This window comes from Paralichthys olivaceus, chromosome 12, assembly GCF_024713975.1.
Source record: "Paralichthys olivaceus isolate ysfri-2021 chromosome 12, ASM2471397v2, whole genome shotgun sequence".
NCBI classification, from domain to species: Eukaryota; Metazoa; Chordata; class Actinopteri; order Pleuronectiformes; family Paralichthyidae; genus Paralichthys; species Paralichthys olivaceus.
In genome coordinates this window covers 2,394,025-2,466,113 of record NC_091104.1, presented here as the reverse complement: position 1 = coordinate 2,466,113, position 72,089 = coordinate 2,394,025, and the positions used below count along the sequence as shown (strand labels likewise).

General features: G+C 40.6%; 2 long non-coding RNA genes and 1 pseudogene across 5 annotated transcripts; 1 reads left to right on the top strand and 2 right to left on the bottom strand.

The window, feature by feature from the left end:
- LOC138412179 (tissue factor-like) overlaps positions 1–5,949 on the bottom strand; it is an 8,206-nt pseudogene extending 2,257 nt beyond the window's left edge.
- Positions 5,950–27,669: 21,720 nt separating this feature from the next.
- On the bottom strand, positions 27,670–40,716 carry LOC138412178 (uncharacterized). 4 transcript variants are annotated; one of them, XR_011244660.1, is made up of 7 exons: positions 40,007–40,381; positions 39,492–39,645; positions 36,063–36,175; positions 34,250–34,307; positions 33,918–33,976; positions 33,585–33,673; positions 27,671–32,000 (listed from the first exon to the last, which is right to left on the bottom strand). It is a non-coding gene; the product is annotated as an uncharacterized lncRNA (long non-coding RNA). The 4 variants fall into 4 exon arrangements; XR_011244658.1 differs by having other exon boundaries at positions 27,670–32,000; positions 33,918–34,307; positions 40,007–40,716; XR_011244661.1 differs by lacking the exon at positions 33,585–33,673 and having other exon boundaries at positions 40,007–40,371.
- A 17,806-nt stretch (positions 40,717–58,522) lies between these two features.
- LOC138412177 (uncharacterized) lies at positions 58,523–62,601 on the top strand. The gene is made up of 3 exons (XR_011244657.1): positions 58,523–58,949; positions 59,085–59,143; positions 62,111–62,601. It is a non-coding gene; the product is annotated as an uncharacterized lncRNA (long non-coding RNA).
- Positions 62,602–72,089: the final 9,488 nt, after the last annotated feature.

The window sequence follows — 72,089 nt, the reverse complement described above, 5'->3', positions numbered from 1 at the left end:
CGAAGTATCTCGATAATTCAGAAATTCAGAAAAAAAACTACTCCGAAAAACAGATAAGAATTACTGCGAAAAACAGAAAAAAAAAATTGTCAGAAAAACAGAAAAAAATATTCAAAAAACAAACCAAAAAATAAATTACTCAGAAAAAACTGTTTTTTTTTTTTTTCAAGTGAATGCAATACACTTCCGTAGAATTCTCCTGAAATTCTACGGACATTATACTAGGAGGCCAGGAGGAGAAAGTCTGCAAAAACTGGGGAGCGTCTCACTTGGACATTTGCATTCACACATGCACCTCCTCTGGCAAATATACTGAGGAACTGCTGAGTTCGGTGCATGTCAGAAAGCAGCTTGAGAAAGACAGAGCTGCGCTGCAACAAGAGGTCATTGGGAAGGACCGGAGCACTGACAGGCTCTGGGACAATTTAACAGCTGTTATTTCCAACACGTTTTGTCAATTAGAAAAAAGTCTTCACGAGTGTAGCAGAAGAACGTACTGTCTTTGTAGGGGCAGAACCGTGGTGTGCTGGTGTGAGGGGACTCAATGAGGTCAGTGGTGGCCCCCTCGGGGTTTCGGACAGGACGTCAGCTGTGTAGTAGGCGTTCAGGTCAGTCAGAGAGCTGGACAGATCACACACTGTTTCTGTGGTCTGGATACAGTGAGGAGTCCTCTGATTGTTCCCTGAAACCCTGTAAAATTTGACAAGTTTCATATGGACATGAATGATGGATGAAAATAGTCTTATTTAGTCTATAATAGACACCAGATGAGCAATAAATTAGGTCTTAAGTCTGTCTAGTCTGGGTATCATTTATAACGCATACAGTCAGAAATAAATAATTTATTATCTGTGCAAAATAACATTGATGTGAATATACTGTGGAACAATGAGCTGAAAGAGCTGTTTGCAGCTGTTGGCATTTGTTAATTTTATTTGATTGTTGACATTGCTCTTGCCTCTTTCATTTTTCTCTTATTGAATCACAAAGGTCAATTGTCTTTTAGTTATCTTACTATTTAAAGAGCTCTGGCCTAAAATATACATTCCAGTAAAAGCTTTTACTGAATCAATAATGGAAAGACTCATTCCTGCAAGGTCACATAGCGGGAAAGTGTGAGGGCATTTGCTTTCCGTGGACACACTGACAAGATGAATGTTTCTGGGAATTAAATGCCATTTGTTAAAAGAGTTAAAGGGTGAGGGTTCGGATGCAGGTACTTACGTAGAGTACTCCACAGTGTAGCTGTAAGTGGCTGATGGTTTTGGTTCCCAGGACAAAATGGTTTTAAAGTTGGTTGATTTCCAATTTTGTGCTTGGGGATAGGAGCCTGGAAAATTAGACAATTTGTGTAAGATACTATACTAACATGATTTAAATGAAGGTTATAGTGACACACAAATGTTGACTCCTGTCATTATGAAAGAAAACAATACACCAAAGGTGTTTTATATACTTTATTAACTTATACAAGTAATTTCCATAGGTGAGCTGTACAGGGGACTGTCACACAGTGATAGGGCCTTAGTGCCATAAGTTTTAAACTATTAAAGGCCCAGTGTGTAAGATTTAAGTGAAAGGGAACTATTATTTAATGTAGAATAATTCTCATAATGTTTTCACTAGTTTATTTCATCTAAATTGTATGAATTGTAGTTTCCTTACCCCAGAAAAGGCCCTTTAAATTTAAATACTTCGAGGGGACCCTCTCTACAGAGGCCACTATGTTTTTTACATTAGTCCAGACTGAACAAACTAAACACCTTTTGAGTTTTCATGACAATTAAAGGCTGCTTCAGTTTCTTTTTCATGTTTGGAAGGAGAGCGTGAGGTGAGGGGTAATCAGTTGCAAAATGCAATTTCAACACTAGATATCACAAAATTCTACACACTGAACACTATTTAACACTAAACTACACTTTTAAGTAATAAACACTTAACACCTTAATTGAGGCCCGTCACAATATGTAGGACTACACACATTCATTAGAGAGAAAAAAGCTTTGCACAGATGAGGCACTGTGGACCAGAAATAATTAAAAAAGCCACAAGTTCAGATACAGCACTTTGTCAGTGAGATAAGATAATGTTGTGAATAGAGCACATTGCGATTGTCAGTGTAAAATATCCTTGGTCCTATATTTTATTGGACTGACTGTTCTGTCACAACCACAAATGTGTGGTTTTTATGATTACAAAGCAGCAGTAGAAAGTGTGGCGCCCAAAGAACATAAGAGAAGGGCTGTTTTTATATCAGCAGTCTGTTACCTTACCTTACCTGAGTCAGATCAGTCATTCAGTCATTTCTTATTAACAACAGCTATATACAGTGTGGTAAGTCATTGCTGTTTCTTCGCAGTATGAGCAAATACTGAGAAGAAACAGCAGTCCCCCCCCCCCCCCCCCCCCCTCATGTTACATAATGTTTTAGGTACTAACAAATGCCTCAACATTAAATTGTTACAGGTAATCTTAAATTCTTAAATGTGATTTACAGCCTATTAAGCACGAGTGTCCACTGGTGTTCAAACATTTTTTTTCAAATATTAATCCTGCAAAGTGTGTAGTGACTTGTACTGAAAACTCTATAAGACATGTAAAGAGTATTTCTATGTGTGCCGGAAATCTAAACATAAACACTAAACGAATGACTGTATGCTGCTCCTCCAGTGACCTGTTCATGTAGATCTGTTCATGTGAATCCAACTTTACATTTGCTATACATTTACATTTTCACACTCACAATACTACAAAACAAACTGCTCCACACAGAGAATCATAGTATTTGATATTGTATGTACATATCATATGTCGCGCTACTACAATTTGACTTTAAGGTCATTTGAGAGAACGCGTGGAATGAAGGGCGAGCAGCGTGGACTCACCTGAGGCGGAGCGTGTGGAGAGAAAGAAGAGTGTAGAGACGAGAGCTGCTGTGACTGACATCATCTCCTCTGATGTATTCCTAAAGGTTCTGTTCTGTGTCTGTGCTGCTACTGAGCGAGTACCCTGTGCAGTCTGTCGATCGTCTGACTCTCTTGCTGGAAACCAGTGGTTTTAGCAACAAGCGGGGCATAGCCAAATATGGAGCGTCCGGCCGTGGCGTCACCAGACTGACACAGCCACAGTATTGCAAATTACTATACAGCATGCTGTCCTGCTGAGGTCATCCGCCACGCAATCAACCTTACTGATGTATTATTAGTTATTATTGTTATTCATATTATTGTTATTATTATTATTATTGTTGTTGTTATTGTTATTATTATTTCGACGTTTTGGTCAGTGTGGTGGCAATTTCTGTGAAACAAGCACAAAGTCAAACACTTCTTTCTGAAAGTTTAATTCAGCATCTGCAGATGGACTCATCAGTACACATCACCTGAATGACATGCACAAATGAGCAAAGAACATAGGAGAATCTGTGTTCTTATAACTCTCTGCCCCCTCCCACTAAGCATTCAAAGGTATATTACCCTCCTGTAGTTTCACTCAGTGGAGGAGACGTCCTGTCCATTTGTTTACATGTTCTGTGGATGACCCCCCTGTGAGACCCCAGGTGTGAGATCCCAATCAGAGATACCATGAGACACCATAAAGTTTTGGTTTCTCGGGGCCATACAACTCAAGTCTCTTAAGCCACCATCGTAAACCTTAAGGTTGCCCTTTCAGATAAACAATTTGGTGAACCATTTGGTCAGTCATCCACATACATGTCTGCTCATGCAATTACACATTCACAATACCAAGATGGCGCCACGAACGGTCGCCTCGGTGTGTTGGTGCGCACTTTTGTGTTTGTTTTTAGTATTTAATTCTGTTTACTGCGACCCTACTCGGATTACTTTCACGATGGACGAGCTTCTTTCCATCAGGGACACAACACCATCCAATTTATGTCCCAACTTTATCGCCTCTTCCGTGGATTTAGTGGACTTACTCATCAAAGGTGCGGCGGTCCTCGGACACGCAGTGAGACTTCGACGGAGACGACGAGGGAAGCGCGCTGGGGCCCTGGTGCGCTTCAGGGAGCGGGGACTACGCTCACCTCTCCCGAGCATCCTCCTCTCCAATATCCGCTCGCTGTGCAATAAGATGGACGAACTGCGCCTCCTCATCCGGACAAATAGAGACTTTTCCCTTACTTCTGTCTTGTGTTTCACGGAATCGTGGTTGACTGAAGCCACACCGGACTCCGCCGCACAGATGACCGGCTTCCAGCTGTTACGCGCGGACCGCGACCCGATCCTCTCACACAAGGCAAAAGGCGGAGGGATTTGTTTTTATATAAACCAGGGCTGGTGCAGCGACGTGAAAGTCATTTTACAGTCCTGTTCTCCGGACCTGGAAACTTTTTTCATTACCTGCCGACCGTTCTACTCTCCCCGTGAGTTCACCTCTTTCACCCTGGCCGGCGTGTACATCCCCCCGCAAGCTGACGTGCGCGAAGCACAAAGACAACTCGCCGAGCAGGTACTGGGGGTGGAGAGGAGGAGAGAGAACACTTATTCCCCTGTTATTGTCCTCGGGGACTTTAATAAGGGGAACTTATCTCAGGAACTCCCGAAATATAAACAGTTGATCAAATGCCCGACCAGGGGGGAGAACACTCTTGATCACTGCTACAGCACCATCACCAAGGCGTATCATGCAGTTACCCGCGCTGCTCTGGGCCTGTCCGACCACACTCTTATTCACCTGATCCCAGCTTACAGGCAGAAACTCAAACTTTCTAAACCTGCTGTGCTGAGATCCAAGAACTGGAGCAACAGAGAAGCTGTGGAGGAGCTGCGTGATTGCCTGGATAACACTGACTGGGACATTTTTAGAACTGCTTCCAACAGCCTTGATGAATACACAGATGCAGTGACGTCATACATCAGCTTCTGTGAAGACAGATGTATCCCAACACGCACCAGGGTGAGCTATAACAACGACAAGCCCTGGTTCACTGCAAAACTCAAACAGCTTCGTTTGGAGAAGGAGGCGGCCTTCAAGAGTGGGGACATGGATAGTTTCAGACTGGCAAAATACTCGTTTGGCAAGGAGATTAAGGAGGCCAAACGACAGTACTCAAAGAAGCTGGAACAACAGTTTGCAGCCAACGACTCCTCGTCAGTCTGGAAGGGGCTGCGAGTGATCACCGGCTGCAAAACCAAATCCCCCCACTCTGTGGAAGACCTGAAACTTGCAAACGAACTGAATGACTTTTACTGTAGATTTGAAAGACAATGGACCAGTTCTAACCCAGACTCCCAGCCCCCCCACACAGCTATTACACCTCTTCACCCCAGCCTGGACAAAGACTCAACCCCCCTCCCCCCCATCACACCTCTCTCTATTCAGGAGAGAGATGTAAACAAGCTTCTGAAGAAGTTGAACCCCCGCAAGGCACCTGGACCCGACGCTGTCTCCCCCTCCACACTGAGGCACTGTGCAGACCAGCTTTCGCCAGTGTTCACGAACATTTTTAACACCTCACTGGCTGAATGTGCTGTACCCGCCTGTCTCAAAACATCCACCATCATCCCCGTTCCCAAGAAGCAGAGGATCACAGGCCTTAATGACTACAGACCGGTCGCCCTGACCTCTGTAGTAATGAAGACCTTTGAGCGCCTCGTGCTGACCCACCTCAAGACAATAACCAACCACCTCCTCGACCCACTGCAGTTTGCCTACAGAGCCAACAGGTCCGTAGACGACGCAGTCAACATGGGACTCCACTTCATCCTCCAGCACCTCGACTCCCCCAGCACCTACGCCAGGATCCTGTTTGTGGACTTCAGCTCCGCATTCAACACCATCGCCCCAGCTCTTCTCCGGGACAAGCTGACACAGCTGAGCGTGCCTGAGCCCACCTGTAGGTGGATCTCTAACTTCCTGACTGACAGGAAGCAGCGCGTGAGGCTGGGCAAGCTTGTCTCGGAGTCACGGACCATCAGCACTGGAGCCCCACAAGGTTGTGTGCTCTCCCCTCTACTGTTCTCCCTCTACACCAACAACTGCACCTCCAGCCATCCCTCTGTCAAACTCCTGAAGTTTGCAGACGACACGACCCTCATCGGATTAATCACCAATGGGGACGAAGCCGCCTACAGAGAGGAAGTTAACAGCCTGGCTTCCTGGTGCAGCCAGAACCACCTGGAGCTGAACGCTTTGAAAACTGTAGAGATGGTGGCAGACTTCAGGAGGAGCCCAGCCCAAACTGCCCCCCTCAGCCTGTGCAACTCCCCAGTTAAAACAGTGGAGTCCTTCAGATTCCTGGGGACCATCATTGCACAGGACTTGAGGTGGGCGGAGAACATCACCTCCGTCACCAAGAAGGCCCAGCAGATGATGTTCTTCCTGCGGCAACTGAGGAAATTCAACATGCCGCAGAAAGTGATGGTTGAATTCTACACAGCCATCATTGAGTCCATCCTCACCTCATCAATCACCGTCTGGTTCGCTGCCTCCACTGCCAAGGACAAGGGCAGACTGCAGCGGATCATAAGGTCAGCTGAGAAGGTCATCGGCTGTGACCTGCCGGCCCTCCTAGACCTGTTCCACTCCAGGACCAGTAGGAGAGCAGGCAAGATCATTGCTGATCCTTCACATCCCGGTCACCACCTGTTCCAGAGACTTCCCTCCGGAAAAAGGTTTCGGGCCATCAGGACTAAAACCTCTCGCCATCTGAACAGTTTTTTCCCCGTAGCAGTGGGGCTCACAAACAAGCCCCCTGCATCACACTGACTCTGCACCGCACTGACTCTACCCCACCACACCCCACCCCCTGCACATAATTTATAATTTATTACTTATATACCACTGGCACTATCACCAATCTCTGCACCTTCGCACAGCACGTGCCCATAACCCTGTTAATCTGTTAATGTATATATGTATATTCTTTATTTTATTTTATTCTATTTTATTTTATTCAATTTCTTACATATTGTTGTTTTTTTATATTGTTGTTTTATGTACATAAGTAGTGCACCAATGACACCAAGGCAATTTCCTGTATGTGCAAACATACTTGGCAAATAAAAGAATTCTGATTCTGATTCTGACAAATGTAAAATTTCCATTACATTTCCCCCCTTTGAGCATTTCATGCTCACTAAACAACAATCATTTTTAGACAAACGCATCATCTTGAAATTGAGAATTTCATTCTAGATGAGGGCCCGGAAATTTAACATATCCAATTGCATTCTTGATTAAAGTACACAAATAGTACACAATCAATACACCAGACCAACAACACTTAAATACAAACAAAAATCTGAATCGATGTCAAAAATTCCAATGACACATTTTTTCACATTTAAAATTCACTATGACCACCAATTCCATGCTTCAGGAATCTGTGTGTCCTTGTTCTTTTCCTCAAACAATAGGCAATTTAAATGAAAAACAGTATGCATCAAATTGTCAGATGTATGTATGTATGTATGTGCAGCAATCAGATCAGATTATGTGACCAACACCTCCTTGGCTGGTGAGCATAATGTCCAAAGCCATCCTATTTCGCAGAGCCACATTTCTGAGGCCCTGAATATTGGGAGAAACAAAAATGAAAACCCAACCCCCACTAAGTACACTCCCATCTATTCTGTGTGTGTTGTTCGCACATTTCCCCACCATGGGAAGAGTCCCCCAAATCCTTTGGAGACACTTTCAATGTGGAACACTCAAATCTTCATAATAGTGAGTGCAATCTGTATGGAAGTAAGTGAGGTTAGGTCTCTCATTGATGATCTTTCCTCGCAGTTGTCTTCATGGCTGCATACCATGAATTGACTTCAGGCTTTGTCAGTTCAAACAAGAGTTTCCATTTTTTGTTTTTGCTTATGATGCTCAGTTTAGTTTGGTGTTGTTCTTCCTGCCAAGGTTTCACCTGCCATAGCAATGTTGGCAGGACGATGATGACTGTGAGCAAGGACAGGGAACACATCTTTTCCCTCGAACTGCATCCCAGTCGTCCCATCAGGTGTCACTTTTTGTCTGTCGGCGTCATCGTTTATCAGCAGCGTCACCCTAGCCAACCCCCTAATCAATGTGCCGCCTCTTCGTGAGATTGGAGACGTGTGGACCTAGAGATTTCCACCCCCTCCTTGCTCGCGGACACAAAGCAGTTGAAGGCTGAGGTGCACTCACTGACATCAATGCACGCTGTGTTCTGAAGAATCCACTCCTTGCTCAGGAACCTCCCTGCAATGGCTTGCAAACATCCAAGTTGATCTTTCAGCAGCCTTCACTGCCATCTATGGATTTTGGTAGGGCTTCCTTCACCTATCTGTGGATCTCAAAAAGCATAGGGGACAGGTTGCACAATAAAACATTTCCCTGAGCAGTGCCTTCGCAACTGCTGAAGAGTCCTGTTTAAATGTGGAGAAACACACATGTCAATAAAACCAAGACAGTATTGCTTTCCCTCACTTTGTTCTTCCATAAAATCCCTCAAACAGTTCACTTTATATAATCTGGATTCCTCTTTGTATATTATTATAGTACCAATTATATAACTCTAATGAAAATTTTAAAATAATTTGTGAGTAATTTGTGAGTTTGACAATTCTTTTGTAAACCAATATATCTGTATCTCTTCCTACATTTGGCATCCCCCCTTTGACACTTGGTTCTGACCATGTGTCAACTATGAGGAAACAGATATCTTTCTAAACAGGATTTCCTATTTGTTCCAGACCAAAATGTATAGCCACCAAACAATCCACTTTCCTTCAAACTGTTTTTTTGTTTGTTTTTAACTGAGCTGCCCTTATCTGCAGCTCCTGTAAATCTGTATTTAAATGTTAATGACCCATCAAATACATTAGGTGTTAATGACCTATCAGATTCAGAAACGCCTCGGACAAGCAGACTGTGCTTTGCTGCAGCTTTTGCAGCAGCTTCTGCTCTCACATTCCCCTGTGAAACTGAAAAGTCTTTAAAAAATAATGCTTCACATTTGCAGAACGCAATTAGTTTGAATAACAACACAGCATCAATCAGAACAGCAACCAATGTATGGTAGGTAATGGGTTTGAGAATTTCCCTTTAGCCAAAAATCTGCCAAATCATATACCACTCCCAATGCATACCTGCTACCAGTGTATATGTTGACACCTGTCACTTACATATTTGCATTTCTCAATCAATGCAACCAATTCTGCAGCTTCTGCAGAATAATGTAATGAGTGATTCAGCCAAATTTGTCATACAAAGTTGTAACGTCAAAACCCACTTGGCTTCTACCAGTTGCTGGATCTTTTAATGCTGAGTTGTCCACAAACAGCTTCATATCTGCATTTATCAGCTGTACTGTATCTGAGTCACTTAGCTTTTGAAAAGTGTTCAGTCTGACAATAATAAATTCCACAGTCCTAATTGCATTTATCACTGCAGAAATCTTTTGTGATTTACCTCTAAACCTCTGATTAAGTTATTTTTATTATTGGGATCTGATGTTTTTTCCCTTCCCATAACCCCTTTTGGTCCAAAGTTCCAAAACTTTCAATACCAATTGTTTTTGTTCTCCTTTGCTTAATAGAACATGGAGATCAGAATTTGATACCTTAAACAATTTGTCCAGTGAGTCAATCTAAGCTACTGAGACAACACAGTGATTACTGTTCTAGTATAACCAACCTAACCTATCGTTAATCTTTAATCTAACTTTCTCTATCACATTCTTTAACTACTTACTCTAACCTTCTCTACCATCCTTTGTGTTAGCATAACATCTGTAATTACATCTGGGTGAGTACCTCAGCATCTCACAAGTGTTACTTAGAGAGGTGAGGGAAGAGTTCAGAATCTTCAATTGATATGCATATATCAAATCCTCTAGTTACATCTACGCCTTGTGATGTTAAAATTAGCATATTACTCAATGAACACATCAAATCTCTACCAATAATATCTATCAGCCAGCGTGGTGACAACAAAAATTAATGTTTAAAATTTCCTTAACCTCATTTTTTTTTTTTTTTAAACAATGGTACAGTGTATCTCTCTAGCACTGTCGTACCTGTTGCTTCAATTGTTTTAAAACATCTCTAACATTCATTTTTGGAGTTATATTAAACTCTTCACATTAAATGACTGATTCTGTTTCACCTGAATCTACCAAAAATGTGGTGTCTTTACCATTTACTTTGATTGTGTGTTTTTGCATATATGCATAAGTTCTAACAGTAATTCACATGGTGTGCGTGTTACAGTGCTCTTACGAATTTGGTGAGTAGGTTGAAACTTTCTCTCTGTCTCCGCGTCTGCACCAGATGAATCCTTCACTGTCCCCAGCTCCACCGCTACTCAATCGCACTATGTGTATTGGTTCTCAGGGCAATCCCTGATCCAATGTCCAATTTTGCCACATTTGAAACAAGCGTCAGTTCTTCCACGTCCCCTTCCTCTCCCTCCATGACCTTTCTTGTGCCCGCAGACTTGGTTTCGATATGCTGTCAGCTGTGCCACTGCAGTCCCTCTGTCAACTGCGTTGCCTTTTTCTTTTTCTTGCTGTTCAAGAGTTTTTCTGCATGATCAGCATGACCCCATGCTGGATTCACCATTCTCCGCTCCTGTGCAGAGACGGATCTTGCCACTTTCGAATACTGAGTCCCCATCTCAGTCATCAGCAGTCTCTGCTGTTCAGTGCTGGTTCCAGTTGCACTGCATACCGCTCCCCCACTTAACACTTGTGGGAGAGATGAAATGGTAGGTTCTTTCATATTGGTGAATGTCCATGGTCTATAGATCAGCTGAGTGTTTCCATCTCCTGCAGCCACCTCCACCATCGGTGCTTGCGGGGTTGCATTCAAATCATAAATTGCCTCCTTCCCGGTGCGCCGTGGAGTATGTGCTGCCACATATGGAGTGGTGCATGATGGAGGCCTGTCCACCTCCTCTGCTGCAACAAGGTCGAGGTCTGGATGGAGGTTAGGGACGGCTGGAGCTGCCGCCTGCGCCCTCTGCACCGGTAGCAGCTGAGTGTCCTGCTGGTCATCACACTGCACCGCTGCTGGCTGTGGTTGTCCTCTTGGTGGAGCTGAGTCCAGATCAGGGTCTAGTCGGACACACTGAGACTTGGAGATTAGTTCAATCCCTACCTTTTGCAAACTGTCCCTGATATTCACTTCAGTTAACCAAAATTCACACGCTCCAGTACAAATATCCCTACATTTCTTTTTTCCTTCTAATTTGTCCCCACTAACTCATTCCTCTCTAACTCTTTCCTCTCTAACTCTACGCTTACCATCACTTATTAACATATACTGAACATTAAGAAAAGAAAGCTGAAGTGGATTAGCATTTTCCTTATCTTTCTTTCCTTTACAGATGTTTAAACCCATTTCTCTAGTAGGTTGTCTCAGCAGTTTTAACACAACTCTTATTTATCAATTTAAACTCCCAATTTGTTCAACAAAATACAAAATTTGGAAGACCAAAGTTATGCTGATATGGGAAAAGACATTTAGAAATTCCCTAATTTATTTTAATCCGTTCTTTCTTTTTAATTTCCTTTTGTTAAAAATTTGTTTTTAGGATTTTAATTTTAGGATTTAAGTCTTTCTTAATAACCTCAAAAAACCAATTATACCCCTAATATACTTAAGTTTACTTAAATTTACTTACCTTTACTTACCTTTGGCGGTTGAGAACTTCTCTCACTCTCTCTTTTTTTTTTTCTCTTATTAAAGCAGATTCATTGCAGTGTCGAGATTATCCTGGCTCAGGTCTCAGTCCTTCAGTCCCAGTCACATCTCCAGTGCAAAACTCTATTTACTATATTATATCATAGTTTGTTAAATCATGAGCTCGACGTCAGAACCCAATATAACAAGTGTATTAAAATCAACAAACACTACTCCTTAACTCTGTGACCTCCTCTCAGATCACCAACCTGTTTACTCTAATAACTACGTGATCTCCAAGATCATCAACAGGCTTATTCTATATTAACTCTGTGGTCTCCAAGACCACCCGTGACCTCCAAGATCACCCGAAGCTTCCTTGATTCTACATCGGTTCCAAACCTTGCCATGCAGACACGTCTGTCACACACGTCTGTCAAATCCAGAGTGTCCTCTCACACGAGTGATCCTGCCGACAACGCCAAAATTGTGGTGGCAATTTCTGTGAAACAAGCACAAAGTCAAACACTTCTTTCTGAAAGTTTAATTCAGCATCTGCAGATGGACTCATCAGTACACATCACCTGAATGACATGCACAAATGAGCAAAGAACATAGGAGAATCTGTGTTCTTATAACTCTCTGCCCCCTCCCACTAAGCATTCAAAGGTATTTATTACCCTCCTGTAGTTTCACTCAGTGGAGGAGACGTCCTGTCCATTTGTTTACATGTTCTGTGGATGACCCCCCTGTGAGACCCCAGGTGTGAGATCCCAATCAGAGATACCATGAGACACCATAAAGTTTTGGTTTCTCGGGGCCATACAACTCAAGTCTCTTAAGCCACCATCTTAAACCTTAAGGTTGCCCTTTCAGATAAACAATTTGGTGAACCATTTGGTCAGTCATCCACATACATGTCTGCTCATGCAATTACACATTCACAAATGTAAAATTTCCATTACAGTCAGTCAGCATATAATTATTGGACACCAACCAATCACAGCTATGAAATCAGCTCTATTCATTCATTCATTCTCTCACTTCACCTGGCAGATTCTTTGAAATCAAGTGAAAGAAAGAAACATGGAACATCTGTAACAAATTCCAAGTAAGTAACTGAGGCTGATTTCAGAAAAACCATTGTTGCAACAAAGTCCTCAAATTACAATGCATGCTCCAAATTAAGGGCTTCTATTACCTCAATACAAAAGGCCTGATATAACAAGTTTTCTTGTTCTGTGAAGGTGAGAGACAGTTTATAGGCCAACGTTAAACAATAGTCCACCTGAGTCGCAGTGGTTTCTGTGAATATTTCTGCTACCAACACCTGAACTCTTCTTCAGTATTCAACAGTTCAACATTCATTCCACGCTGCTCTACAACCCTCACAGACAAAAGAGATCAAATAATCAGGCACATGCAAAAACTTACATATTGCAACCTTGTAATGGTTGACTTGTTATTTTTAGTGACACTGTTGCGGTGTAATGTTCAATAACATGATTCAATCTTGTGATTGAATTAAGTTTCCAAGTGTTAATAATTCAATCATATGTATTTTCCAAGTTGACGAAACTATTACACTTGAGTTCGACCAGGAACATATCAGATGCTATTATATTCCACTGTTTAAAAAAACAAATCCAGGTTTTTTTTTAAAAAAGGTGGTTTGTGATAAACAACACAATAGTTTCCCCCCAGTATTTATTGTATGCAAAATAATTCATTAGACTTATTTATCTCAAAATGAGTTTTTCATTTGGCTCAATATTCATATATTTGCTTATTATTTTAATTACCACAAGAAGTTTTAAAAAGATGTAACAGGTGGTGAATATGTTTCATGACAGATTTATAAAAATTTTAATTTGGTTGGTCAATGTTCAACAGACACAAAGATGTTGGTAATGTGACTCAAACCGAGAGGTATAGTAGGTTCAGTGTCGTCATAGTGGGAATGGAATGGATGACATGCTTCCCGATGGTATGTTGACCATACAACCCTTACTACAGCGTGAGAGAACCTAAATATTCTAGAAGCTTACAAGCTCTGACCAGGTCGATGGCATCATCATGTCTCTGCAGAGGACATTAGTCAGGACTTCCACTAAGAGCTCAAGTGGGTGATCTGGAGGTCTATTCATAGACTGAGTGGTTTAGAGTTATGCTTCCAGACATACAGAGACACTGAGAGTGAGTTTGGACTGTGGTATGTTAATAGAGAGGTTTATACTGTGTTAACCACAGTTAATATTCCACGTTACTGAAAGGGAAGCCCTCTGTTGTTTGTCTTTGCTCTCATATGTACAGGGTGGCCAGCCTTTTCAAATCAGTCTTACTACTACATTACTTCACCACACACGGTAACCTGTTCAACAATGTAACTGTAATAAAATCTCTGCAAATTCAGTTTCACATGCAGATTAAATCAAGTGAAACTAGCAGCAGGAAGGTTGGAATGCATGTACAACACTATAGCTTTGTGAGATGATTAGGAAGGACTGTCAATGATTTGTAGCAAATTTCAAAGCAGAGACAGTGGTTGTTTAATGTAGACGGCAGTTTTTCTTCCCATGGAGTTGGCACATGTGGCACTTTGCCAGAGCTCCTCCCCCTGCCCCATTATCCTTCTAGTCCGACAAGCCCCCCCACCCCTGGCAGTGAGGGGCCTGGCTGTATTACACTTCACCGTGGCTTGAATACCAAGGAACACTCCGAAGGGAAGGACTGAATCCAAATGACTAAATGAGTCCACCAACTGTTTACACAGGATAAAGCTTCAGGAACACATGCACACATACCTGCACACGCACACATGTCAAGAAAAGCAACAACAGCAGAGTTTAGTGATCTGTGTTGATGGGTGAGATTAAATTTAAATACCAGAGAAAAGCTTAATGCTCCCAGACCCTGGTGAATTATGTAATTCTATTTCAATTTCTCCCCCCAAAAAATCTTACCTTTATAGTACTGACTTCAGTGCAGCAATCAAGCATTCACTTGGCTCTGTGGTCCATTGCTTCTTTAGTCTTAGTCTCAGTGAACTTTATTGTCAACCAAACAATGCAACAGGTCACAGAGGATTCAAATTGCGTTTCCCCATACTCCAAATGTGCAAGTAATATATAACACACAACTTATAACAAACAACAAATAGTGCAAACAAACAACAACAAGTCAAACAGACAATGGACCTATAAGTTGTATAAGAAAAAATAAATGAATAAATAAAATAAAATGAAAATAAAATGAAATTCACAGTGTGACAGAGTGTATTCATGACAATAAAAGTAATTCTTCTTTTTCTTCTTCTATTCAAATTTTGAGGTATGTTATCAAGGGGCTATAATGAAGATGCAACACGGAAAAGTGCAAAGTGTAAAAAGTGGTAAGGGGGAGGTGCAGCCATACAGTATATCTGGGTGTCAAACACTGTTGGATCCACCTGAGATTTATTTTCCTTTTATTTTCAGTGTATAATCTTCAGCAGTCCTTTTCAACTGCAGCCCATTGGGCCAAAGTGTGTTTGGGTTCTGAGGGTTCTGCTTCCCCCCCCAACACAATAGAGGTATTTATCTCAATATACAGTACAGACAAATCCAACAACAACTCTTTCTGGGACACTTTACATCCCTTAAGTCCCTGTTACTATAATCAACCAATTGCAGACTACTTTTATTTTCTGAATCTGAATAATGCTTTAGAAAGTTTCTCCAAATGGTCTTTAGAGTGAATATCCTTTCACAGCCAATGTCTCATCCATCTATCAGTTTATCAAATGAGTAAAACCAGAGGTGGGAAGTAACAAAGTACAAATATTTCATTACTGTACTTAAGTAGATTTTTCAGGTATCTACTCCTTAAATTCTCAAAACTGGCTCGTTACTTGTTTCAACCTCCACGGATGACAACACGACATAAGAAAACACATCAACACAGAGAGGACCTCACTAAACCATCCAATCTATGGTAGTGACAGGTGGTGTGTACAAAGGGCAGGGACTTAATCAACCCGAACACATTCCACATCCATTTATTCCCTGTAGTCTTTATTATTCTGTCTGAAATTTGGCAGCAAAACTAGATGTGTGTCCAGTGATTTTTTTTCTCAGTACCAGTTCTGTGTAGGTTGATACCAAAAGAGGAAAACTATCCTATATCCTAGAAAAAGCATTGTGTATCATTGAAGTTAAAAATTCATTTTTACTTTTTACTCATATACTTGAGAACATTTCAGAGCCTGTACTTGAGTTAAGGAGTTGTATCAGTACTTTTACTTTTACCAGAGTCTTTTTTTACTCAAGTATCTGTATTTCTACTTTAGTAAAGAATGTGAGTACCTTTGCCACCTCTGAGTAACACAGTGTAATGCTTAAATATGCAGTGACAACCTGAGCTACTGTCCCGAGATGAGAAGTTCAGTGAAAGGTTTCACAATGAACTACACTGGCCATGCTCTTTCTGCAGATTTATTGCAGAGTTTAAACAGCAACATGGATTTGTTATTATGTTCAGTTAATAATGAAATTGCCTTTACACCACAGTGATGGACATGAATTGGAAAGAGAGAGAGAGCTGAGGGAGAGTTCAAGACAATAAGAAAACAATTACTCTTTCTTAAGTAATTATTCACTGACAAAAATGATCACCTCCGATAAAATGTGAAGATCGATACCTAACACCATAATTCTCACAAAGTCATCAGGATTAATTGTTCTCTTTAAATTTACCAGCTGGGGGCAGATGTTTATTTAACACTGTGCCATCCTCTCTTTTTATGTTGTTGAAAGATAAAAGGATATTCAAATTTCTTCTGTTATTCTATTGAGGAAATGTCAAAGACAAAGGCCTGTGAGGCTGGACGTCATCCAGCACTTCCTGTTTTGCAAACTTGTTACTTATGGCATATTTACCAGGAGCATAAGCCTGCATCCTCTAAGAGAGGATGTGGTCATCTTAGTATTTCATGTAAATGAATTGGCAAGTCACGGGTCCTTAAATATCTATTGACAACATTAAACAACTTTACAATAAACCTTTGAATAATATTGACAAGCTGCGGGAATGGGGATTGTCTGTCTAATGGAAGGAGACAGTGTGTAAACTGAGGTCTGCTGGGAGTCAGTCAGTAAGCCACCATCGTAAACCTTAAAGTTGCCCTTTTCGATTAACAATTTGGTCAACCATTTGGTCAGTCCTCCACATATATCTTTGCTCATGCAATTATACATACACAAATGTAACATTTCCATTACAGTGCTAAAAGTGTTCGAGCTGAGCAGGGATCAGTGAGGATGAGGTCGTATTTAAAGAGACCACTTTGGTGAGAGAATGGGCTGTGATTGGTTCGTGACTGACGAGCACCCATAAACCTATCGGTAGCTGAGCATATGACTCTGTGTTCTGCATGAACTAACACAATGCTTCATTAGTCACAATTCAAGTTCAGGATTTCTACGATGACATTCTCACTTTAAACTTAATGTCCCATGATGATAGTATTCTAAGAGTTTGAGGACTGATGCCTAAAATTTATGTCCTTGGTTTTTGTCACATTTAGTAGTAAAAATGCACAGTCACACCAATACAGATTCACAATCCACAATGGGACCATGGTTGTTCTCATCTGCATGGAGGAGACTGACTGTCACAGAGTCATCAGCAAATTTGAAAAGTAATCTGTTGTCATGCCAGCTGCGGCAGTCATCAGTATACACATTATAGAGGGGAGGTGAAAGGACACAGGAGGAGACCCTGTGGATGATGACAATATGTCTTACATGCATTACTTTCTGTGTCAGTTGTCAGTTGCAGCTCGAGGCATGTATCCAAAATTATCTTTTCCAGGCACTATACTGATACAGTAGTCACTACAAGTTACGCATGTTGCCTGGGGGGACATTTAAAACAAACCAGTCTACAACACAATAAAAATCACATGAAAATCAACCTCCCTCCTCATCTTTTCATATTTTTTTACTCCTCCATTTTTTAATGTGGATTTAGAATTTAATACTGAGCATAGCCGTGAAATTGCCCCCCCAAATAGAAATGGTACAAGTTGTCAAATAAATGTTATCTACATAAATCCCCACAGATTTCAAAAACATTCTCAGAACACAGTTAACATCACAGTATATTGTAAGGTATCACATTTTTTATTACTCACCTTATTGATGGAACCTCAACCATATTTACTGTCCCTGGCTCAGACTCTCTCTCAAGCATCTACAGTGGGTGTTTTCATTCCCAAAACACAGGCTCTCTTGTGGTTCCAAGAGTCTGTAAGAGTAGAACAGGAGGTAGAGCATTCAGCTACCAGGCAGACAGCTTCTGTGCATTTACGGTTAAACTTAAAACATTCCTTTTTGATAAAGCCTTGCTGGATCAGGTGAGTCCTGAACCATCCCTTAGCTGCTATAGGTCTAGACTGCAGGGGAAACTCCCATCATCCACAGAGCTCCTTGAGATAATGTATATTATGATTTGGCGCTATACAAATAAAATTGAATTGAATTGAATAGGTGTTGGGATGATAATAACAATAATTAATTGAACAGTACTATTGCAATATATTCAGTAGACTTTTCAAAAATAATGTTTTTTTTTCTTTCATGAACATATTTTCCATTTCATATTATGCACTTACCAACCTTTAACTGTGGGCTGAGTTTCCTGAGCACATATACACATTCACCTAACACACTGGTAAATATTAACCATTACTATGAGGAACTAATACCTGAAAAAGGGAGTATTTGAATGAACAATACATGGACACAAACTTTTCTCAAATCATGTGCATTATGACTGAAGGGAGTAAGCAAGGTGTCTCTTAACGTTCCTCAAAAGCTACATGCTCCCTCTGCTGGATCCCTCTGGTAACTACACCTGCTCTTACTGCTGCTGGTGTTAGAATAACTTGTTGAAAATAAAACACAAGAATACACAAAAATACTGTTCTCTAACTGCTGCAACTGACAGTAAACATTATAACCATAACATGAATATGCTCAAGTATTAGAATATGAGAAATTTAATGTTACTCTGCTACTTCAGCTAACTTGCTGGTGAAGCACAATATTCCTTGTGTCACAAAAGCAACACGTGTCAGAACCTGTCTGACTGCCTAATTCAACCAGCTACAACTTTTTTTCTTTCGCGCCTGAGGACACCAGGCCGAAATAGGTGGATGGGCTTTCTGTAAAGAAGGCTCCTGTTGTGGTTTCAAACCTCTCCATGCTTTCTGGCATTTGCTGGAGGCCCGTCAAATTGCAATCTATAATGAAAGGGGAATCAGAAGTTAGTGTAAATCCCATTATCAATGCCTAGTATATGCTGGCCCCTCATTTCAGCCAAATAAGCCTCAAACTGTTTGAAAGTTACACCTTTGCGATCACGTAGGCCCCCCGATCAACATTCTTCCCTCTCATACCCATATGTACTCTGTACGGCTATGAAAATGGAGCCCTTAGAAATGGGCTTAATTGATACCAAAGGTCACAAAGGTCACCTGGGACCTTCTGCGGTTTTGGTGAAAATCAGTAATGCAGGCTCAAAGAGCCCCTCATGACCAGTGGGTCAAATTTGGGGCTCCTAGGCCCTTGGGAAGGCCCCGAAAGGGATCGTAATTTTCCCAAAAATCTCCAGAACCAAGAGGCTGCGAACCCTGTTTAGGCCCCTGACCAGCTAGAGGGCTGAAATCCAAGTGACAACTCATGTAGCGTTGATAAGAAATTCCCTCAAGCAGTCCAAGTTACCAGATATAATGACATTTCCCTTCTGACAGTCCTAACATATCACATTGACAGTGGCGTTACGCTGACCTTTAACTTCGAAGGGAATAAAATCCTTCATCTTTGAATTGAAGTTAATATTTTTACCAAGTTTGACGACATTCCCATAGGCTGATCTTGATATATCATTTTAAGGAAACATATTAACATACTTTGTGAGAACACTGTGACATTTGGCTACCAAAATGAAATCCAAATTCATGTGAATGTTTGTGCCAAATATGAAAGAATTCCCTGAAGGCATTTTGGATATATATCGCATATACAAGGCAAGAAGTGTGCTTTGTGAGGTGCTAGTGACCTTGCCATTTGATCTTTGACAACTTGATTGAGTCCAAATGAATGTTTGTGCCACATGTAATGATATTTCCTTTGGACAATCTTGATAAATTGTATTCAAAACAATGCAAAGTTATGTGAGCTTGACCTTTTGACCTTTGACTAATATAACGTAGTTGTTCATGAGATATCGCATTCACATGAATGGGACAGACAGATGGATGGACAACTTGAAAACATAATGCCTCTGGCCATACTGAATGTGAAAATGGTAAAGAAATAAATATAGCAATACATGATAAATAATTTGTTCCATGTTCTTTTATTTTACATGGATGATTTCTTGACAAAACAAGCCAACTCTATAAATGTGAACTGAGTGTCAGAAATTAACAAGACATTCATAGCATCTGCAAACAATTTTCCCCCACAAATTTCTGTAACTTTCTGAGAATCTACATCACAGTATATTGTAAAATATCATGTGTTTCAATACTCACCTTATTGATGGAACCTCAGTGATGTCTACTGTCCCTGGCTCAGACACTCTCTCACGCATCTACAGTACATGTCAAGACAGGTAATGGTAGCATTAAAATAACATTAGATATCTACAATTCAGTTGAACTATTATAGTTTCAGATATTAACCATTTAATTCCGAGTTCAGTCAGGAACCCTTTGTTATGATTTACCCATTTGTTGCAAATGGGGACACAGTTATGATTGGCGCTGAAGGCTCCATTCTTTGGATGTTCCCTGGTTAGCCGAGCAGCGTGCTAAGATAAAACAGGGAACATATGCAGAACCCCCCAGTGGGCGTAGCAGGCAAGGTACTTTGGTTAAGATGATTTACCACAACCGTGTTTGTACTCTGAGCTGTGGTGGCAATTTCTGTGAAACAAGCAAATGTCAAACACTTCTTTATCTAATTTTAATTCAGAATCTGCAGATGGACTCATTAGTACACGTCACCTGATTGACATGCACAAATGAGCAAAGAACATAGGAGAATCTGTGTTCTTATAACTCACAGCCCCCTCCCACTAAGCATGCAAAGGTATATATTACCCTTCTGTAGTTTCACTCAGTGGAGGAGACATCCTGTCCTTTTGTTTACATGTTCTGTGGATGACCCCCCCCCCCCCCCGTGAGATCCCAGTTGTTTGATCCCAATCAGAGATACAACGAGATACCATAAAGTTGTGGTTTCTCGAGGCCATAAAACTCAAGTCTCTTAAGCCACCATCGTAAACCTTAAAGTTGCACTTTTAGATTAACAATTTGTTGGTCCTCGACATACAGTACATGTCTGCTCATGCAATTATACATACACAAATGTAACATTTCCATTACAGTGCTAAAAGTGTTATAGCTGAGCAGGGATCAGTGAGGATGAGGTCGTATTTAAAGGGACCGCTTTGGTGAGAGAATGGGCTGTGATTGGTGAGTGACTGACGAGCACCCATGAACCTATCGGTAGCTGAGCACATGACTCCGTGTCCTGCATGAACTAACACAATGCTTCATTAGTCACTATTTAAGTTCAGGATTTCCACAATGACATTCTCACTTTAAACTTAATTGAAGGTATCTCGAATTGAGGCAAATTAAAGCTGACCTTGAATTGTGATCAGTCACAATCAAATTGTCATATATCACAAATCATAAACTGGATTTATTTTCATAATTAATTATGGATAAAATTACAAGGTATGTTGCAGAAATCTGGAATGGATATCTATATCATTGAGCATTGTACAAGTTACATTGTACAAGTACATGTTCTACTGAATAAGGGATCAGCCACTTGCTATCTGTAAACCCCCAACCCCCAAGTGAATCTCCTAATATTATGCTAGGTGTTGTTTGGGCAAAGAAAAACTTAAAAGAAAAAAAGTCTAATTTCTGCATTTCAGCAGGTGCTCTTAATAAAAATGTTCCCTTTTTAGCACCATGCATCTTATCCACTGAAATATCCACACTTACATCACTGATATAAACATATACCTATTGAGATTTAAATAAAGTAAATGGAGAATTACAAGATTACCTCCACATTTGCTATGGTTTGAGATACTGCTGCTAGTGCGACATCTAGTGGCAGTGAATATCGCTAATGAATATCATATGTACATAAACACTCTCAGAGGTGGGTAGTAGAACCTGTGGTGAACTTCAGCTGACATAAAAACTCAAAAGCTTTAGTTTGTCCAGTTTGGACGCGCTCCTGATGTAAATATAAAGTATTTAAATCTAGCAGGGCCCATTCTGTTCAATCTGTACAATTTTGACGATTGCCCACTGGTGGATTATTTTATATTCAATTCTTGCCAATAGATCACTTTCTCCTAAGTCTTATACACTGGACCTTTTAAGAAAATACTTCATTCAATACATTGTACTCATTTTCTTGTGGACAGTTTTTCATGCTCAAAAATCTTTGCTTTAACCCTCCGTTTAAGTGAATTGTTCTTTACTTTATTTGAAGTAAGAGTAGTTCAGTTAAAGAAGTCAAAGTACATTTCAGAACCTGTACTTTTATACTTTTACTTGGTTAAAGAAGCCGAAAAAGTGGTTAAACTTCTTTATTTTTAATACAAGTATCTGTACCTCTACTTGAGTAAAGAATGTGTGTGCTTTTATCACCTCTGCACACACATACACACACACAGTGGATTTTTTTTAACAACAGGGAGACCACAACTTCACAATAACACAACGATACCCACAAGCAACAGTTAAATTCGAAAAAACAAGCTGCAAAGCAACCAAACTCACGCCATGCAGTAGCAAACTGTCAATAACAACTGCCTGGACACTCCAAACAATTTGTAGAGCAACACATAATGTCCTGAGCACGTACTTACATAGGCATCAGGACAAACACCAAATGTTAGCTCTCAACTTGAACCCGGTTATGATGCTGTGGCAAGACTTTAGAGTACAGCATGAATGTACAGTTCATGCTCAAAAACCTATGTGCTGGATTTTAAAAAGTCCTGCAATGGCAATGGTTCAAAAATTCCTCCACAGGGATGTAAAAGACTTAAAGTTATTGCAAATAGAACAGTATTTAGGTTTTGGGGTGGATTACCATTTAATGGGGGATTTAGATTAACTCTTTCCTTTCAATAAATCCAATGATATACTCACATTGTCTTTACCTTATATTAAAATGTGTTTGATGATCTGCAACATTGCTCGAAAAACATTCCTCTGTTACGTCATGCTGTCAAAAAATAACTTGATGATGTGAAGACCTATTTGTTTCTCTTATCTGTGAAGATAGTTCTTGATAAATCTTTATAAGGCTATATGTTTGGAGTCATTGCTATGTGCATGATTGTATTATGCATGTTATTAATTATAATATTTTTGCACGGCACTAAATACAAACGATTTCTGCATCATCATGCCACTTTCAATTAACATACAGAAACAGAAGCAAATGAGACAGAGCTGTGGTTGTTCTCTAAGATGTGATACAGTTACATTTTGTTCTGTTGTTGCCTTTTAACTGAAGTGCCAGTATGTATGACATGTGTCAGATCAGCCTATGTTGTGGTGGCTGGTCATTATCCTGTCTGGTCCATCGGCCATCACGGACCAACATCCTGTCTGGTCAACAGACTGAGGCCCCTGCTGAAGAAATACAGCGTCACTGTGTACTTGTCTGGCCATGACCACAATCTGCAGGTATGTAAGTGAGTGCACGCTCAATCATAAAAAATATCATGTGTAAATGATACACATCAAGGAAGTGTATCTCAGTGTGTTGTTATTTGTCTGTCTGTCTCTTTGACAGTTATTTATTCTTTTTCATATCCCACTTATCACAATGTGTTTGAGAAGAGCATGTGCAAGATTGCCCCTCTCTGTACAGGAGGTGGCATTCACTAGTGGGTGCTACAAAGACTGTACTTGTTGATAGTTCAAAGCTAGTTGGCATCATTTTCTGGCACCAAGACTGGCATGTCACAGGTTTTATACATTTCCAAAAATTAGAAACCATCCAGGTAGTTATTGGGTTAAATGATACTTTGTTTCAACGGATATTACTGGTCAATATAATTAGTCATAAAGATGAAATCTTATTTATTTTATATGAGCACAGTGTTGACATATTGTTCCAGGAAGATGAGCATTTGTTTTTCCTGCAGTAGTATAACTTACAGTCCAACAATTGGCTTCAACTTATCTCAATGAAGTAAATGATTGCACAATGTGATGGCTACTGAGTAAAGACAGCCTTAAGAATGGTACACTGTAAGCCTTATCTTCACTATGCAAGTCTGTATGGCACAAAATGACCGTAAAAAAACTAAAGTCACTGCACAACAGAAGCAGAAAGGGAGGGGGGATTGAAAAGATGGAAACAATACCATAGAATGATACACTGTGATGGAATATCTGGTAACTTCATCTACCACTTGTATGATATGGTTTTATATTTAATTTTATAATTACCTCAACATTATGAAGTCATCTGTGTCTCTGTAAAACACGTTGGAGCAAGAGGAATCTACTGTGCAATGTGAGTGTTGCAGTCTAAGCATACAGATGTGTTGATTGTCAATATGTGTGTGTCAGTGTAAGAGGGAATCAATGTGCTGCATAAAGCCCTACAATGAAGTAAGATTGGAAACAAGTGGTTGATATGAGAACAGTTAAATCAGGAGAGACTTTAACTTGACAGTTGAATATTTTTTTTTATTTCTATGCAATTAAGACTTTTGGCATTTTGACCCCTATGTGATGTCATTGGCATCAGAGGGGTTGATGGAGAAATAATTATGAATGACTCTGCTGGACTGGACCATGGCTTCGGATTAAACCGGAGGAGATTGGGTTGAAGGGGAGTTACAGCGGATCACTAATGACAGCTGACTGCCGGAGAGAGGAGAAAGGATTTCAAATTTGATCACAACCGCACGACTGGCTGGATGAGATTGCGGCAATATCTGAATGGGCATTCAAAATGCCCACAATCAGCTGATTAATAAGAAAAAATATATATAGAGAGATAGATTTGTGAGTAATTGAATATTTCAAATTTCAAATTTATATAGCACGGTATCACAACAAGCAGTTGTCTAAGGGTGCTGCACAAAAGTCCAAGTCCAAGAAGAAACACAAAATCCAACTTGTTCCACACCGAGCAAGCATGAGCAACAGCGGGGAGGAAAAACTCCCAGGTGTAAGAAACCTCCGGCTGAACTGGGCTCTTTGTGGACGGCCTCTGCCAGGAACGGTTTATGAGAAAGTTTTCCTGAATTATACTTCCTACTTATACTGTGCAGCTTCATGTTGCAGCTGAATACCCCTCATCTTACCCTCCTCTTCCAAACATGAAAGAGAACCTGTGGCAGCCTTCACTTGTCATAAAAACTCAAGAGGCGTTTAGTTTGTCCAGTTTTTACTACTTTAAAAACATGGCGGCCTCTGTAGAGAGGACCTGCTCCCCATGTAAATATAAAGTATTTAAATATAGATGGCTCATTCTAAGAAAACAACAATCATACAATTTAGATAAAACACACTAGTGAAAACATCACTAGGATTGCTTTGTATTCACTTCCTGCTCCCTTTCACCTAAATCTTACACACTGAACCTTTAATGAATTTTGTCGCTGTATCTTGGTCTAATTGAGCACAACATTGATGCCTTTAATGCTGTCTGTCTCTGTACTTTTAACAGTTCATCAGAGAGGATGATGGGAGCTCATATGTAGTCAGTGGGAGTGGGGTGGTCAGCGATCCTGACACCACTCACAAGGACAGTGTTCCTCAGTCCTGGCAGCTCTACTCCAGTCCTGTCAATCACACAATAGGAGGCGTGGCTTACTTCCAGGTCACTGAGCATAAGATGACAGTCACCTTCATGCAGACTAACGGGAAATGTGTTTACTGCACAGAGCTGCCAACACGTATAGTCAGAAGTAATGGCATGCTCTAAAACTGAAGATATGATTACTGATATCTTTGGGCGATGGCATGTTACTATTAAGTGAAATGTGTATATATTAAGATATATTCATAGTATTTTGTACTGTATGTAATGTTTGACACATGTAACAAAATACAAACTGTTTTATGTCTTTTGTTGTGCATTGTATTTCATGATGGAGGCCTCAATGTGCAGGATAAAATATAGCTCTACTTGCATACAAGTAAGTAGTAGAGCAATAGTAGAGCCAAGTAGAGCATTGTTAGGTTTGCAACCAAAACATCTGCTCTGCCATTTTCACTCAAAATTGGACCAAATTAATATTTGATTGTCATATTACTGCTTTTATTTGTTCAAGTTTGTATTTACTTTGCTTGCTTTTCAGTCAAAGCACTTCCGTTTTTTAAAGTGCTATATGAATAAAGTGTATTAGTAGTATCAATATTATTATTATTATTATAGTATTCAAGTGAGTTTACTATGAGTGAGTGACTACAACAAGTTTCTGGAATCAGTGTGGGCACCCATCTGCCTTGACTAGAGGAGAATAATGGAGGAGAGGAGAGATGAGTGGATAAGAGGGGAGAGAAGAGAGAGACAGAGAGACTGTTGTTGTCATAAAAATATAAATATAATGAATAGTGATACATTGAGATGCAATTATATTATTAATAATAACAGTTTATCATCATCATCATAATCATAATATGGTGGTAGTATTAGTAGTGAAATTTGGAGAGAGAGGGAGAGAGATAGATAGATGGAAGCACAAACAATGGACTTTAGTTACATGAAGTAATATGATAAAAATATGGGGCCACAGGCACAGTTCAGTGCATGTTGGGAGTTGTAGAAGAAAATTGTTGTTGTTTTCTCTATTTCTTTTGATATTTTTATGCACCTTTCAAGTTCCTGCTTTTCTTCATGACATCGATCTTTGTGTTTACTGTATCTACTTTCCCAGGAGGATGGCTTTTGAGACAGCTTTCCTGATTACATGTTGTTATGGCCTGGCTGGCTGAGACCATAACAATAATAATAATAAATGTATTTATACATAAAATGCAGCTAAAATGTATTATCATAGCAACAAGTCTTGAGTTGTTTCTTAAAACTATCAACAGAAGAAGCATGTCTGATGTGTGGTGGGAGTTTGTTCCAAACCTTTGGATAGCATAGCATAGGAAAGAGAAGCAAGAGAAAGCTGCTTCCCCAAACCTTTTATAGTTTGTTTTGGGGACATTGAGCAAGCCCGCTGTAGACGACCTGAGGGAATGATTCGTAACATATTCCCATAAACAGTCAGAGATGTATGACGGTGCTGTACCATTAAGAGAATTAAAAACAAGCAAAATAATTTTAAAATCAATCCTCAGTGATGCTAGAATCCAGTGTAAAGACACTAAAATAAGAGTAATATGGAATCTTTTCCTATTTCTCATTAAAACCATGGCTGCTGAATTTTGCAAAAACTGTAGGCGATCGATGGATTTTTTCGGTAATCCTGAATATAGTGCATTACAGTAGTCCAGGCGAGAAAGTATAAAAGCATGAATCAACTTTTTGGCAGTTTCCAAAGTGAGGTACAGTCTTACTCTTGCAATGTTTCTTAAATGATAAAAGGCAATCTTTGTGACATTGTTTATGTGTGGATTAAAATCTAGTCCTGAGTAACACCCAGGTTCTTTATTTTTGATTTGTTTTGCTGCTCCAACTTTGCCGATAATCTTTTGTCCTTGAACATTACAAGATTTTCAGTTTTATTTTCACAGGCAATTTATAACTTGGTTTGGCGCATCAGAGTCATCTGGCACTAAATAAGGGAAGACACATGATGGATCAGATTTTTCTAACAAAAAGTAATTTTCAAAGAACTAAAACAAAAAAGAAATTCAACTGATAAGGCTGACAGGAACTGAATTCCAGACCAAAACAAGATCAAATTAATGCTACAGAAATCAAAACTCATCTGAATGGCAGGATGAGCATGGCTATTATTATATGAGGCAGTGGCCAGCTACCTCTACTTCACTGATGGCCCCCAGCTCCAGCCAAAGCAGGATCTTGCAACACAAGACACACAAGCAAGTATACCTAGGCAAGATGCTGAACCCCAAATTGCCCTTCATTGAAAAAAAAACTGTATGAATATGTGTGTGAATGGGTGAATTGCAAACTGTATTGTAAAGTGCTTTGAGTGATCATCAAGACTAGAAAGGTGCTATATAAATACAAACCATTCACAAGCTCTCACATCACAGTGTGAATTCAATTTACTTGAACCCCCAATGCATACAGATATGCCACATCAGCAGGGGTGGTGAAGGTGTTTATCACATGACTTAGTGAATGATTGGAGCATAATTGTATAATAAATTAGCCTGTCCAGGAGTTCCTGGAGTTGTATTCACATTTATTTTCACAGAGACCCCTCCATCGGCAAAGAGATGAGTAGATAATGAGTGAATTTTCTTTTTGCGTTGAACTATCCATTTAAGTGATGATACAAAAACCTAAACTCTGAATGTTGTCCATTAGAAAGAATTGTACCGCCTTGTGTGATGTCTCTCCCCACTCTGCAGTGAGTAAAACACATCTGAACAAGCCACAACATTTTTATTCTTTCACAGAATTCCCCAAGCGGTCGACAGGTAACAAATGCATGGACTACTTTTTCAGCATTCTTTGAGACGAGATGTTTCTCATTTTCATATTTTGTAGGTGGAAGAAGGCTGTCCCAGAGGCTTGTTTTCATGTAACTCCAAGGTTCCCCACAGTAAAGCTGGGGGCCAGGCTTAAGCCATGCAAGATAACTGGGTTCAGACCTCTTTATATACAGTCTATGGTTCAGACAATGTTTCTCTGAGACATTTAAGTACTTCTCTTTTGTTTGCCGTAAACCATATTATATTGTATGGCATCAAGATGTAATTATCTGTAGAAATGTCAGTCTGTGAATGTAACAAATGGTTTCATTTGAGGTTTAATTGATGGGTGCAGAATGGCCCTGAAACACGATATTTCCTTTGATTACTATCCTACCTCATTACCTCTACCTTCACTGTGGCTCTTCATATTGTAGGCATGGACAAGGCTATTCTTAATTCTTGGTTATTTACCCAAATTTGTAAAAGACTATGGTTTATCTTTTCTACTTTGTATTTGTATTTTGGTTTTCTTACATGATGCCCATGGGTGATCATGACCATCTCATTGCTGAATATTAGTTGTGAAAACTTATTGTTGTTTCTATCTTGGCATAGAAATTGTGTTATCTCCCTGCTAAAAGGGTTAGGGTTAGGGTTATTCTGTCCACTTTACTGTTTGGATTGACTAAATGAAAATAATGAAGTTAATCTGGGTAACTTTACAGCTTTAACTGTAACTGGTGAGATAGTAGTAATATGTGTCAGTTGTGCTGCTGCTGCTGCTTCAATCATTTCAGCTTTAAATACCTCGGGGTCCACTTCAGTGACGACCTCACCTGGACATTAAACGCCACACAGCTAGTCATGAAGGCTCAACAGCGGCTGTACTTCTTGAGGAGGCTGAGGAAGTTTGGGATGACTCCTAAGATCCTCAGCAACTTCTACAGCTGCATCATAGAGAGCATATTGACCAGCTGCATCACCGTGTGGTACGACAGCACATTTACTATGGACCGCAAACGCCTGCAGAGAGTGGTGAAGACAGCAGAAAAAATCATCAAGAACTCACTCACATTTACCACCGCAGGCAGGGTTCACAGGAGAGCTGCCTCCATTATTAAACTATCTCCACTTGCACAGTTTACATTTACATTGCATACATTTGCACTGCTCAGTTTTGCAAAATCCTCACCCTATTCACCTCATTACCCTTGTTTTCACCTTACTCTTAAACATGTTTCATATTCTTATTGTATTTGATGTCAATATTGTATTTGAATGTCAATTTTGGTCGGCTGGTTTTCCAGAAAGGACAGCACAAGAATTTCAATTCACAGGGGAACGTGTGTTCTCGTGTGTATTGGACAGTAAAAATTGTTGAATCTTGAATTGGCAAGAAAACATTCAGCCACTCAGCCCTTTATGGAATAGTTTGGACATGGCTACAGACAAATAACAAAGGCCGTGTCCAAGATGAAACACTAAAACACTTGACTTCTGCTAACGATAGTCTTTGGTTTCCACTGACTGCATTTCCATTGGATTTGCACTCAAAATCATTGATTTTTAATGGTTTGTGAGTGTAGGAATAATGGGGATTGTGACTTGATTAGGTGGGTGCAATGGTTTTTTCCGTCCACTAGATGGAGGTCATTGACCACGGATCACAACAGTTTTTCCAAGATTCAACATCTTGAATCAACTTTATCAGTGTTCAAGTCAAGTCAACTTTATGATCAATAATGCCATATGTGCAGGAAGTACAGAGAATTGAAATAGCTTTTCCCTCTTATCCCCAGTGCAAACAGCATTCAACATGAAATATAAAATATCAAAAATTGAAGTCATTCAAAGATATAAACAGGCAGTGGCAAATCTAGACCATATCAAGAGTATAAATATGGCAGATATGGCGGGATGAACAGAATGAATGGTATAAATATAAACAGAATTATCAGTGGAATATAAATATGGCAGTATGTACAGAATTACTGTACTAATATAAATGTGATGCTCTCCCAAAAAAGTCCAGCACTACAAACCACCACCACCACGACTACAAATAACCTGAAACGTGCTCCTAACACTATTCTGGAGGAACGATTTGGGCCTCCACACTTGGTGAAACTTTCACTACTGACCATCCCATTCGCTTTTAATGGGGAGTGTTTTTCCCTGAATATCTCAGGGACCGAAGGTCATAGCTGCCGGGCACTGCCACCGACAGAAAGAGCACCCCTGAAAATGGGGGGGGGGGTTTGCCAAACTAATAATAATATAGTAGTAATATGTGTCAGTTGTGCTGCTGCTGCTGCTTCAATCATTTCAGCTTTAAATACCTCGGGGTCCACTTCAGTGACAACCTCACCTGGACATTAAACGCCACACAGCTAGTCATGAAGGCTCAACAGCGGCTGTACTTCCTGAGGAGGCTGAGGAAGTTTGGGATGACTCCTAAGATCCTCAGCAACTTCTACAGCTGCATCATTGAGAGCATATTGACCAGCTGCATCACCGTGTGGTACGACAGCACATTTACTATGGACCGCAAACGCCTGCAGAGAGTGGTGAAGACAGCAGAAAAAATCATCAAGAACTCACTGCCCTCTCTGCAGAGCATTTACCACCGCAGGCAGGGTTCACAGGAGAGCTGCCTCCATTATTAAACTATGTCCATTTGTACTGTTTACATTTACATTGCATACATTTGCACTGCTCAGTTTTGCAAAATCCTCACCCTATTCACCTCATTACCCTTGTTTTCACCTTACTCTTAAACATGTTTCATATTCTTATTGTATTTGATGTCAATATTGTATTTGAATGTCAATTTTGGTCAGCTGGTTTTCCAGAAAGGACAGCACAAGAATTTCAATTCACAGGGGAACGTGTGTTCTGCTGTGTATTTGACAGTAAAAATTGTTGCATCTTGAATTGGCAAGAAAACATTCAGCCACTCTGCCCTTTATGGAATAGTTTGGACATGGCTACAGACAAATAACAAAGGCAGTGTCCAAGATGAAACACTAAAACACTTTACTTCTGCTAACAATAGTCTTTGGTTTCCACTGACTGCATTTCCATTGGATTTGCACTCAAAATCATTGATTTTTAATGGTTTGTGAGTGTAGGAATAATGGGGATTGTGACTTGATTAGGTGGGTGCAATGGTTTTTTCCGTCCACTAGATGGAGGTCATTGAACACGGATCACAACAGTTCTTCCAAGATTCAACATCTTGAATCAACTTTATCAGTGTTCAAGTCAAGTCAACTTTATGATCAATAATGACATATGTGCAGGACATATAGAGAATTGAAATAGTGTTTCCCTCTTATCCCCGGTGCAAACAGCATTCAACTTGAAATATAAAATATCAAAAATAGAAGTCATTCAAAGATATAAACAGGCAGTGGCAAATCTAGATGATATCAAAGATTCGCAGTTTGGACCCCTGACCAGCTAGAGCTCTGACATTTTGCACACTGGATCTCCTCTCACCCCAGAAGGCTCCATATGTGTTATTAAAGCTCTGGGTGTTGCAGGTCAAGAGATCTAATTTTTTCCACCTACCTCCTACCTCAGTTCGAGCCCAAAACCACCCAGGGGCCCCAAGTTTTCAGTAGAGGTTCCCCCGGGGACCCAGGAAGCACAACTACATTCGGGTCGCCGTAGCCGGAAGTTGTTTTTATAGTGTAAAATACCTGAAAAAGGGAGTATTTGAGTGAACGATAAATGGACACATACCTTTCTCAGATCATGTGTATTATGACTCATTATCAGGGTAACCACCTACCGTAAATACAAATGCCACAATGTGTACAATTACTGCTGAATATCTACCGAACTGAAATATTACATACGTCAATAGACTATACTGAAATATTACTATAGACAATGTACATCCAGACAGACATTTAACATGTCTTATCTGTCACCTAGCACTTGCATTCATCAAACAACTTTGGATACCAGTAATAAAGTAAACATAAGCATGTAAGATAAACAAATACAGCATTTCACAAAATATTCTTTAACTCGGCTTACTTCTAATATACTGATAATATATTGCAACTCACAATTTAGAACAGTACACTCACTCAGTAACGCAAATATTTCTGAAAAAATAAATTTAAAATAGCCTGCTTGCAACAACACTAGTCATATAGTTTTTCCACAGCCACGGTATACTACTATTCCACAGACGGCGCACAGTTAGCATTGCAGGAGATTAATGTGCCTTATGTTGACTTAATCGTCGTCATGTAATTATCAATATTACTTCACGCTACACGAACAGACCGTATTACAAATAGTTTCCTGAGCACATATACACATTCACCTAACACACTGGTAAATATTAACCATTACTTTGAGGTACTGCTGTCAAAATGGAACTTCAAAAATTGGCTTAATTGATACCAAAGGTCACAAAGGTCACCTGGGCCCCTCTGCGGTTTTGGTGAAAATGGGTAATGCAGGCTCAAAGAGCCTCTCGTGACCAGTGGGTCAAATATGGGGCTCCTAGGCCCTTGGGAAGGCCCCGAAAGGGATCCTAATTTTCCCAAAAGCTCCAGAACCAAGAGGCTGCCAACCCAGTCACACTACCCAAGTTGGAAGCACCTTGTGAGGCATGCCTGCTGGACAATTGGTGGCACTTTTCCTAGATGTAAAATGCCTACAAGTTTCTGAGTCGTGTCTTTTTGGCCCCTGTTTAGGCCCCTGACCAGGTAGAGGGCTAAAATCCAAGAGACAACTCATGTAACATTGATAAGAAATTCACTCAAGCAGTGACTCCAAGTTACCAGATATAATGAAATTCCCTACTGACAGTCCTAACATATCACATTTACAGTGACTTGAGGTTACTCTGACCTTTAACTTCGAAGGGAATAAAATCGTTCATCTTTGAGTTGAAGTTAGTGTTTTTACCAAGTTTGACGAGATTCCCATGAGCTGATCTTTAGATATCATTTTCAGGAAAAATATTAACATACTTTGTGAGAACACTGTGACATTTGGCCACCAAAATTGAATCCAATGTCATGCGAATGTTGGTGCCAAATGTGAAAGAATTCCCTCAAGGCATTTCGGATATATCGCATTTACAAGGCAAGAAGTGTGTTTTGTGAGGTCCTAGTGACCCTGCCATTTGATCTTTGACAACTGAATTCTATTCAAGTTATCATTGAGTCCAAGTGAATGTTTGTGCCACATGTAATGATATTTCCTTTGTATTCAAAACAATGCAAAGTCAAGTGAGCTTGACCTTTCGACCTTTGACTTACATAATGTAGTTGTTCATGAGATATCGCTTTCACATGAATGGGACAGACAGATGGATGGACAAGCTGAAAACATAATGCCTCTGGCCACACTGAAAGTGAAAATGGTAAAGAAATAAATATAGCAATACATGATGAATAATTTGTTCCCTGTTCTTTTAATTTACATGGATGATTTCTTGACAAAACAAGCCAACTCTATAAATGTGAACTGAGTGTCAGAAATTAACACGACATTCATAGCATCTGCAAACAATTTTCCCCCACAAATTTCTGTAACTTTCTGAGAATCTACTTCACAGTATATTGTAAAATATCATGCGTTTCAATACTCACATTATTGATGGAACCTCAGTGATGTCTACTGTCCCTGGCTCAGACACTCTCTCAAGCATCTACAGTACATGTCAAGACAGGTAATGGTAGAATTAAAATAACATTAGATATCTACAATTCATTTGAACTATTATAGTTTCAGAAATTCATTTTATTCCGAGTTCAGTCAGGAACTCTTTGTCATGATTTACCCATTTGTTGCAAATGGGGACACAGTTATGATTGGCGCTGAAGGCTCCATTCTATGGATGTTCCCTGGTTAGCCGAGCAGCGTGCTGAGATAAAACAGGGAACATATGCAGAGCCCCCAGTGGGCGTAGCAGGCAAGGTACCTTTGTTTAAGATGATTTACCACAACCGTGTTTGGACTCGGTGCTGTGGTGGCAGTTTCTGTGAAACAAGCACAAAGTCAAACACTTCTTTCTTTAAGTTTAATTCAGCATCTGCAGATGGACTCATTGGTACACATCACCTTAATGACATGCACAAATAAGCAAAGAACATAGGAGAATCTGTGTTCTTATAAATCACAGCCCCCTCCCACTAAGCATGCAAAGGTATATATTACCCTTCTGTATTTTCACTCAGTGGAGGAGACATCCTGTCCTTTTGTTTACATGTTCTGTGGATGACTCCCCCCCCCTGTGAGATCCCAGTTGTTTGATCCCAATCAGAGATACGAGATACCATAAAGTTGTGGTTTCTCAAGGCCATAAAACTCAAGTTTCTTAAGCCATCACCGTAAACCTTAAAGTTGCCCTTTTAGATGAACAATTTGGTCAACCATTTGGTCAGTCCTCCACATACATGTCTGTTTATGCATTTATACACACACAAATGTAAAATTTCCATTACAGTGCTAAAAGTGTTATAGCTTAGCAGGGATCAGTGAGGATGAGGTTGTATTTAAAGGGACCGCTTTGGTGAGAGAATGGGCTGTGATTGGTGGGTGACTGACGAGCACCCATAAACCTATCGGTATAGCTGAGCACATGACTCCGTGTCCTGCATGAACTAACACAATGCTTCATTAATCACAATTCTAGTTTAGGATTTCCACAATGACATTCTAACTTTAAACTTCATTTAAGGTATCTTGAATTGAGGCAAATTAAAGCTGACCTTGAATTATGATCAGTCAGAATCAAATTGTCATATATCACAAATCATAAACTGGATTTATTTTCATAATTAATTATGGATACAATTCCAAGGTATGTTGCAGAAATCTGGAATGGATATCTATATCATTGAGCATTGTACAAGAAGACAAGTAAATTATTTTTAAATAAACAGCATGGAACATGGACATGTTACTACATGTTCTACTGAATAAGGGATCAGCCACATGCTATCCGTAATACAAACAGCCATCATCAGGGACATAGTCATCAGAGAGATCATAGTTAATGTTCATCCCAAGGTACTTGTAGTTCTTTACAAAGTCTATCACCTGCCCCTTGATGATAGTACTCAGAGTTTGAGGGCTGATGCCTAAAACTCATGTCCTTGGTTTTTGTCACATTTAGTAGTAAAAATGCAGTCACAGCAATACAGATTCACAATCCACAATGGGACCATGGCTGTTCTCATCCGCATGGAGGAGACTGACTGTCACAGAGTCATCAGCAAGTTTGAAAAGTAATCTGTTGTCATGCCAGCTGCGGCAGTCATCAGTATACACATTACAGAGTGAAAAGACACAGGAGAAGACCCTGTGGATGATGACAATGCCTCTTACGTGCATTTGTTTACCCTCACTTTCTGTGTTACTTGTCAGTTGCAGCTCGAGGCATCATGCATGTATCCAATATTATCTTTTCCAGGCACTATACTGGTACTGTAGTACCTACAAGTTATGCACGTTCCATTTTGCATGGGGACATTTAAAACAAACCAGTCTACAACATAGTAAAAATCACATGAAAATCAACTGCCCTCCTCATCTTTTCATATGTTTTTACTCCCCAATTTTTTAATGTGGATTTAGAATTTGATACTGAGCATAGCCGTGAAATTGGCTCCCCAATAGAAATGGTACAAGTTGTCAAATTAATGTTACCTACATAAATCCCCACAGATTTACAAAACATTCTCAGAACACAGTTTACATCAGAGTAAGGTATCACATTTTTTATTACTCACCTTATTGATGGAACCTCAACCATATTTACTGTCCCTGGCTCAGACTCTCTCTCAAGCATCTACAGTAGGTGTTTTCGTTCCCAAAACACAGTCTCTCTTGTGGTTTCAAGAGTCTGTAAGAGTAGAACATGAGGTAGAGCATTCAGCTACCAGGCAGACACCTTCTGTGCATTTAAGGTTAAACTTAAAACATTCCTTTTTGATAAAGCCTGGCTGGATCAGGTGAGTCCTGAAACCCCCCCCCACACACACTCATTTATTTATTTTAATAAATGTCAATAACTATGTTATTGACGTGTCTTTTTTCTCCCATGTCCCTCTCTCTGTTTCTCTCTCATTGCAGGTATCTCTGACTCCAGAACTGAAGGAGAACAACTATTATTATTATTATTATTATCATTATTATTATTAACAACAATACTTAATTAATTATTATATTAATTGTTGCTGCTATCATTAATAATCAATAACTTCTTTACACTGTTATCGTTTACATTTTAACTAGTCAGAGCTGCTACCTGATGTTGCTCAAGTGTTCTGGTCTCTCGCCTCCCCCTCCCCACTGTTTCTCTGCTCACCCCATTTTTCTCTGCTCACCCCAACCAGTAGAGGCAGATGACCGTCCACATTGAACCTGGTTCTGCTAGAGGTTTCTCCCTGTATGTGAGGGAGTTTTTACTCTTCACAGTCACCAAAGTGCTTGCTCATTGTGGGAACTGTTAGGTTTCTCTATATTAAACAATATTTTAATGTCTTGACCTTCTATGTAAAGCTCCTTGAGATAATGTATATTATCATTTGGTGCTATACAAATAAAATTTAATTGAATTTGTAGCACCGGTATCACACCACTTACTGCGCCACTGGACCAGTTCTAGGTTCTAAGGCAGGGGTGGGGAACGTCCGGCCTCCGGGCCGTATACGGCCCGCGAGGCCATTTCAACTGGCCCGCAATGCAATACAATTTTTATATTTTATATCTTCATATATGCATACATGAATAAAAAAAAAAATCAGGAAAAAAAATATATCGCCCGTCATTAGTTTTCCGAGAGAGAGTCCTATGTCCGAGTCAACGTCAGGGTCAGTGAACACAGCATGTGATGTACGTACCACTGCATTGGGTCGGAGTGACTGACACATGACAAGTACCGACACAAACAAGTGATGCATCATGGCGACTGTCAAGAAAAGGAAGGTGGACGGAGAATGCCGCGTATTTCAGGAAAAATGGACAAATGACTTTTTCTTTGTTGAAGTGAAAGGCAAGCCAGTGTGCCTAGTTTGTGGCGAGGCGCTTGCGGTGATGAAAAAGGCCAATGTCGAGCGCCATTACAGCTCGAAACATGCTAAACTCGACGAGTTGAAAGGACAAATGCGTTTGGATAAAATTAACGCTCTTCGTCGGAGTTTGGGTGCTCAACAGGCAGCTATCACACGGCCACAGACTGACAGAGAGAATATTACGCGTGCAAGTTTTGTGGTGAGTGAACTGATAGCCACGAAGCTGAAACCTCACGCTGAAGGAGAGTTCGTGAAGGAGTGCCTCGTAGCCGCCGCGGAGCTGCTAGCCCCCGACAAAGTGAAATCATTTCAAAGCGTCAGTTTGTCCCGGAGAACCGTTTCAGAAAGGATTACTGATATGGCGCAAGATATTGAAAAAACACTCAAGAACACTGCAAGAGACTTCGAGTATTTTTCTCTGGCCTGTGACGAGACAACAGACATCACACACACAGCGCAGCTTGCCATTTTTCTGCGTGGGATTACGTCTGAGTTTGAAACAAAGGAGGAGTTGCTGTCTTTGCAAGCCATGCATGGCACTACTAAAGGTGAGGATTTGTTCAATCAAGTTATTGTGGCCATGAACAATTTTGAACTGCCATTTGAGAAGTTGAGCGGCATCGCCACTGACGGAGCTCCCGCAATGGTTGGCGCGCAAAAAGGATTGACTGCTTTAGTCAAAAAAGAAATGAGCCGACTGAGTCTGGATCCAAGTGATTTAGTTGTATGCCACTGTATCATACATCAAGAGAGTTTGTGTGCACATTCCCTGAAGCTTAACAATGTGATGACAACAGTTGTGTCCACCATAAACTTCATTAAAAGCAGAGGGCTGAACAACCGCCAGTTCAAGGAGTTACTCAGCGAGCTTGAGTCAGAGTATGGTGATCTGGTTTATCATTGTGAAGTGTGATGGCTGAGTCGTGCAAATATGCTCGCACGGTTTTATACACTGCGGGAAGAAGTCAGACGCTTCATGGAGATGAAGGGTGGACCTGTCATGGAGCTCAGTGATGGCAAGTTCCTCCGTGATCTGGCCTTCATGGTGGACATCAGCAAGCACCTGTCAGAGCTAAAAATCAAGCTGCAAGGTCCCAACCAGCTCATCAGCTCTCTGCTTTCAAATGTGAAATCATTTGAAGTGAAGTTAAGGCTGTGGCAAGGACAGCTGGAAAGGGGAAACACTGTGAACTTTCCCACCCTACAAGAACAAAAGCCTGATGTTACGACTGAATATGCTGGTGAGTGTGCAAAACTCATCCAGGCACTTGATGAGAGGTTTCATGATGTGAAAAATATACAAAAGGAACTCGACGTGTTTGCGACACCATTTAATGTGCAACCGTCTGATGTGCCAGACAACCTCCAAATGGAAATAATTGATCTGCAAAACAACAACGAGCTCAAAGCCAAGTACCACAACCTTTCTCTGCTGGACTTTTACAAACTGTATGTTCGTGCTGAGGATTTTCCCATCCTGAGGAGACATGCCCTGAAGTTTGCATCTCTGTTTGGGACAACGTATCGCTGTGAACAGTTCTTTTCAAAACTGACTCTTGCAAAGACTTGCTTCCGCTCAAGACTGACTGACTCAAACTTGGAAAACCAGCTTCGAGTAGCATCATCATCACTGCCAGCTAATATCAGACGCCTTGCTAGAGAAAAACAGTTCCAGCCATCACATTAGGTGAGTCTAGACATGCAGCAAACATGAGGCTTAGTAACGCAGCAGTTATAGACTTTTTTTGTCTTTTTTTTCATCTTTAGTTATGTGTTCATAATGGTATGGCCCTCTGAGGACTTTGGAAAAATTGAAATGGCCCTTGATGTGAAAAAGATTCCCCACCCCTGTTCTAAGGAGTGGGAAGCAAGACTAATCACACCAGAGACCGTTGCTCTAAGTACAAAAGGCCGGCAATTTACTGAATGCAAAACACACATATAAAATACAGTACACAAAACAAAACAAATACCCTGCAGGTTCCTAATACTAAGGCAAGTATAATTGAAAAGAGTATTTCACTTTTTCCTTTCGTAGCTAATCTAAGTTAAGTTAGACCAGTCTTTTTTCTCCTCAGTTCAATTTAGTCCGAAAAAAATAACAAATCAATCAGTTCAGTTCAAACTAGTTCCTGATACTCCTACCACTGAGTCACCATACGCCGAAGATTTCCTCACTGGCGCGAAGGAGTAGATGAGTTGAAGGTGAAGGTCTGGGTCTGGCTCGCCATCTTGAATCCCGTCTGTGTGTGCACAGTCCTTGCTCCGACCCAGCTTCAAACCGAGCAAAAACCCTGACCTGTGTAACATGTCATAAACACAAATAATCTCTTTTTAAATCCTCAAATCACACAATTAAATGTTTCACAGTTTCTGAGTTGTAACGTTACTGCTGCGGTGTTTTTTCGTCTCAAAATGGCAGCGGAGCGGTCTCTTTCAACTCACGGCTCCGTCTCCCACACAAACTACAGCGCATACCTTTCATTTATACAGCTTACACACACTTTTGTAACATTTACAGTCTTCATAAACCCAAAAAAATAACTGATAAACAGGTTATGACGGAGCATTTCCTTGTGAATAGCTACGTTTTTAGCATTAGCTTTCCGCTAAAAAGGTACAACGCAGCAAAATTGCAAGAAAATAAACACAAAACTCACCAAAACCGGTGTGACTTAGTTCTCATAAAATCCCCGTCAGTTCCCGACCAGGTAAGTTATATTTTTCAACTGCTAAATCAACTTTTTTCACTCTTTTTTATGCTTATTAATCGCAGCTCGTTTTTCTCCGTTTTCTCCTCTGCTCTCTCCCTATGGTCTCTGCTGCAGCATCACGCAGGCGCTGCGTTGAGTGTCACTAGTCCCTTAAAGGGGCAGGCATGAAATTTCTGTCAGCATACTTTTAATCTTAAATAGACATTAAATTATTGTTGTATGAACATTTCTAATTAACTTTGATGAATTGACTTACATAAAATGGATCACTAATTTTAAACTTATTTATGCAGCCTTTAAACTATTTATTCTTATTTATATCATATCTTGACATGGGTTACAAATTGAATAGGTGATGGGATAATAATAGTAATTAATTGAGCAGTAGTCAAAGTCAAAGTCAAAGTAGCTTTATTGTCAACTATTTCACATGTAAACATACAAAGCAGTCGAAAGAACGTTTCCCACTCTCCCCACAGTGAAACATATAAAGTGCACAGGCACAACAGATAAACAACAGATAAACATTACATTACAGCAGTGCAAGTTAAAAGAGGTAAAAGTGATAAGTGATAAAAAAGTGATAAAGTGATAAAGTGATAAAGTGCAGAGACAGTTTGTTTCAGAGTCCTGAGTGATTTTTGGAGGGGGGGGGGGGGGGGGGATTTCAGCCTGTTGTCAGATGGTCGGATATGGCTGGGGGGAGTGAGTGGAGAGAATTTAGCTTCCTGACAGCTTGGTGGATGAAGCTATTGCTGAGTCTGGTGGTGCGGGAACGGAGGGTCCTATACCTTCTTCCAGAGGGTAGGAGGCTGAAAAGGCTGTGTGCGGGGTGGCTGGTGTCCCTCGCAATCGAGGTGGCTTTCCGGGTGAGGCAGGTGGTGTATATGCTTTGCAAGGAGGGGAGTGGGGCACCAATGATCCTAGCAGCTGTGTTCACCACGCGTTGCAGTGCTTTTCGGCTGTATTCAGTGCAGCTACTGCCCCACACAGTGATGCAGCCTGACAGGATGATTTCAATGGTACCCCTGTAGAATGTGTTCAGGATGGGAGTGGGGGCTTTTGCTTTCTTGAGCTTGCGGAGGAAGTAGAGGCGCCGCTGGGCTTTCTTCGCTAGTGATGCAGAGTTGGTGGCCCAGGAGAGGTCCTCACTGATGTGCACCCCCAGGAATTTGGTGCTGCTCACTCGCTCCACAGCAGCACCATCGATGGTCAGTGGTGGGTGTTCAGTGTGTCTTCTCCTGAAGTCAACCACAATCTCCTTTGTTTTGCTGACATTCAGCAGGAGGTTGTTGTCTCTGCACCACGTGGTCAAGAGGTTGACCTCCTTCCTGTAGTAGGTCTCATCGTTCTTGGTGATGAGACCCACCAGAGTAGTGTCGTCCGCAAACTTTACCAAGTGATTGGTGCTGTAGGTAGGTGTGCAGTCGTGAGTCAGCAGGGTGAAGAGCAGGGGACTGAGCACACAGCCTTGTGGGGCCCCTGTGCTCAGTGTGATGCTGCTCGAGATGTTGTTGCCGACTCGTACTGCTTGTGGCCGCTCGCTGAGGAAGTCCAACACCCAGTTGCAAAGGGAGGTGTTGAGCCCCAGCTGGTCCAGTTTACAGATGAGTTGTTGTGGGATAATGGTGTTAAAAGCTGAACTGAAGTCTATGAAAAGCATTCTCACATGTGAGTCTGCTTTTTCCAGGTGTGTGAGGGCTGGGTGGAGAGCAGAGCAGATTGCGTCTTCTGTGGAACGTTTGGCCCGGTATGCAAACTGAAAGGGGTCCATGGTGGGGGGGAGGATGGTCTTGATGTGTGACATGACTAGCCGTTCAAAGCACTTCATTATGATGGGGGTAAGTGCCACAGGGCGATAGTCATTGAAGCAGGATGGAGCCGGTTTCTTTGGTACAGGTATGATGATGGAGGTCTTGAAATGTGATGGAACAGCAGCTTGACTCAGAGAAGTGTTGAAGATAACTGTGAAGATATCCTTAAGCTCCTCTGCGCAGTCCCTCAGTACACGGCCTGGAATGTTGTCTGGGCCTGTTGCTTTTCGGGGGTTGATAGTGGCGAGTGCCCTCTTCAAACTTTCTGCAGACAGGCAAAGAGCCTGGTCGTGGGGGGGGGGGCTGGAGTTTTCTGTGGGCTTGTGTTGTTGGTTGCTTCAAACCTTGCAAAGAAGCTGTTGAGGTCGTTGAGCAGAGAGATGTTGTCGTCGCAGGTCTGTGATGCAGGCTTGTAATCCGTGATGGTCTGGATGCCCTGCCACAGGCTGCGCGTGTCTCTGCTGTCCTTGAAGTGGCTTGTAATCTTTTTTGTGAAGTCCTGTTTAGCTGTTTTGATGCCACGGGACAGGCTGGCTCTCGCTGTTCTTAGGCCAATCCTATCCCCGGCTCTGAAGGCTTTGTCCCTGGCCCTCAGCAGCTGATGGACAGCTCCTGTCAGCCATGGCTTCTTGTTAGCCCGAGTGATGATGGTCTTTGTGTGGGTCACATCATCCATGCATTTGCGGATGTAAGAGCAAACAGTGTCTGTGAGCTCCTCATTGTCAATGAGGTTGTTGTGAGTGGCTGCTTGCTTGAACATGTCCCAGTCTGTTGTCTCAAGACAGTCTTGAAGAGCACTCATTGATCCCTCCGGCCACACTGAAATCTCTTTCCGAACCGGTTTTTCCACTCTCACTCTGGGCCGATATGCTGGCATTAGTATAACAGTGATGTGGTCAGAAAGTCCGATGTGGGGGAGGGGGGAGGCTTTGTATGCACCTTTGTGTGAAGTGTAAACCAAGTCCAAGGTGTTTTTCTCCCTTGTTGGGAAATTAACATGCTGGTGAAGTTTGGGGAGTAGTGTTTTCAGATTGGCATGATTAAAGTCTCCAGCGACGATAGTGAATCCATCTGGGTGTGCTGTCTGTTGTTCACTGATGGCCTGATGTAATTCACAGAGTGCCGCATTCCTGTCACTGCTGCTGGAGGTTGGAGGGATATAAACCGCGATTATCAAAACCGCAGTAAATTCCCTCAGCAGGTAGAAAGGACGGCACTTTAGAATCATAAACTCCGCCAGTGGTGAACAGTGTCTGCATACTACCACAATGTCCTGGCACCACGCGTCACGAATGTAAACACAGACTCCTCCTCCGCGTTGTTTACACCCGTTAACGTGGGCTCTGTCCGCTCGATAGCATGTTAGCTGCTCAAGATGTACAGCAGAGTCGGGATGTTGTCAGTTAGCCATGTTTCAGTGAAGACAAGCACACAGCAGTTACTCACTGTTCGGTTCGCTGATCTCAGCAGTTGTATGTGGTCCATTTTGTTGTCCAGGGATCTTACGTTGGCCATGAGGATGGATGGTATGGCTGGGCGAGTTGGGCTAGCCGCTAGCCTGGCTCGGATACCTCCACGCTTGCCCCTCTTCTGCACTCTCGCACACTGCTTCCGACGTCTCCTGATCGGGGCTGTAGTCCGGTGTGGGTCCGGTGTAGTCCGGTGTGGGTCCGGTGTAGTCCAGGGCTGGCGAAGTAGTCCGAGCTCCTTGATTGTTTTCTCTGTTGTAGTGTCCAACACGTTGTTATTGTTGCTTTTACGGATGTTCAGCAGAGCCTGTTGACTGTACTTGTAATCCAACGCATACAGACGAGACGAACAAGACAAACTTTCGGACAAACACTTATTAAGTAAACAAAACACCGCTTTTTCGGGAGCGTGGGTGGTCGCTGCGTCTACACGCGCCGCCATCTGGGCCGCAGTAAACTGTACAAAAATTGATATTTATTAAAATAAATAAATGAGTGTGTGTGTGTGTGTGTGGGGGGGGGGGGGTTAGGATTAGGGGTTAGGGGTTAGGGTTAGGGTTAGGGTTAGGTAGGGGGATAATAGCCAAGCGTGTCGGCGTCCGGCTCGGTGGACACGTAATTTCCCGGGGTGCGAGAGACTCAGGACTTTGGCTACCTCCCCATTTTCAGGGGTGCTCTTTCCGTTGGTGGCAGTGGCCGGCAGCTACGACCTTCCGTCCCTGAGATATTCAGGGAAAAACACTCTCCATTATAAGCGAATGGGACGGTCAGTAGTGAATGATGCAGCAGTAGCAGCAGCACAACAGACCCATATTACTACTATATTGTTATAAATATGATTATTATATAGTGTTATTATTATTACATACACACAGAGAGATCCAAAGTGTGTTGTTATTATTACATTATTACATACTAGATATTTTATATTTCATGTTGAATGCTGTTTGCACCGGGGATAAGAGGGAAAAGCTATTTCTATTCTCTGTATGTCCTGCACATATGGCATTATTGATCATAAAGTTGACTTGACTTGAACACTGATAAAGTTGATTCAAGATGTTGAAGCTTGAAAAAACTATTGTGATCAGTGGTCAATGACCTCCATCTGGTGGACGTAAAAAACCATTGCACCCACCTGATCAAGTCACAATCCCCATGATTCCCACACTCACAAAGCGTGTCCGCGTCCGGCTCTGCAGACATGCTATTTCCCGGGGTGCCAGAGACTCGGGACATTGGCTACCCCCACCCCCCCCCATTTTTAGGGGTGCTCTTTCCGTTGCTGGCAGTGGCCGGCAGCTACGACCTACGGTTGCGGAGATATGGGCGAAAAACGACTCCCCGTGATAAGCGAATGGGACGGTCGGGAGTGAAACAGTGTGGAGGCCCAAATCGCTCCTCCAGAATAGTGTTAGGAGCATGTTTCAGGTCATAAGGGTTAGGGTGTCAGGGTATAGGGGCAAGAGGGGGTAAGAAGACGGCACAAACACTGAGATAAGCCATCCATCATGTGACCTTTGACCTTTGCGGAGGTCGCACGGGTCTGAAACTCGGCACAGCGGTCAGACCCCGCCCCCTGATAAGCAAATGGAGATTTCAGATCCCCGGTCCAAAGCCTCGATGAGTTATCAGAGATAAGGCCTTAGAGGGCCTGAGAGGCTGTATAGAACAAAAAGAGGGGTGTGTCTGACCTTTGCGGAGGTTGCACGGGTCTGAAACTCGGCACAGCGGTCAGACCCCGTCCCCTGACAGGCATACTCATTTTTCAGATCCCCTGCCCAAAGCCTCCATGAGTTATCAGAGATAAGGGCCTTAAAGGGCCTGAGAGGCTTTATAGAACAAAAAGAGGGGTGTGTCTGACCTTTGCGGAAGTCGCACAGGTCCGAAACTTGGCACAGCGGTCAGACCCCGTCCCCTGACAAGCATACGGATATTTCAGATCCCCGGCCCAAAGCCTCGATGAGTTATCAGAGATAAGGCCTTAAAGGGCCTGAGAGGCTTTATAGAACAAAAAGAGGGGTGTGTCTGACCTTTGCGGAGGTCGCACGGGTCTGAAACTCGGCACAGCGGTCAGACCCCGTCCCCTGACAAGCATACTCATTTTTCAGATCCCCTGCCCGAAGCCTCCATGAGTTATCAGAGATAAGGCCTTAAAGGGCTTGAGAGGCTTGATTTAAAAAATTAGCTCGGGAGTGGGTCTCTGAGCGGCCACCGGAGGGCGGGCACGGCCCTCCCTGAGACCGAGCATCACATGTGGTGCAGACTGTAGCGGCTTTGCACAGAGAGATCCAAAGTGAACCGCTTTTGATAGGAAGCTCGTAGAAAGATGAAACCCACGTTCCCAGCAGCACAACAGACACATATTACTACTATATTATTATAAATGTGATCATTATATAGTGTTATTATTATTACATACACACAGACAGATTCAAAGTGTGTTACTATTATTACATTATTACATACTGTTGTTAACAATCACACGACCATCATGTCATCAGTACGGTTGCCATTAGTAGTAGTAGTAGTAATACAAGTATTTCATTCTATGGTTGTATTTCATTCTAATGTTGTATTTCATTCTATGGTTGTATTTCATTCTATTGTATTATGTATTGTATTTTAATTCAATAAAATCAATGTATTCAAGGCATTGTCCTTTGTAGCAAAATAAAACATGGATTTAAAACATCACACCAAACAGCAGCAACAGCAGCAACAGCAGCAACAACAACAACAACAAACTAAGTGAACAATAAATGATCATGATAATGAATGGGACGGTCAGGAGTGAAAAACTGTGGAGGTCCAAATCGTTCCTCCAGAATAGTGTTAAGCCTAGTTTATGCTTCTGCGCCACGTCTACGCCGTACCTACGCCGTAGGTCGTTGAGCATTCGAAGTTCTGCGTCGAGGGAACGCGTTGCTCTGCAATTCACCGCCATGCCGCTAGGGGGTGTAGCGGTGTGTTTGTGTGGTTATAGCCGAATCCTCGCTTTTTCTTCCGTAAAGTAAACAACAGTAAACAATGGTGACCGAGGTGGAGCAGCTGTATTTGTTGTTGGAGCTCATCAAAAATGAAGAACAAATGCTTATATTGCAAATGTTGAAGCGCAAGCTACAAAGAAAACGTTTGCGGAGTTGGTTTTTACGACGAGGAAGAAAGACCGGAAAAGCAACTGCCGGAACTTACGTTCTGAGCGGACCAATCACAGCGCTTACGGTCCACGTCGACGTCCGCGTAGTTAGGATATATGGGAGGCGCACGTCAGGCTACGGCGTAGGGGTCTGCGTCTACGGCGTCGACGTGACGCAGAAGCATAAACTAGGCTTTAGGAGCACGTTTCAGGTCATTTGTAGTCGTGGTGGTGGTGGTGGATTTTTTTTGGAGAGCATCCCATTTCTATTTCTACTGTAATTCTGTTCATATTTCCATATTTCTATTGATATTCCACTGATAATTTTGTTTCTATTTATACCGTTCATTCTGTTCATCCCACCATTTCTGCAATATTTATACTCTTGATATCATCTAGATTTGCCACTGCCTGTTTCTATCTTTGAATGACTTGTATTTTTGATATTTGATATTTCATGTTGAATGTTGTTTGCACCGGGGATAAGAGGGAAACACTATTTCAATTCTCTGTATGTCCTGCACACATGGCATTATTGATAAGTGACAAGTTGACTTGACTTGAAGACTGATAAAGTTGATTCAAGATGTTGAAGCTTGAAAAAACTGTTGTGATCAGTGGTCATTGACCTCCATCTGGTGGACGAAAAAAACCATTGCACCCACCTGATCAAGTCACAATCCCCATGATTCCCACACTCACAAAGCATTAAAAAGCATTGATTTTTAGTGAAAATCCAATGGAAATGCAGTCAGTGGAAGCCAAAGACTATTGTTAGCCAAAGTCAAGTGTTTTAGTGTTTCATCTTGGACAGGGCCGAGTGGCTGAATGTTTTTTTTTCCAATGAAGCAGCAGCAGAAGCACAACACATATTTCTAATATATTATTATAAATATTATCATTATATAGTATTATTGTTACATACTGTTGTTAACAATCACAATAGCATCATGTCATCAGTATACTCACCATAAGAAGTAGTAGTAGAACAAGTATTTCATTTTATTGTTGTATTTCATTCTATTGTGTTTTGTAATGTATTTTGGGGGGATGCCTTGCTCACACGTGTTCCTATTTATCTTGGTTAAAACAAAACGTCTGAGAATCTCAGTGTATTTACCATTTTTTGGTTAATTAGTGGATAAAATATATTTGTAAAGTTTAATTCTCATTGTTTGAGAGTGGGATGTGTATTTTAAGGAGAAAAAATTATTTTAAAGTTGTAAAAAATTCATAAGTAATTGAAATTTCTGAGTATGTTTTAAAATATTTTTTTTAATTTTAGGGAAATCCTTATTGGGACAGTAATTTGTTTATGATTCCAACTTTTTTTAGGATTGGTGGTTGATATAAGGGAAATGAATGGAGAAAAATTCATTAAATATATATATATAAAATATCTCCTTATTAATTAATTCGTATATTTAAAAAAATAATAATTAATGAAAGTGATTTGGTTTGGAATCCTCCTTTTCATATTTTTTTATACCATTCATATAATAAGGGTAGCAGAGTCAGGGAGAGAAGCCTGTCTGGGCTAAGCCCTACCCCGCCTGTTCGGGCTGTGAACTCTGCCTCCCCCTACTCCCTCACTTTCATGAGGGAAGAGAGGTGAGGAAAGTGATTTTGTTTAAAAAAATGTCTAACTTTTTTAGGAATTGTTTCAATTGATTTAAATTAAATTGGATAAATAATAGTAATAGTAATAGTAATAGTAATAATAATGATAATGATAATGATAATGATAATGATAATAAAAAATAATAATGTATGGGTACATGTATATACACATACAACTATATATGTACATATATACACACACACCCACATATATAAAATAATATGTTTATTTATTCCATCTTGTTTCATAACTATTTTTGTTTTATTTGTGTTGATACAGTTACATTTTGTTCTGTTGTTGCCTTTTAACTGAAGTGCCAGTATGTATGACATGTGTCAGATCAGCCTATGTTGTGGTGGCTGGTCATTATCCTGTCTGGTCAACAGACTGAGGCCCCTGCTGAAGAAATACAGAGTCACTGTGTACTTGTCTGGCCATGACCACAATCTGCAGGTATGTAAGTGAGTGCACGCTCAATCATAAAAAATATCATGTGTACATAGATTCATCAAGGAAGTGTATCTCAGTGTGTTGTTATTTGTCTGTCTGTCTCTTTGACAGTTATTTATTCTTTTTCATATCCCACTTATCACACTGTGTTTGAGAAGAGTATGTGCAAGATTGCCCCTCTCTGTACAGGCGGTGGCATTCACTAGTGGGTGCTACAAAGACTGTACTTGTTGATAGTTCAAAGCTAGTTGGCATCATTTTCTGGCACCAAGACTGGCATGTGCCCACATTACACAATCACAGGTTTTATACATTTCCAAAAATTAGAAACCATCCAGATAGTTATTGGGTTAAATGATACTTTGTTTCATTGGATATTACTGGTCAATATAATTAGTCATAAAGATGAAATCTTATTTATTTTATATGAGCACAGTGTTGACATATTGTTCCAGGAAGATGAGCATTTGTTTTTCCTGCAGTAGTATAACTTACAGTCCAACAATTGGCTTCAACTTATCTCAATGAAGTAAATGATTGCACAATGTGATGGCTACTGAGTAAAGACAGCATTAGGAATGGTACACTGTAAGCCTTATCTTCACTATGCAAGTCTGTATGGCACAAAATGACCGTAAAAAAACTAAAGTCACTGCACAACAGAAGCAGAAAGGGAGGGGGGATTGAAAAGATGGAAACAATAACATAGAATGATACACTGTGATGGAATATCTGGTAACTTCATCTACCACTTGTATGATATGGTTCTATATTTAATTTTATAATTACCTCAACATTATGAAGTTATCTGTGTGTCTGTAAAACACGTTGGAGCAAGAGGAATCTACTGTGCAACGTGAGTGTTGCAGTCTAAGCATACAGATGTGTTGATTGTCAATATGTGTGTGTCAGTGTAAGAGGGAATCAATGTGCTGCATAAAGCCCTACAATGAAATAAGATTGGAAACAAGTGGTGGATATGAGAACAGTTCAATCAGGAGAGACTTTAACTTGACAGTTGAATAATTTTTTTTATTTCTATGCAATTAAGTCTTTTGGCATTTTGACCCCTATGTGATGTCATCGGCATCAGAGGGGTTGATGGAGAAATAATTATGAATGACTCTGCTGGACTGGACCATGGCTTCGGATTAAACCGGAGGAGATTGGGTTGAAGGGGAGTTACAGCGGATCACTAATGATAGCTGACTGCCGGGGAGAGGAGAAAGGATTTCAAATTTGATCACAACCGCACGACTGGCTGGATGAGATTGTGGCAATATCTGAATGGCCATTCAAAATGCCCACAATCAGCTGATTAATAAGAAGAAATATATATAGAGAGATAGATTTGTGAGTAATTGAATATTTCAAATTTCAAATTTATATAGCACGGTATCACAACAAGCAGTTGTCTAAGTATGCTGCACAAAAGTCCAAGTCCAAGAAGAAACACAAAATCCAACTTGTTCCACACCGAGCAAGCATGAGCAACAGCGGGGAGGAAAAACTCCCAGGTGTAAGAAACCTCCGGCAGAACTGGGCTCTGTGTGGACGGCCTCTGCCAGGAACGGTTTATGAGAAAGTCTTCCTGAATTATACTTCCTACTTATACTGCGCAGCATCATGTTGCAGCTGAATACCCCTCATCTTACCCTCCTCTTCCAAACATGAAAGAGAACCTGTGGCAGCCTTCACTTGTCATAAAAACTCAAGAGGCATTTAGTTTGTCCAGTTTTTACTACTGTAAAAACATGGCGGACTCTGTAGAGAGGACCTGCTCATCATGTAAATATAAAGTATTTGAATATAAATGGCTCATTCTAAGAAAAAGACAATCGTACAATTTAGATAAAACACACTAGTGAAAACATCACTAGGATTACTTTGTATTCAGTTTCTGCTCCCTTTCACCTAAATCATACACACTGAACCTTTAATGAATTTTGTCGCTGTATTTTGGTCTAATTGAGCACAACATTGATGCCTTTAATGCTGTCTGTCTCTGTATTTTTAACAGTTCATCAGAGAGGATGATGGGAGCTCATATGTAGTCAGTGGGAGTGGGGTGGTCAGCGATCCTGACACCACTCACCAGGACAGTGTTCCTCAGTCCTGGCAGCTCTACTCCAGTCCTGTCAATCACACCATAGGAGGTGTGGCTTACTTCCAGGTCACTGAGCATAAGATGACAGTCACCTTCATGCAGACTAACGGAAATGTGTTTACCGCACAGAGCTGCCAACACGTATAGTCAGAAGTAATGGAATGCTCTAAAACTGAAGATATGATTACTGATATCTTTGGGTGATGGCATGTTACTATTAAGTGAAATGTGTATATTCATAGTATTTTGTACTGTATGTCATGTTTTACACATGTAACAAAATATAAACTGTTTTATGTCTTTTGTTGTGCATTGTATTTCATGATGGAGGCCTCAATGTGCAGGATGAATTATAGCTCTACTTGCATACAAGTAAGTAGTAGAGCAATAGTAGAGCCAAGTTGAGCATTGTTAGGTTTGCAACCAAAACATCTGCTCTGGCATTTTCACTCAAAATTGGACCAAATTAATATTTGATTGTCATATTACTGCTTTTATTTGTTCAAGTTTGTATTTACTTTGCTTGCTTTTCAGTCAAAGCACTTCCGTTTTTTAAAGTGCTATATGAATAAAGTGTATTAGTAGTAGTAGTATCAATATTATTATTATCGTATAGTATTCAAGTGAGTTTACTATGAGTGAGTGACGACAACAAGTTTCTGGAATCAGTGTGGGCGCCCATCTGCCTTGACTAGAGGAGAATAATGGAGGAGAGGAGAGATGAGTGGATAAGAGGGGAGAGAAGAGAGAGAGAGAGACAGAGAGAGACTGTTGTTGTCATAAAAATATAAATATAATGAATAGTGATACATTGAGATGCAATTATATTATTAATAATAACAGTTTATCATCATCAGCATAATCATAATATGGTGGTAGTATTAGTAGTGAAATTTGGAGAGAGAGGGAGAGAGATAGAGAGATGGAAGCACAAACAATGGACTTTAGTTACATGAAGTAATATGATAAAAATATGGGGCCACAGGCACAGTTCAGTGCATGTTGGGAGTTGTAGAAGAAAATTGTTGTTGTTTTCTCTATTTCATTTGATATTTTTATGCACCTTTCAAGTTCCTGCTTTTCTTCATGACATCGATCTTTGTGTTTACTGTATCTACTTTCCCAGGAGGATGGCTTTTGAGACAGCTTTCCTGATTACATGTTGTTATGGCCTGGCTGGCTGAGACCATAACAATAATAATAATAAATGTATTTATACATAAAATGCAGCTAAAATGTATTATCATAGCAACAGGTCTTGAGTTGTTTCTTAAAACTATCAATAGAAGAAGCTTGTCTGATGTGTGGTGGGAGTTTGTTCCAAACCTTTGGATAACATAGCATAGGAAAGCATAGCAAGAGAAAGCTGCTTCCCCAAACCTTTTATAGTTTGTTTTTGGGACATTGAGCAAGCCCGCTGTAGACGACCTGAGGGAATGATTTGTAACATATTCCGATAAACAGTCAGAGATGTATGACGGTGCTGTACCATTAAGAGAATTAAAAACAAGTAAAATATTTTTAAAATCAATCCTCAGTGATGCTAGAAGCCAGTGTAAAGACACTAAAATAAGAGTAATATGGAATCTTTTACTATTTCTCATTAAAACCATGGCTGCTGAATTTTGCAAAAGCTGTAGGCGATCGATGGATTTTTTCAGTAATCCTGAATAAAGTGCATTACAGTAGTCCAGGCAAGAAAGTATAAAAGCATGAATCAACTTTTTGGCAGTTTCCAAAGTGAGGTACAGTCTTACTCTTGCAATGTTTCTTAAATGATAAAAGGCAATCTTTGTGACATTGTTATGTGTGGATTAAAATCTAGTCCTGAGCAACACCCAGGTTCTTTATTTTTGATTTGTTTTGCTGCTCTAACTTTGCTGATAATCTTTTGTCCTTGAACATCAGTACCAATTACAAGATTTTCAGTTTTATTTTCACAGGCAATTTATAACTTGGTTTGGCGCATCAGAGTCATCTGGCACTAAATAAGGGAAGACACATGATGGATCAGATTTTTCAAAGAACTAAAACAAAAAAGAAATTCAACTGATAAGGCTGACAGGAACTGAATTCCAGACCAAAACAATATCAAATTAATGCTACAGAAATCAAAACTCATCTGAATGGCAGGATAAGCATGGCTATTATTATATGAGGCAGTGGCCAGCTACCTCTACTTCACTGATGGCCCCCAGCTCCAGCCAAAGCAGGATCTTGCAACACAAGACACACAAGCAAGTATACCTAGGCAAGATGCTGAACCCCAAATTGCCCTTCATTGAAATAAAAACTGTATGAATATGTGTGTGAATGGGTGAATTGCAAACTGTATTGTAAAGTGCTTTGAGTGATCATCAAGACTAGAAAGGTGCTATATAAATACAAACCATTTACAAGCTCTCACATCACAGTGTGAATTCAATTTACTTGAACCCCCAATGCATACAGATATGCCACATCAGCAGGGGTGCTGAAGGTGTTTATCACATGACTTAGTGAATGATTGGAACATAATTGTATAATATATTAGCCTGTCCAGGACTTCCTGGAGTTGTATTCACATTTATTTTCACAGAGACCCCTCCATCGGCAAAGAGATGAGTAGATAATGAGTGAATTTTCTTTTTGCGTTGAACTATCCATTTAAGTGATGATTCAAAACCTAAACTCTGAATGTTGACCATTAGAAAGAATTGTACTGCCTTGTGTGATGTCTCTCCCCACTCTGCAGTGAGTAAAACACATCTGAACAAGCCACAACATTTTTATTCTTTCACAGAATTCCCCAAGTGGTCGACAGGTAACAAATGCATGGAATACTTTTTCAGCATTCTTTGAGACGAGATGTTTCTCATTTTCATATTTTGTAGGTGGAAGAAGGCTGTCCCAGAGGCTTGTTTTCATGTAACTCCAAGGTTCCCCACAGTAAAGCTGGGGGCCAGGCTTAAGCCATGCAAGATAACTGAGTTCAGACCAAGCTGCAACATCCCGGGCTGAGCGCTGAGGCCAATACGGAAGTGCAAATAACTGCAGTTCACTGGGTGGCCACTTGAGACTGGCTCCAACGCCAGACTTTAGAGCAGAATTAAACCTGTTTACAGCCTGGTTCAAAAAACGGTTTTATTCTCAAACAGTAAGTTCTTCCTTCATGACAACTCTGGGGAGGGGTGATTTTTTTTCTAACTCGCTCGTTTAGATAATATAGAGGTTTGAAATTGTGAATGATTATCACTTGATTGACATGTGACGTCACCGTTAGCTCGTCACTCTGGCTGTTAGCCTGTGGTCTGCTCGGCTTCACCTGAGCTAACAGGCCAATCCCCGTCACCTAGCACGAGCGGAGTCTGTGGAGGAGTTTTCACTCACATGTCGGATGAATATCATCGTTTGTTGTTCGGCTGATGTCCTGACGGAGAAGTGGAAGACGTCTGTGCTGCAGTGTCTGTGGTGAGTAAAGTACTGTCTTTGATTTACGTGTCAGTAGTGATGAGGCCTCCTTGAGGCCTCCTTGAGCTCACCGGTCGTAGCCAGAGGTGTGTTCCATCCAGGGCCGAAGGTGATGTTGCTTACTGCGGGGTTAACCCCCTTCACTTTCACCAGCAATTGGAAAACAACACACCGGAGCTCCGCTTCATATCAACTCGTTACGCTATAATGTGATCCATATAACGTTATTAAAGATTTAAAAAACAACAAAGATCTTACCAGCCTATACACCTCTCCTACACAGGGGAAGACCACGCCTCCACGACACACACTTTCATCAGAAATGAAACTTATCTCTCTCTCTCTCTCACGTGTCTGTGTGTGTCGGGTCAGATCAAGGTGATCAGTGGGACCTTTCATGTGACACCTGCATTTAGAGACGCGGTCTTTCAGTCGCCTGCAAAGACCCCCTCCATTGCGCTTACCGCTCTGAACGCTGTCTCTGTCCATGCGCACTGTATGGAAGCCCTTGATGGTGGTGTTGTCGTCGGGAACATCCTGGTGCAGCCATGTCTCCGTAAAGCACACTAAACTACACTCACGATACTCCTTCTGACTTTGGACCAGTGCAGTCAGCTCGTCCATCTTATTCCCCAGCGATCTCACGTTTCCCATGACAACGGAGGGAAGACTCGGCTTATAGCTCTTCTTGATAAGTCTTTGTTGTTTCACAGCCTCCCTTTTCCTCTGTAGTTTTTTGCGTCCTCTGCATCCCCTGTGTGTCCGTATCAAGATTTCAGCCGGAATATCGTTGTCCGTGGTCACCGGAGGTCGCTCGCTCTCTCCAACTCCACGCAGGGAAAGACCGCGTCTCTAAATGCAGGTGTCACATGAAAGGTCCCGCTGACCACCTTGATCTGACCCGACGCACACACACACACACACAGACACGTGAGAGAGAGATAAGTTTCATTTGTGTGTGTCGTGGAGGCGTTGTCTTTCCCTGTGTGGCAGGAAAGGTGCAAAGGTAAGATCTTTCTTGTTTTTAATTTTTAATAACATTATACGGCTCACATTATAGCGTAACGGGTTGATATGATGAAATTATCAAATGTCTGCTGCAGAAGAGTGTTGTAAGAGTAGTGTGGCTCCTTTAAGAGAAGGGGCAGTGTATATGTGTACGCCACACATATACACGCTGTATGGAGTGGGAGAGAGCGAGCAAGAGAGAGCGAGTGGGAAGGATGAGAGACGGTGAAGGCAGCAGGGGCAGACAAGTCCCTTTCAGGTAATGCAATAACTTTATTACAGTTTCCCTTTTTCCAAATGAACAACTGAGACGATCCCTCATGCGATTAGTTTATCATTAATACCATGGCTATTTTGTATGCTACTTCAACTGTTCTTTTATGGGGTGCAGTTTGTAAAGCAGCTCACGCTGAAAATAACAGCAACATTTTGTCACATTTAGCTTCAAACCATGTTTAAAAAAATTTTGAGAGTCACTTTTTTGCACATTTACAACAATATTTGTTAACTTAGAGATATTTTGAATATTTAAATCCAAATGTTAAATGTTACACTTAAATGTTAAATATAAATGCTAAATATAAACCTAAATGTTAAATTTAAATCTAAATCTAAATCTAACTATGCAATCTAAATGTTAAATCTAAAAGTTAAATCTGAATCTAAAACTAAATGTTAAATCTAAAAGTTAAATCTGAATCTAAAACTAAATGTTAAATCTAAACTAAATGTTAAATCTAAATCTGAATGTTAAATCTGAAACTAAATCTAAATTTTAAATCTAAATGTTAAATCTAAATCGAAATGTTAAATCTGAAACTAAATCTAAATTTTAAATCTAAATGTTAAATCTAAATCTAAATGTTAAATCTTAATCTAAGTCTAAATGTTAAATCTAAATGTTAATTCTAAATCTAAATGTTAATTCTAAATCTAAATGTTAATTCTAAATCTAAATGTTAAATCTGAATCTAAATCTAAATATTAAATCTAAATGTTTCGGGTGAAACTAATTATTTAACTAATATGCAAATTCAAATGCCGGTAACAGGAAGTACCAAAATAAAAGCTCGAGGAGGTCAGAGTGTGTTTATAGTGGCAAATAATGGGAAAAAAAACATCTTATCCGGGGAAATGGACTCTTGGACATGGAATATCGTGTTAATAACTACATAAAATAACAAACACGTTTGGAGAAACTTTATTTGAAGAGTACTTTGAGTTTTTAGTGTCACTTTTATGAAGACGATTCACGATATTCCATGTCCAAGACTGTTTATTTGTATAGCGCTAAATCATAATATACATTATCTCAAGGAACTATACATAGAAGGTCAAGACCTTCAAATCTTGTTTAATATAAAGAAACATAACAGTTCCCACAATGAGCAAGCACTTTGGTGACTGTGAAGAGTAAAAACTCCCTCACTTACAGGGAGAAACCTCTAGCAGAACCAGGTTCAATATGGACGGTCATCTGCCTCTACTGGTTGGGGTGAGCAGAGAAAAATGGGGAGAGAAGAGAAATAGTGGGGAGGGGGAGGCGAGAGAGACCTTACTCTAGTTCTCTTACTAGTTCTAGTTACTTACTAGTCAGCTCTTACTAGTTAAAATGTAAACAAACACAGTGTAAAGAAGTTATTGATTATCAATGATGGCAGCACCAATTAATATAATAATTAATTAAGTATTGTTGTTAATAATAATAATAATAATAATAATAGTTGTTCTCCTTCGGTTCTGGAGTCAGAGGTATCTGCAATGAGAGAGAGAAAGAGAGAGAGGGACTATGGGAGAAAAGAGACACGTCAATAACATAGTTTTTGACATTTATTAAAAAAAATAAATGAGTGGGGGGGGGGGGGGGCAGAGAGACAGAGAGAAGTGGAAAAGTGCTCTGTGGATGATGGGAGTTTCCCCTGCAGTCTAGACCTATAGCAGCTTAAGGGATGGTTCAGGACTCACCTGATCCAGCAAGGCTTTATCAAAAAGGAATGTTTTAAGTTTAACCGTAAATGCACAGAAGTTGTCTGCCTGGTAGCTGAATGCTCTACCTCCTCTTCTACTCTTACAGACTCTTGGAACCACAAGAGAGCCTTTTTTTGGGAATGAAAACACCTACTGTAGATGCTTGAGAGAGAGTCTGAGCCAGGGACAGTAAATATGGTTGAGGTTCCATCAATAAGGTGAGTAATAAAAAATGTGATACCTTACAATATACTGTGATGTTAACTGTGTTCTGAGAATGTTTTTGAAATCTGTGGGGATTTATGTAGATAACATTTATTTGACAACTTGTACCATTTCTATTTGGGGGGGCAATTCACGGCTATGCTCAGTATCAAATTCTAAATCCACATTAAAAAATTGAGGAGTAAAAAAATATGAAAAGATGAGGAGGGGGGTTGATTTTCATGTGATTTTTATTGTGTTGTAGACTGGTTTGTTTTAAATGTCCCCCAGGCAAAATGGAACGTGCGTAACTTGTAGTGACTACAGTATCAGTATAGTGCCTGGAAAAGATAATTTTGGATACATGCCTCGAGCTGCAACTGACAACGGACACAGAAAGTAATGCATGTAAGACACATTGTCATCATCCACAGGGTCTCCTCCTGTGTCCTTTCACCTCCCCTCTATAATGTGTATACTGATGACTGCCGCAGCTGGCATGACAACAGATTACTTTTCAAATTTGCTGATGACTCTGTGACAGTCAGTCTCCTCCATGCCTTGGGATGATTATTAACTATGATCTCTCTGATGTTCCTGATGATGGCTGTTTGTATTACAGATAGCAAGTGGCTGATCCCTTATTCAGTAGAACATGTACTTGTACAATGTAACTTGTACAATGCTCAATGATATATATATCCATTTCAGATTTCTGCAACATACCTTGTAATTTTATCCATAATTAATTATGAAAATAAATCCTGTTTATGATTTTTGATATATGACAATTTGATTGTGACTGATCATAATTCAAGGTCAGCTTTAATTTGCCTCAATTCAAGATACTTTAAATTAAGTTTAAAGTGAGAATGTCATCGTAGAAATCCTGAACTTGAATTGTGACTAATGAAGCATTGTGTTAGTTCATGCAGGACACAGAGTCATGTGCTCAGCTACCGATAGGTTTATGGGTACTCGTCAGTCACCCACCAATCACAGCCCATTCTCTCACCAAATTGGTCTCTTTAAATACGACCTCATCCTCACTGATCCCTGCTCAGCTCTAACACTTTTAGCACTGTAATGGAAATGTTACATTTTTGTATGTATGGTGGCTTAAGAGACTTGAGTTTTATGGCCTTGAGAAACCACAACTTTATGGTATCTTTTAGTATCTCTGATTGGGATCAAACAACTGGGTTCTCACAGGGGGGGTCATCCACAGAACATGTAAACAAAAGGACAGGATGTCTCCTCCAGTGAGTGAAACTAAAGAAGGGTAATATATACCTTTGCATGCTTAGTGGGAGGGGGCTGTGAGTTATAAGAACACAGATTATCCTATGTTCTTTGCTCATTTGTGCATGTCAATCAGGTGATGTGTACTAATGAGTCCATCTGCAGATGCTGAATTAAACTTATAGAAAGAAGTGTTTGACTTTGTGCTTGTTTCACAGAAATTGCTGCCGCAGCAGAGAGTACAAACACGGTTGTGGTAAATTATCTTAACCAAAGTACCTTGCCTGCTACGCCCACTGGGGGGTTCTGCATATGTTCCCTGTCTTAACTTAGCACGCTGCTCAGCTAACCAGGGAACATCCAAAGAATGGAGCCTTCAGCGCCAATCATAACTGTGTCCCCATTGGCAACAAATGGGTAAATCATAACAAAGGGTTCCTGACTGAACTCGGAATTAAATGGTTAATATCTGAAACTATAATAGTTCAACTGAATTGTAGTTATCTAATGTTATTTTAATGCTACCATTACCTGTCTTGACATGTACCGTAGATGCTTGAGAGAGTGTCTGAGCCAGGGACAGTAGACATCACTGAGGTTCCATCAATAAGGTGAGTATTGAAACACATGATATTCTACAATATACTGTGATGTAGATTCTCAGAAAGTTACAGAAATTTGTGGGGAAAAATTGTTTGCAGATGCTATGAATGTCGTGTTAATTTCTGACACTCAGTTCACATTTATAGAGTTGGCTTGTTTTGTCAAGAAACCATCCATGTAAAATAAAAGAACATGGAAGAAATTATTTATCATGTATTGCTATATTTATTTCTTTATCTGAATTCTCTGAATTTTTATCAGAACTAGTTCTTAAAACAGATCAAATCATTATAGCCGGTGATTTCAATATTCATGTAGATGTTGCCAATGACAGCCTTAGTTCAGCATTTAAATCAATAATAGACTCGATTGGTTTCACTCAACATGTGAATCAACCGACCCACTGCCTGAATCACACTCTTGATCTTGTCCTGACATATGGCATTGACATAGAAAATATAACAATATTCCAACAGAACCCGCTTCTGTCTGACCATTTTTTACTTACATTTGAATTCTGAATTGTTAATTACGTCAATTCTGGACGGAAAGTCTATTACAGTCGATGTTTATCTGACAAAACTGTTCACAAATTTAAACAACTGCTCCCCTTCTCACTTCCCTTCCCTCTCAGCCATGTGTCAGTACAATACAAGAAGATTATCAAAACCTTACTCCCACACTAGTTGATAACTTTGTAAATAGTACTGCAGCCTCACTAAAAACAGCACTTGAAGCTGTCACCCCATTAAAAAAGAAGAAAGTAAATCAGAGGAGATTAGCTCCGTGGTATAATTCCCAAACGCGCGTTCTAAAACAGACATCGCGGAAGCTAGAAAGGAAGTGGCGTTCCACCAATCGCCAAGACTTCCACCTAGCCTGGAAGAATAGCCTTATAAATTACAAAAAAGCACTTAGAAATGCCCAAACCTCTTATTATTCATTACTAATAGAAGAAAATAGGAACAACCCCAGGTTCCTCTTCAGCACTGTAGCCAGGCTGACAGAAAGTCACACCTCTACTGACCCATCTATTCCTCTAGATCTGAGAAGCAATGACTTCATGAGCTTCTTCGCTAATAAAATTACAACCATCAGGGATAAAATCCACCACCACCTCCCAGTGAATAACACGGATACATTGTCTGGTCCTGAAACCGTAGCACCAGATTTATGTCTAAACAAATTTTACTCTATTGATCTTCCTGAACTGACCTCGTTAGTTTCATCATCTAAACCAACTACTTGTCAGCTGGACTCTGTTCCAACTAGACTTTTTAAAGAAGTCCTCCCCCTAATTGACAGTTCCATTTTAAATCAGATTAATATGTCTTTGCTAACCGGCTACGTACCACAGGCTTTTAAGGTAGCCGTTATTAAACCTCTGCTTAAAAAGCCTACGCTTGATCCAGAGGTTTTAGCTAACTATAGACCCATATCCAACCTGCCCTTCATTTCCAAAATCCTAGAAAAAGCCGTTGCTAACCAGCTGTGTGGTTACTTAGATAGTAACGGTTTATTGGAAAAATTTCAGTCAGGATTTAGAACCTATCACAGCACAGAAACAGCACTATTGAAAGTCACTAATGACCTTCTTATGGCATCAGATGATGGACTTGTCTCTGTCCTCGTCTTGTTGGACCTTAATGCAGCCTTCGACACAATAGATCATAAGATTCTGCTACAGAGATTAGAACAACATATAGGAATTAAAGGAACAGCACTACACTGGTTTAAATCATATTTATCAGATAGATTCCAATTTGTTAATGTTAACAATGACTCCTCCATGCACATGCAAGTTAATCATGGAGTTCCACAAGGTTCTGTCCTTGGACCAATACTGTTCACCTTATATATGCTCTCCTTAGGCAACATTATCAGACAGCACCACATACAATTCCACTGCTATGCAGATGACACCCAATTGTATATTTCCATGAAGCATGATGAATCTAATCGCCTAGTTCAACTTCAGGAATGTCTCAAAGATATCAAGGCGTGGATGACCCAAAATTTTCTACTTTTAAACTCAGACAAAACTGAGGTTGTTGTAATTGGCCCTAAACATCTCAGACAAACACTGTCTGACCAGATAGTCACTTTGGATGGTGTCAGTCTGGCTTCCAGCTCCACTGTGAGGAACCTTGGAGTGTTGTTCGACCAAGACATGTCATTTGACCCCCATATTAAACTAGTGTCTAGGACGGCTTTCTTCCATCTGCGCAATATTAACAAAATTAGAAACATCCTGTCTAAGCAGGATGCTGAAAAACTAGTCCACGCGTTTGTAACCTCTAGATTAGATTACTGCAACTCTCTATTAGCAGGATGCTCCATGAAGACTGTTAAAAGTCTCCAGTTGGTCCAAAATGCTGCAGCACGAGTGCTGACAGGAACTAGAAGGAGAGATCATATCACTCCTGTCTTAGCTTCCTTACATTGGCTCCCGGTAAAATTTAGAATAGAATTCAAGATCCTGCTCCTCACTTTTAAAGCCCTCAACAATCACGCCCCCTCATATATCAAAGAGCTGATAACACCTTATTATCCAAGTAGATCACTTCGTTCCCAAAACACAGGCTCTCTAGTGGTTCCAAGAGTCTGTAAGAGTAGAGCAGGAGGTAGAACATTTAGATATCAGGCTCCTCTCCTGTGGAACCAGCTCCCACTCTGGGTTCGGGAGGCAGACACTGTCTCAGCATTTAAAGTAAAACTAAAAACCTTCCTCTTTGACAAAGCCTATAGTTAGGGCTGGATCAGGTGAGTCCTGAACCATCCTTTAGTTGTGCTGCTATAGGTTTAGACTGCTGGGGGAACTCCCATCATGCACTGAGCACTTCTTCACTTCCCTCTGTCTCTCTGCCCCCCCCACCTGTTTATTTATTTATTTATTAGTTTTAACATGTCATCATGTCAAAGTGTCACTTTGTCCTCCCATAGTCCCTCTGGCTCTTCTCTCTATCTCGTTTCAGATAACTCCGGCACCGGGACTACAGGACAACAACGACCACCATCACCATTGTCTTCATTTATTACAATAACTCAGCAATTCATTAATATATCTAGTCATGTTGTAGATCTATACATTGTTATTGTTATGGTTAGTCTTGATTTTGATGGTGCCAAATTGTTACTGGTCTCTCTCTCTCCACCTCATCTCTCTCTTCTCTCCCCCGCTTTCCAACCATCTCTCCTTTCCTCCCCCCTTACTTTTCTTTCCTCACCCCAACCGGTCGAGGCAGATGACCGCCCACATTGAGCCTGGTTCTGCCAGAGGTTTCTCCCTGTTAATGAGGGAGTTTTTCCTCTCCACAGTCGCCTGTGCTTGCTCATTGTGGGAACTGTTGGGTTTCTCTATGTTAATATTGTTTTAAGGTCTTGACCTTTAAATGTAAAGTGCCTTGAGATAATGTAAATTATGACTTGGCGCTATATAAATAAAATTGAATTGAATTGAATTGAATTTACCATTTGCACATTCAGTATGGCCAGAGGCATTATGTTTTCAAGTTGTCCATCCATCTGTCAGTCCCATTCATGTGAATGCAATATCTCATGAACAACTACGTTATGTTAGTCAAAGGTCAAAAAGTCAAGCTCACATGGCTTTGCATTGTTTTGAATATAATTTATCAAGATTGTCCAAAGGAAATATAATTACATGTGGCACAAATATTCATTTGGACTCAATGATGACTTGAATAGAATTCAGTTGTCAAAGATCAAATGGCAAGGTCACTAGGACCTCACAAAGCACACTTCTTGCCTTGTATATGTGATATATCCGAAATGCCTTCAGGGAATTCTTTCACATTTGCCACAAACATTCACATGAATTTGGGTTTCATTTTGGTAGCCAAATGTCACAGTGTTCTCACAAAGTATGTAAATATTTTTCCTTAAATTGATATCTAAAGATCAGCTCATGGGAATGTCGTCAAACTTGGTAAAAATATTAAATTCAATTCAAAGATGAAGGGTTTTATTCCATTCGAAGTTAAAGGTCAGAGTAACATCACTGTGAATGTGATATGTTAGGACTGTCAGTAGGGAATTTCATTATATCTGGTAACTTCGACTGCTTGAGGGAATTTCTTATCAACGTTACATGAGTTGTCACTTGGATTTCAGCCCTCTAGCTGGTCAGGGGCCTAAACAGGGTTTGCAGACTCTTGGTTCTGGAGCTTTTTGGAAAAATTACAATCCCTTTCAGGGCCTTCCCAAGGGCCTAGGAGCCCCAAATTTGACCCACTGGTCACGATGGGCTCTTTGAGCCTGCATAACTGATTTTCACCAAAACTGCAGAGGGGCCCAGGTGACCTTTGTGACTTTTGGTATCAATTAAGCCCATTTCTGAAGTTCCATTTTGATAGCAGCACCTCATAGTAATGGTTAATATTTACCAGTGTGTTAGGTGAATGTGTATATGTGCTCAGGAAACTATTTGTAATACGGTATGTTCTTGTAGCGTGAAGTAATGTTGATAATTACATGACGACGATTAAGCTAACATTAGGCACATTAATCTCCTGCAATGCTAACTGTGCGTCGTCTGTGGAATAGTAGTACACCGTGGCTGTGGAGAAACTATTGGCTATTCTATATTTGCGTTACTGAGTGAGTATAGTGTACTTAATTGTGAGTTGCAATATATTATCAGTGTTGGGACCTGGTATCTGTGAACCATAGTTGGGCCTACATGTGTAGTCAAAAGCCTGACCGCATGTCTCCTTTGCTCTGGAGACAAAGTAGAGCTTCCAGAACTCAGTCTCCCAGGGTGCTTCATCTTCACACATAGGTGGTAAAACTGCTCCTGGAGACAACTCTCAACCACTATTGGTCACTGTGTGCCCCATGACCCACGAGGTCACCAGGCCAATATTAGCCGAGTTCCCCTCTCCTCGCCCTCTTCTCTCTTCGCTTCTTCTCTCTTCTCTTCCCCTGCTGACCTCTCCTGGAGGAGTAGGGTCTGGCCCTGCTCTCCCAGCCAGGGAGACCTCCTCCCTCCACAAGCTCCTCAACTTCCAGCAGACCTGCCTGGAGCAGACTGCTAAAAAAACCTTCCAAAGGCAGCGACGCGAGAGCCTTCCTAAGAACTTCAGCACAACTGGCCACGACACAAGGTCTGACCAGCAAGTGCACAACATTAATGGTGCCCCCGTGTGAGGGAAAGTCATTAATACCAACATTAATGATGCCCTGTGTGAGGCAGAGTACAGTTGGCAATAATTCATAATTATGCAATATTGAAAAAGAAAAAAAAAACTGAAATAAGTGGAATCCTGAATTTTCAGTCAAGCCAAAGTTTGAATTGAATTCCACTAGTCTGCCACCGGAGTAGACATTCAACCGTACTTACAAACAAGTGTATTGTGGTGAAATTGTATTTGTGATTGAACCCTTTATTAATAATAAATTATTAATAACAACCATTCTAAGTCCTCATAGTGTTACACTTAAAGCTTGCTATTGGTGCTAATAACTCCAATTGAATATTCCTTGTCAAATTTTAAGAATGTCTTTTAACATTTGAATATCTCATATTCAATGTTAACTGGTCAAGCTGTCAAATTTCCTGTAACTGTTAAGTGCTGTAATTAAGACATAGCGTGGCCCCGGCCCTATGTAACAGAGCTTATACCTGACTGTTACTGCCAAGCATTTCAGCCTAAGTTGGATAAGAGAGCCTGAGAAAGAGCCACAGCGTGCTTCCAGCCCTGTGAATTTATAGAACCCCTAACTGTCACTGCCCTGCATATCATTTAGTGTGATTAAACCATTTTGGTGAACTGATTTACCCACCATAATTTTGGTTAGGCTAGTGTACGACCAAAACTACACTACAAGGTGTCTGCCAGAGCAACACCGTAGCCAACCACACTGATTTGTTGATTTATATACCTTGTAAATCTAATCCTTGTATTTCAGACCCAACAATGGAGAACCCCTGTGTAGAACAGTTTGTTTCTTCCCTTGCACAAAGCCTGAACCCTGGCTACCCTGAATTCATCACTAAGTTGAACTTCAGTGAGTGTAGGAAAGAGATAGACTCACTACTTGACGACAGGTGTGATGCACAGACAGCATCCAAGGGTCCATTGTTGAGATGTTTGCTTTTAAATTTCCACAGGCAAACCAACCTTGCCTATCAAAGCAAAGCAGCCCTAGAACAAGAGGCAAAAGCCCTGAGAGCTCAAAATGCTCTTCTCCTCCAGGAGGTTCAATCTGCTAATAAGAAAGCCCTGCACTATTTAGAAGATCTGCAATCAGCAGAGTCAGATCTCTATTCACACAAGGAGGAGTTCCTAAAACTTAGATTAGAAGGCCTGGCCTCATGTCAGTTGTTCAGTCAAAGTGATTCTGGTTATTCCAATTCACACTCCTTCAATAGTGCAAAGTTAACTCCCTCTTCAGTCCGAGGATGGGACAGAATCCAATCCGACCCTAAATCTTTGGGAATTAAGTCACCTCCTGAACCTCCACTGACAGACAGAGGTTACAGCTCTCTAACTTCCCACCTCTCTGACACTCACATTGATGACACATGCAGTTTATCCTCCAGAAGATATTCTGCCTCATATTCTTCTCAGCCACTGATGCATGACACATTTTTCTGTGCACAACTCTCCGAAGCGGGGAGTACAACATTCCAGGATAGTTTAGCTCCTCCCCCTCAACCAGAGAGACCTGTAGCAGGTGATGCACGTGCCCGGACCTCACAATGTCCGCGTTTTGATTTGCTTGAGTTTCTAGCTAAAGATATTGGACAATTTGACCCAGGAAATGGTGATAACAATGTTGACAATTACTTTAGGGAACTAGATCTCAATCTAATTGACATGCCAAATGCATCAGAGAGAGAGAAGGTCAAACTTGTGTGGAAAACCAGCTCTACAGCTGTTCACAAGTTTATTCAGACACTTCCTGCCAGTGTCATAAATAACTTTACAGAGCTCCGTCAAGCACTAGTCGAGGAATTCTCCTCTACTGTTGACGAGATAACATCCATTGTTACAGCATCCCAAATTAAACATTCCCGTCGCGAAAATCCCAGAGATTATTTCAGACGTTTAAGAAATGTTTATTTTCAGGGAAAGAACACACCAGGCCTAGAAGAACACCCCACCTTCAAGTCCTTGTTCTTGCGTAACCTACATCCATGTATACGCACACATGTGGTACTGATGACACAGCAAGGTAAACCTTCAATGCAGCAGATCAGGAAGATGACACAGGTAGCTTGGGAAACTGTTGTCACTTCCAAGGCTACAGTAGGTGCACCTGAGCCTGTCAACTCAAACACCAAGGTGTCAAATACATCCGCCGCCTCAAAACTTCACCCTCACAACAAACCAAAGGGGGGTGACAAAAGGCAGCGTAGGGACACAGAGCGTAACCGCCATGTCCACCAACTTCCCGGAGATAGGCATTCCCACAGCAGAAGCTGTAGGAAGTCATACACTGACATTCTGGCCCAGACACATTACCAGCCACTAGACTGCTCAGATGATGACCACAGCATCTCTGAATACAGTTCAAATCATAGTTATAACCCAGCAGACAGTTACAGCCCTGAGCCACGACACAGGCATTCCAGAGCTCGCTCCTCATGGCCGTAACCAACACAGTCTCTAATCTTTGTACTGACAGTAGGTATGACATTTCTTGCAGTTTATAGGTAAACAGTTTTGTTAGCAACAGCAGCAAACTCCAAAAACCTAAATTCTGATTAAACTTAGACACCACTGTCAACTTTGTAAATACATTTGGACAAACTACTCTCCATTCACTGATAATAAAATCCATATATGTCCTTTCACGACACATGTTAGGACATGAGAACATTATCACACAAAACAATGATACTGCCATTTGGATTCTGAGAAGGTTGAAAGATTTATGACACCCTTCCGGGCGAAACCTGCCCTGTTAAAATGTTAAAGTCTCCCAGATCAGACTGAGTCCACATTGACTAGCATCCAGTGAACAGAAGACTCTTGGATAGTCCAGAAATGGCCTTATCATTGTAGGTGCCACTCTTTCTGCATCTTACTCTAACAATTAACATGTCTAACTTTCCTTTTCTCACTAACCTAGTGAAGAATACAGGTTATTCATATTGTACTGTCATTGTGATCTGAATTATTTGTCAAACTTGACTCTTGCTTAGCCGATACAGTTAGTATAGACAAATGCCCAGATGTTAAAACCCAAATGAACTGAAAAATAACTTTTCCAGTTGTGGACTACACATGTTTGAGCTTTGCCCTCAGGAACACACGTCAGGCGATCCTGCGACCGAAGGGGGGATGTTGGGACCTGGTATCTGTGAACCATAGTTGGGCCTACATGTGTAGTCAAAAGCCTGACCACATGTCTCCTTTGTTCTGGATACAAAGGACAGCTTCCAGAACTCAGTCTCCCAGGGTGCTTCATCTTCACACATAGGTGGTAAAACTGCTCCTGGAGACAACTCTCAACCACTATTGGTCACTGTGTGCCCCATGACCCATGAGGTCACCAGGCCAATATAAGCCGAGATTCCCCTCTGCTAGCTCTCTTTCCTCTTCACTCTTCGTCCCCTTCGGCCTCTTCCCCTGCTGACCTCTCCTGGAGGAGTAGGGTCTGGCCCTTCTCTCCCAGCCAGGGAGACTTCCTCCATCCACAAGCTCCTCAACTTCTAGCAGGCCTGCCTGGAGCAGACTGCTAAAACCTTCCAAAGGCAGCGACACGTGGGCCTGCCTAAGAACTACAGCACAACTGGCCACGACACAAGGTCTGACCAGCAGATGCACAACAGGATCCACAAATCAACAAGACCACGTCACTGGACTTCGAACAGCACATCCAAAAAGGACCTTACCCTCTTTTTCATGGATGGGTCACAAAACTGGGCTTTATTATTACGCTAGGCTAAGCAAAGGACTGTTTAATCCTATTTCTATTTCATGTGATGTTTATAAGTTTGACTGTTGCTGTGATATTTGGTAATGTGTTATTTGAAAGTTAATGTTAGTTCTGTTATGCTGATCACTTCTTTGCATGCATCTGACTACTTTCTTTAACCTGGCACCAACACCTCACACACTCATCTCCACAAACTTAACACCTACATGTGATCTCAGCCACATGGTCTCACCACTCCAGGGGGCCTTTTGTCTTCATAGTGGCCAGCCGCCATTTTGAAATCTCAGTCACTCACTCACACACACAAATACATGCATACTCGCATACACACCTGTATATAGTAAGTACACCTTTTGTTAGTTTTTGTGTTAATACTTTTATTATTCTCATAATAAATGTTTTTCTCCAAAACATGTCTTAGTTAATGTTGCATAAGTGTGAATTTTGCCAACCTCTACACTGTCAAGAACTCCATATCCTTCAACTTTGCTAGCTATTGATGTGGTAATTTTGGTTATAGTTATATCTTTTCCCGTCCTTTGAAGGGTGGTGCCCCGATTTATCTTTTATTAGTTTAATTATTATTTAATATAAATATTTTTAATATTAATATTTAATATTTCAGTGATAGCCACATTTATTGAATGCCTAAAAGCACACCATTTAATGGTGCCCTGCGTGAATGAAAGTACATAATCGTACCCCGCGCGAGGGAAAGTACATAATAACAACATTAATACCAACATTTTTGGTGCTCCGTGTAAGGCAAAGTCATTATTAATAACATTATTTTGACGCCACGTGGGGCAGTGCACAACACTGGGTATTTTACAGACAACTGTTTGATAAAGTGGTATCAGAGGGGGAGGGTATAATGATTTGGGGTGGAGACCTAAATATCAGACTACATCCAAAGCTTGATTGTTAAGCCAGTGGAACACAGAAACCAGGGATTAGTAAGAAGTTTGTAAGTTTAATGTCAAAATTGGGAGTAGGTAGATAGATAGATAGATAGACATACTTTATTCATCACCGAAGGGAAATTTTTACATAAAGAGTAATTGATGTTTGGAAAGAATTAAATCCTAAGGGAAAATACTATACATTTTTCTCAGCACCACATTAAATATACTCCAGGATAAATTATTTTTTCATGTTCAGTAAGGACAGTTACAGGATCGAAAATTGTGAAATTGGAGTGAGAGACATATCAGACCTTAGTCCTGTATATATGACTCTGGCTATGTCAAAAGAACAAAAATCAACACTTTGGAGGCTAAATATAAATGTATTAAAAGGACAAATGAAGGACGAGTTTATTAAAGAAATTCAGTTGTATGTAAGGGAGAATGATAATGGTGAGGTGTCTCCCTCGGTGCTGTGGGATGCGTGTAAAGCTGTGATTAAAGGAAAACTAATTGCTAAATCAACATACTTGAAAATGCAAAAACAGGAAAAACTCAATAAATTAGAATCAGAGCTTAAAAAATTGGAAAAAGAACATAAAAAAAATGTGGACAAGAGAATAAACCAAATTATCAAAAGAGTTAGAACAGAGAGAAATTACATCTCAGGACAAGAGATTCAAAAAAAGCTGTTGTACATGAAACAGAGATACTACGAAGCAGGAAGTAAATCTACAAAACTGCTGGCGTTCAGATTAAAAAAGCAAATGGCAATTAATAACATACAAAATTAAGGACTCAGCTACAAATCTACCAAAATATAAGACGGAAGAGATACATACATGTTTTGAAACATATTATAAGAATCTATATTCCCAACCAAAAAGAAATAATAAACATAAGATAGCCACATGGCTGGATTCCTTAAATTTACACAGGGTGTCAGAGGACCAGAATTCAGCTCTGACAAAGGAAATCACAGCAGAAGAAATAAACTCAGCGATTCAAAGCTGAAGACCAACAAGGCTCCAGGCACAGATGGATACACCTCAGAGTTTTATAAAGTGCTCGGAGAACCAATGATCCCCTTGCTAAATAATGCATTTAACTGGGTGCTAAAAGAGGGAGATATCCCGAACTCCTGGAGCGAAGCCCACATTTCGGTTATCCCGAAGGAAGGAAAGGACAAAATGGAGTGTTCTAATTTTAGACCAGTTAGTGTCCTTAACCAGGACTATAGATTATTCACCACTATCTTAGCTAGACGTTTAGAAACAATTTTGCCAGACATAATTCATCAGGACCAGACGGGCTTTATAAAGCAGAGACAGACACAGGACAATATCCGACGTACATTACATGTTATGCAAAACATTATTGAAAAAAGAATAGAGGCGATAATATTAGGATTGGACGCAGAAAAAGCGTTTGACTCTATCAGGTGGGATTTCCTATATATGGTGCTGGAGCGATTTGGTTTTCATGCAACGTTTGTACAATACAATACAATCTTTATATAATATAATAAACCTACAGCCAGGATTAGAATTAATGGGAATCTCTCAAACGCTTTCATATTAGAGCGGAGGTGTCACAAGGGCTGTTCAATTAGCACGCTATTATTTGCTCTCTATTTGGAACCCCTGAGTCAATGGATAAAACAAAATGAAAATATAAAAGGTATCAACTTTAAGGGAAATGAACAGCATTATTTGCAGCTGATGTATTAATATACTTAACAGATCCCACTAAATCTCTTCCAGCACTCATGTCAACACTTGAGGATTTTGGCTTATTTACTCTACTGTAACTTTACTTGAGAATTCATGTCCAATTATGTCTCTGCTCTGCGGTGGACAAGTATAGGAATGTTTTATACTGTTGTAAAATTGTACAGATTATGTAAAATATTGATGGAATATTGATATGTGGAATCAATAAAAAAGATAATTTAAAAAAAAAAGAGCTCTGGGTGTTGCAGGTCAAAAGATCAAATTTGGGGCCTTTTGGGTTCAAATTCCACCTGCCTCAGTTCGAGCCCCAAACCACCCGGGGGCCCCCAAATTGTCAGTAGAGGTTCCCCTGGGGACCCAGGCAGCGCAAACTACGTTCTGGTCGCCGCAGCCGGAAGTTATTTTTCTTAATCTCAGGGTGTGAAAGTTTAAAATACCTGAAAAAGGGAGTATTTGAGTGAACGATAAATGGACACAAACCTTTCTCAGATCATGTGTTTTATGATTCATTATCAGGGTAACCACCTACTGTAAATACAAATGCCACAATGTGTACAATTACTGCTGAATATCTACAGAACTGAAATATAACATACGTCAATAGACGATACTGAAATATTACTATAGACAATGTACATCCAAACAGACATTTAACATGTCTAAGCTGTCACCTAGCACTTGCATTCATTAAACAACTTTGGATACCAGTAATAAAGTAAACATAAGCATGTAAGATAAACACATACAGCATTCCACAAAATATTCTCTAAATCGGCTTACTTCTAATATACTGATAATATATTGCAACTCACAATTTAGAACAGTACACTCACTCAGTAACGAAAATATTTCAGGCAACATAAATATAGAATAGCATACTTGCAATAGCATACTTGCAATAGCATACTTGCAACAACATAATCACATAGTTTTTGTACTACTATTCCACAGACGAAGCACAGTTAGCATTGCAGGAGAATAATGTGACCTAATGTTAGCTTAATCGTCGTCATGTAATTAACAACATTACTTCATGCTACACAAATATACCGTATTACAAATAGTTTCCTGAGCACATATACACATTCACCTAACACACTGGTAAATATTAACCATTACTATGAGGTACTGCTGTCAAAATGGAACTTCAGAAATAGGCTAAAATGATACCAAAGGTCACAAAGGTCACCTGGGCCCCTCTGCGGTTTTGGTGAAAATCAGTAATGCAGGCTCAAAGAGCCCATCATGACCAGTGGGTCAAATTTGGGGATCCTAGGCCCTTGGGAAGGCCCCGAAAGAGATCGTTATTTTCCCAAAAAGCTCCAGAACCAAGAGGCTGCAAACCCTGTTTAGGCCCCTGACCAGGTAGAGGGCTAAAATCCAAGTGACAACTCATGTAACGTTGA